Genomic DNA, 72089 nt, shown 5'->3' on the forward strand with positions numbered 1-72089 from the left:
TGTCTATCTTTGCCATTCTAACTGGCGTAAGGTGGTATCTCAGTGTGGTTTTGATTTGAATTTCCCTGATGGCTAATGATTTTGAACATTTTTTCATGTGTCTGTTAGCCATTTGTATGTCTTCATTGGAAAAGTGTCTGTTCATATCTTCTGCCCATTTTATGATTTGTTTATTTGTTTCTCGTGTATTGAGTTTGAGAAGTTCTTTGTAGATCTTGGATACCAGTCCTTTATCTGTGGTGTCCTTTGCAAATATATTCTCCCATTCCGTGGGCTGTCTCTTAGTTTTTTTGACTGTTTCCTTGGCTGTGCAGAAGCTCTTTATCCTGATAAAGTCCCATAAGTTCATTTTATCTTTTATTTCTCTTGCCTTTGGAGATGTGTCGTGAAAAAGGTTGCTCTGGCCGATGTCATAGAAGTTGTTGCCTATGTTCTCCTCTAGAATTTTGATGGATTCCTGTCTCACATTGAGGTCTTTCATCCATTTGGAGTTTATTTTTGTGTATGGTGTGAGAGAGTGGTCAAGTTTCATTCTTTTGCATGTAGCTGTCCAATTTTCCCAGCACCATTTATTGAAGAGACTGTCTTTTTTCCACCGGATGTTTTTTCCTGCTTTATCAAAGATTAGTTGCCCAAAGAGCCGAGGGTCCATTTCTGGGTTCTCTATTCTGTTCCATTGGTCGATGTGTCTGTTTTTGTGCCAGTACCATGCTGTCTTTGTGATCACAGCTTTGTAGTACAGCTCGAAATCCGGCATTGTGATGCCCCCAGCTTTGTTTTTCCTTTTCAACAGTTCCTTGGAGATTCGGGGCCTTTTCTGGTTCCATACAAATTTAAGGACTATTTGTTCCAGTTCTTTGAAAAATGTCCTCGGTATTTTGATCGGGATAGCATTGAAAGTGTAGATTGCTCTGGGTAGTATGGACATTTTAACTATGTTAATTCTTCCAATCCATGAGCATGGAATATTTTTCCATCTTTTTATGTCTTCCTCAATATCTTTCAAAAGTGATCTATAGTTTCTAGCATATAGGTCCTTTACGTCTCTGGTTAAGTTAATTCCAAGGTAACGCATGGTTTTTGGTGTTATTGTAAATGGGATGGATTCCCTAATTTCTCTTTCTTCAGTCTCGTTATTCGTGTATAGAAATGCAACTGATTTCTGGGCATTGATTTTGTATCCTGCCACCTTACTGAATTGTTCTATAACTTCTAATAGTTTGGGAGTGGATTCCTTTGGGTTTTCCATATAGAGTATCATGTCATCTGCAAAGAGAGACAGTTTGACTTCTTCTTTGCCGATTTGGATACCTTTGATCCCTTTTTGTCTTCTGATTGCTGTTGCAAGGACTTCTAGTACTATGTTGAATAATAGTGGCGAGAGTGGGCATCCTTGTCGTGTTCCTGATCTTAAGGGAAAGGCTTCCAGCTTTTCCCCATTGAGAATAATGCTTGCAGTAGGCTTTTCATAGATGGCTTTTATGAGATTGAGAAATGTACCCTCTATTCCTACACTCTGAAGGGTTTTAATCAGGAAAGGATGCTGTATTTTGTCAAATGCTTTTTCTGCATCAATTGAGAGGATCATATGGTTCTTGAGTCTTTTCTTGTTGATATGATGTATCACATTGATTGATTTGCGAGTGTTGAACCATGCTTGCATCCCAGGTATGAATCCCACTTGGTCATGATGGATAATCCTTTTAATGTACTGTTGGATTCTATTAGCAAGGATCTTGTTGAGGATTTTGGCATCCATATTCATTAGAGAAATCGGTCTGTAATTCTCCTTTTTGAGGGGGTCTTTGCCTGGTTTGGGGATCAAGGTAATATTAGCCTCATAGAATGAGTTTGGTAGCTTTCCTTCTGTTTCTATTTTTTGAAATAGCTTTAGGAGAATAGGTATTATTTCTTCTTTGAATGTTTGGTAGAATTCCCCAGGAAAACCGTCTGGGCCTGGAGTTTTATTATTTGGAAGGTTGTTTATCACTGACTCAATTTCTTCATAGTTAATTGGCCTATTTAAGAAATCTATTTCTTCCTGTTTCAGTCTTGGTAGTTTATAGGTTTCCAGGAAGGCCTCCATCTCTTCCAGATTGTTTAGTTTTTTGGCATATAGCTGTTGATAAAAGTTTCTAATAATCCTTGCAATTTCAATGGTGCTGGTCGTGACCTCTCCCTTTTCAGTCATAATTTTAATAATCTCAGTCCTTTCTCTTTGTTTTTGGACAAGTTTTGCCAGTGGTCTATCAATTTTATGGATTCTCTCAAAGAACCAGCTTCTAGTCCTGTTGATCTGCTCTACTGTGGTTCTGGTCTCTAATTCATTGATTTCTGCTCTAATCTTGGTCAACTCCTTCCTTGTCAGTGGGTTAGGCCTGTCCCTCTGTTGCTGTTCCAGTTTCTTGAGGTGAGAATATAGAAACTGCATTTTAGATTTTTCTATTCTTTTGAGTGAGGCTTGGATGGCTATGTATTTCCCCCTTAGGACTGCCTTTGCAGTATCCCATAGGTTTTGGACCGTTGTGTATTCATTCTCGTTGGTCTCCATAAATTGTTTAATTTGTTTTTTGATTTCCTGGTTTATCGAGTCATTCTTGAGCAGGATGGTTCTTAGCCTCCAAGTGTTTGAGTTTCTTCCAGGTTTTTCCTTGTGGTTGAGTTCCAATTTCAGAGCGTTGTGGTCTGAGAATATGCAGGGGATAATTTCAATCTTTTGGTATTGGCTGAGACCTGTTTTGTGTCCCAGAGCATGATCTATTCTTGAGAATGTTCCATGGGCATTTGAATAGAATGAGTATTCTTTGGTTCTGGGGTGTAGTGTTCTATATATATCTATGAGGTCCAACTCGTCGAGTATGGCATTCAAAGCCTTTGATTCTTTGCTTAGTTTTTGCCAGGGTGTTCTGTCTATTTCTGATAGTGGGGTGTTGAGGTCCCCTACTATTACTGTGTTCTTATCTATATGTCTCTTTATTTTGGTTAAGAGTTGGCTTGTGTATCTTGCTGCTCCCCTGTTGGGGGCATATATATTAATAATTGTCATATCCACTTGTTGAATACTTCCTTTAAGAATAATATAGTGCCCTTCTGTATCTCTCTCTATGGCCTCTAGTTTAAAATCCAGTCTATCTGATATGAGAATTGCTACTCCAGCTTTCTTTTGAGGTCCATTTGCGTGGAAGATGGTACTCCATCCCCTTACTCTAAGTCTGAATGCATCTTTGGGTTCAAAATGAGTCTCTTGTAGACAGCAAATGGATGGGTCATGTCTTTTTATCCAATCTGCAACCCTGTGGCGTTTTATGGGAGAGTTTAAGCCATTTAGATTGATAGAGATTATTGACAGATATGATTTTAATGATGCCATTTCTCTTTAAAGTCTTTGTATCGGTTGTGACTTGCTGCTCTGTATCACTCTTGGGGCCTTTTTACCTTTATAGAGCCCCCCTTAATATCTCCTGTAGGGCTGGTTTCGTGGTTACGAAATTGGTTAATGATTGGCGATTTTGGAACGTCTTTATTTCTCCATCAATTCTGAATGACAGCTTTGCTGGATAAAGGATCCTTGGCTGCATGTTTTTCTCTGAAAGAGCTTTAAAAATGCCCCCCCAAGCCTTTCTTTCATTCCAGGTCTCTGTAGATAGGTCTGATGTAATCCTGATACGTTTGCCTTGGTACGTGAGAAATTTCTTTGCCCTGGCCCCTTTCAATACTGTATCCTTGGATCTAATATTTGCGAATTGCACTATGACATGCCGTGGCGTAGGTTTGTCCTGGTTGAGCTTGGATGGGGTCCTCTCTGCCTCTTGGACACGAATGCTTGTTTCCCTTGCTAGATTAGGGAAGTTTTCAGCTACAATTTGTTCAAATATCTCTTCTAGACCTCTGTTTTTCTCCACCCCTTCAGGGATGCCGATGATTCTGACATTGGATCGTTTCATAGAGTCAGTAATCTCCCGTAATCTACATTCGTGGGCGTGGATTTTTTTAAGACCAGCTTCTATTTTCGTTTTTTCTTCTACTAACCCATCCTCCAATTCGCTAACGCGTATTTGTGCCTTGGTGACCCTGGCTGTCAGAGCCTCTAGTTTTGACTGCATTTGGCTCATAGAATTTTTAATTTCTGTCAGATTCGCTCTCATTTCTGCCCTTAGGGATTCTATATTCTCAGCAACGCTTTCTCTGATGCTTTTTTCAAGTTTACTCATCATCTTGACCATTGTTGCTCTGAATTCCATTTCTGATAATTGGGATACATCCATATGTATTAATTCTGTGGCCGAGGCCAATTCTGTGGCAGAGGCCACAGACTCATTATCTTTTCTTTGCTGGGGGGGACTTCTCCTTCTCGTCATTCTGATGAAGAGAGATTGCAGGGTTGTCCAGAGCCCAAGTGTTGACTGGGACCCAGGCCGTGCGCCCTTGTTTTATAGAGATCTTAGGGATGTGGGCTTCTTCCTTAAAGAGTTTATTTATTTATTTGAGAGAGAGAGAGACAGTCAGCAAGAAAGGGAACCCAAGCAGAGGAGTGGGAGAGGAAGAAGCAGGTTCCCGGTGGAGAAGCCCGATGAAGGACTCCTTACGGAGCGTTGTGATCACACCCTAATCCGTAGACAGGTGCTTGGTGACTGCGACACTCAGGCACTCCGGGTTGTGGGCTTCTTGATTTTTCAGACTGTCTTCTGGGGGAGGGGCCTGCCTGCCGGTACTCAGAAAACCCTGTTTGGGTAGAGTCTCCGTGTCCCCTGCGAGGGGGGATGGGGATGGGCACCCTGTGAGCCGGTATTTCCGGGCTTTTGTTCTCTGGCGGCTTTCCCTGGCGGTTTGCTATGCCTCTTCTGAGAGAGCAGCAGCGGCTGAAATTCAGCCTCTGTCTCAGAACAGAGGGATCGCGGATCGTTCTCCACTGATGTTCTGGCCACTTTAACTCTGTTTCTGTTGGTGCTGCTCAACCCTGCAGCATCACGGGCTGTGCGCCCCACACCCGGTGTCCCAGACCTCACTTCCAGGGCCAGCGCGTCTCTGTCCTTTGTGTTTCCAACCCCGCTGGCCGCCAGTTGCCAGCCGCCCAGCGCGGGCTCCCGGAGCTCCCCCTCTCAGTCTGGGGTCTCGCGGGTGCTGACCGCGAGTCCGCCTGCTCCCCCGTGCAGGTGGCCCTCCAGCCGCCAGCTGCCAGCCGCCCCCCACATGCTCCCCGGAGCTCCCGGTCTCAGCCTCGATCCAGTGAGCACACCGGAGCTCCGGAGCTCCGTGAGATGCTTGGTGGTGCATGTTCCCGGCTCACGGACTCAGTCTGCTGTCTCAAGCATGCGGGTCCACGGTCTGTCCGCTCCCCCGCGCAGGTGGCTACCGCTTCCCGTCGCCCTGACACGGCGGCTCCCTCCCCCGTCTGTTTAGCTTCCGATATCTGTGCGCGGTTTCACAGCTCCCCGCTTCGTACCTAGATACTCAGCGCTGGACATGTTCATTTGTAGAGATCCAGATGTATCTTCCTGCGTCTCAGGCTGATTCCGTGGATGTTACTGCTGGTCTGGTACCTATCCAGGTCAACTCAGGGGACCGGCTGAAAATGGGGTCCCCTACTCCTCCGCCATCTTACTCTTCTCTATTACTATTTTTATTAAAGCAAAAATGATTCTGTCAAATGAAGTAACAATGAAACAAATACAATACATACATTCTAAATAAAAGAAGAAAGGGAAAAATAGAAATTTTATTTTTTAAAAGTTTCTACTCTTTATTAATATAGTCAAAATGTCTTAATTCTAACTTTGCAATTACAAGTTGCAAGATAGCCAGGAATGTGTGACTGTTGATAATAAACATTAAAATTAATAAGAGCACTTTTATTTTTATCTATGAGTAAAATTGAACCTATAGGGCATTTCTGAATCAGAAAATATCAAATCTCTGAGGAATACTTGGCATTAATAAGTATGCTTTATGGAAAGAGAGTCTATGAATTGCATTCAGTTCAAATACTCTATGGGATTTTCTCAATACTGGCTGTCAGTTGTCTATTTACACTGTATAATAAATCATATTTCTTCTAACAGACACTACATAAATTCCTCTTAGTCTGTCCTTCCAAACAAATAAATTGCACTTTTACCAAGTATTAGTTTGTTTTTATGATATACTTAATACTTTTGGTGAAGTGGCTTATTGTATAGCTAATGAAACATAAACTTTAAGGTGCTTTGTTTGTATGGGTCCTTTCCAAACCCTAGGACAGAGCCTAGCAAATTTAGGTTTATAATTTTGGATTATTTTCCTTAGAAAAGCCCCAACCCAAATTGTATAAACTTAAAGCCCTACAAATCCTGGGTTTCTCCCTGTCTTAAATTATTAGTAGATGCCCTTAACACTATGAAAATTAGTGAATATATGAAAGAGGTGGTAAAGAAATATTTTCCTCCCTTATACACTTTTTTAAATTGAGATATAATTGACATATAACATTGCATTAGCTGTAGGTGTACAATGATTTGATATATGTGTATCTTATAAATGGAAGTTTGTATTTTTTGACCACCTTCACCCATATCCCTTTGCCCTACCCCTGGTAAACACCAATTTGTTCTCTATGTCCACGAGGTTGGATTTTTGTTTTTGTTTTAGATTCCATATGTAAGTGAGATCATACAGCATTTGTCTTTCTGTCTAACTTATTTCACTTGGCATTATGCCCTCAAAGTCCATCTATGTTGTGGTAAATGACAAGATTTCCTTCTTTTTTATCTTTGAACAATATTCCATTGTGTATTATGTATGATACATGTATCATATAATAAAATATATGTAGTATATGTGGTATATATATCATGTATGATATATGTCATATTTCCTTTTTAATTTTTTTTATTTGGGTATAGCTGACATATAATGTTACATTAGTTTTAGGTGTAAAACATACTGATCCAACTTTACTGTATGTTATGCTATGCCCACCCCAAATGTAGTTACCATCTGTCACCATACAACACTATTACAGTATCATTGACTATATTCTTTATTCTGTGCCTTTTATCCCCATGATTTATTAATTCCATAATGGAGGTCTGTAACTTCCACTCTCCTTCACACATTTTGCCCATCCCCCCAACCCTTTTCCCTCTGGCAATCATCAGTTTGGACTCTGTACTTATAGTTCTGATTTTGCTTTGTGTTTGCTTGTTCATTTGGGTTTTTTCCAGCTTCCACATATGAGAAAAAACTGTATGGTATTTGTCTTTCTCAATCTGGCTTATTTTACTTAGCATAATACCCTTTACGTCCATCTATGTTGTCACAAATGGCACTATCTCATCCTTTTCTAAAGCTATGTAATATTCCATTACACATATATGCATATGTATATATATATATACACGCACCTTGGTGGCACAGTTGGTTAGGCGTCCAACTCTTGGTTTTGGCTCAGGTCATGATCTCAGGGTCATGAGATAGAACCCCACATCAGGCTCTATACTCAGCACAGAGTCTGTTTGATAATTTCTCTCCCTCTCTCTCTGCCCTTACAGCTCATTCTCTCTCTCTTTCTCTAAAATCTATCATCTATCTATCTATCTATCTATCTATCATCTATCTATCATCATCTATCTATTATCTATCTATCTATCTATCATCTATCTATCTATCTATCTATCCATCCTGCTGTTTGGTTTTCCCAACACCATTTGTTGAAGAGACTATCCTTCCAAACTAGTAAGTTATGCTTTTACCAAGTATTACTTTTAAATTGTTGAAGTTTGCATATGCAAAATTGAGAAAAAAAGGGTGTGAGTTAGGTGAAATGGATGAAGGTGGTCAAAAGGCACAAACTTTCAGTTATAAGGTAAATGAGTTTTAAGAAAGTAATCTATAGCATGCTGACTATAGTTAATAACACTATATTGCATATTCAAAAGCTCCTAAAAGAGCAAATCTCAAAAGTGTTCATTGTATGAAAAAAAAAAGTTTTAACTATGTGTGGTGTTGGATGTTAACTAACTTATTTTTGCAGTCATTTTGCTATCTATCTATCTATCTATCACCAAATCATTATGTTGTATACCATTAACTAATACAATATTTGGACCTTGTCCAGAATGTGGCAAGTTTTAAATAGGTATGCTCTGGTCTGCTTGTTAAATGAGACCTGATGTTACTTCTGCTAGAACCGCAGCCTTGCAGAATGCTATAATTGGTAGATGTGGTGTATGTGGAGCTTTCTTCTAGTCTTCTGGGAAAGGGGCCTGTTGTAATGGTCCTTAGGCACACTTGCCAGAGAAAAGCAGTACCAGCAGAGCACAAGGAGGGTGGGACTTGGTGTAAGCAGGTAAGCCAGGGTCGGTGCTGTGCTGTTTACTGAGGTTGGGAGGGAAGTGGTATCAGCCAGCTGCATTGTCCCTGGAGAAGGAAGTCAATGCTTGCTAGTCTCAGGAAAGCACTCCCAGGAGTGGGGATAATTTCCCATTGTGCATCCCAAGCATTTTTCAGATCACCGTTTTCAATCTGTCTGCCTCCAGATTGCTTGCCTGCGTGGAGTGGCACAGTGAACCTTGGGGTCTACCCCAGCCAAGACTGCTGACTTTTAAAACTCCAAACTATAGGGACCTTGAAGTAATCTTGAAAAAGGAAAGCAAAGCTGGGGGCATCACAATTCCAAACTCCAAACGATATTACAAAGCTTGATCTAGTGATCAAGACAGTATGGTATTGGCACAAAAATAGACACATAGATCAATGGTTCAGAATAGAACACCCAGAAATGAACCCACAACTATATGGTCAAGTAATGTTTGACAAACTAAGAAGGAATGTCCAATGGAAAAAATACAGTCTCTTCAACAAGTGGTATTGGGAAAACTGGACAGCGACATGCAGAAGAATGAAACTGGACCACAACTTTTATACCATACACAAAAATAAATTCAAAATGGATGAAAGACTTAAATGTGAGACAGAAAATAATCAAAATGCTAGAGGAGAACACAAGCAGTAACCTCTTTGGTATTAGCCCTTGCAACTTCCTACTAGATATGTCTTCTGAAGCAAGAGAAACAAAAGCAAAAATAAACTACTGGGACTTCATCAAAATAAAAAGCTTCTTCACAGCAAAGGAAACAGTCAACAAAACCAAAACGCAACCCACAGAATGGAAGAAGATATTTGCAAATGACATATCTGCTAAAGAGTTAGTATCCAAAATCTATAAAGAACTTATCAAACTCAACACCCCAAAAAACAAACAATCCAGTTAAATAATGTTCAGAAGACATAAAGAGACATTTTTCCAAAAAAAGACATCCAAATGGCCAACAGACACATGAAAACATGCTCAACATGCTTTCATCAGGGAAATACAAATCAAAAGTACAATGAGATATCACCTCACACCAGTCAGAATGGGTAAAATTAACAGCACAGGACACCAACAAGTGTTGGTGAGGATGTGGAGAAAGGGGAACACACTTGCACTGTTGGTGGGAATGCAAACTGATGCAGCTATTATGGAAAACAGTATGGAGGTTCCTCAAAAAGTTAAAAATAGAACTACCCAATGACCCAGCAATTGCACTACTAGGTATTTACCCAAAGGAAACAAAAGTACTAATTTGAAGGGATACAGGTTCTCTGATGTTTACAGCAATATTATCAACAATAGCCAAATTATAGAAAGAGCCCAAATGTCCATTGACTGATGAATGGATAAAGAAGATATGGTCTATATCTTCTATATGGTAGATGATAGATGATAGATAGATAGATGATGATAGATGATAGATAGGTGATAGATAGATAGATAGATAGATGATAGATAGATAGATGTTAGATAGATATGATGGACTATTTCTCAGTCATATAAATGAATGAAATAATGCCATTTACAACTACATGGATGTAACTAGAGAATATTATGCTAAGCAAAATAAATCAATCAGAGAAAGACAAATACCATATAATTTCATTCATATGTGGAATTTAAGAAACAAAACAGATGAACATATGAAAAAAAAGGCAAGCCAAGAAACAGACATTTAACCATGCAGAACAAATTGAGGGTTGCTGAAAGGGAGGTGGGTGGGAAGATGGGTTAAATGGGTGGTTGGTTGTGGATGCCACTATTAGTCATGAGCACAGGGTGTTGTATATAAGTGATGAATCATTAAATTCTACATCTGAAACTAATATTGCACTGTATGTTAATTGGAATTTAAACAAAAACTTAAAAAAGAAACACACAATTTTATATGTTAATTGTATTTCAATAAAAATGGAAAAGATAACTGAATATAAAAAATTTAAATAATGAAATAAAACATTTTATTTTTGGTAACACTGCTTTATTAAAAGTGAAAATTTTCACTATTCTTAAACTGTAAACAATGTGAAACTGAAATAAAAAAGAAATACATTATGGATCACATATCACAGCGAAAATACTTTAAATTTTCTTTTTGCCCATATAAAATGAATGCATAACATTTAAGTAAAACTGAATTCCTTATTAGGCAAACATTTTGCATATGCTGCCTTCCCTTTATCTTTCTGTGCCTTTGTCTTTGGTTTGACTTTCAGCAATCCTGGCCTGGATAACTTTATCTTCTCATGCTATTTCCTGAGCTTTATTTAAGATCAGCAATGCTTGATCCTATTTTTTAAAAATTTTATTATTATTATTTTTAAATTAACATATAATGTACTGTTTTTTTCAGGGGTACAGGTCTGTGATTCATCAGTCTTAAACAACACCCAGTGCTCAGCACAACACATACCCTCACCAATGTCCATCATCCAGCACCCCATCCCCCACCCCCACCCCTCCAGCAATCCTCAGTTTGTTTCCTAAAATTAAGAGTTTCTTATGGCTTGTCCCCCTTTCTGGTTTCATCCTGTTTCATTTTTTCCCTCTCCTCCCCTTATGATCCTCTGCCTTGTTTCTTAAAATCCACTTATCAGTGAGATAATATGATAATTGTCTTTCTCTGATTGACTTATTTTGTTTAGCATAATGCCCTCTAGTTCCATTCATGTTGTTACAAATGGCAAGATTTCATTTTTTGATGGCTAAGTAATATTCCATTGTACACATATTTACACATATCTTCTTTATCCATTCATATGTCAGTCGACATCTGGGCTTTTTCCATAATTTGGATATTGTGGACATTGCTGCTGTAAACATTGAGATGCAGGTGACCTTTCCAATCACTACATTTGTATCTTTGGGGTACCTACCCAGTAGTGCAATTGCTGGGACTTAGGGTATCTCTATTTTCAACTTTTTGAGGAACTTCCATACAGCTTTCCAGACTGGCTGCACCAACTTGCATTCCCATCAACAGTGTAAGAGGGTTTCCCTTTCTCTGCATCCTTGCCAACATCAGTTGTTTCCTGACTTGTTAATTTTAGCCATTCTGACTGGTGTGAGGTGGTATCTCATTGTAGTTTTGATTTGTATTTCCCAGATGCCGAGTGGTGTTGAGCACTTTTTTGTGTCTGTTGGCCATTTGGGTGTCTTTTTTGTAGAAATGTCTGTTCATGTCTTCAGCCCATTTCTTGATTGGATTATTTGTTCTTTGGGTGTTGAGTTTGATGAGTTCTTTATAGATTTTGGATACTAATACTCTATCTGATATGTCATTTGCAAATATCTTTTCCCATTCTGTTGGTTGTCTTCTGGTTTTGTTGACTGTTTCTTTTGCTGTGCAGAAGCTTTTAATCTTAATGAAGTCCCAAATAGTTCACTTTTGTCTTTGTTTCCCTTGCCTTTGGAGACGTGTCTAGCAAGAGTTGCTGTGGTCAAGGTTGAAGAGGATGCTGCCTGAGTTCTCCTTAAGGATTTTGATGGACTCCTGCCTCACATTTAGGTCATTTACCCATTTTGAGTCTATTTTTGTGTATGGTATAAGGAAATGGTCCAATTTCATTCTTCTTCTTCTTCTTCTTTTTTTACAGGCATACTTCATTTTATTTTATTTCCCTTAATTGTACTTCACAGATACTGTGTTTTTACCAGTTGGAAGACTGTGGCAACACTGCATAAGCAAGTCTATTGGCACCATTTTTCCAAGAGCATTTGATCACTTCTTGTCTCTGCTGTCACATTTTGGTAAATCTTACAGTATTTCAAGCCTTCTTGTTAATATACTTGTTACAGTGATCTGTAGTCTGTGGTCTTTGATGTTGCTATCATAATGGTTTTAAGGCAACACAAACTGCACCCATACAAGAAGGAGAACTTAATCCATAAATGTTGTGTGGGTTCTGACTGCTCCACTGCCTGGCCATTCCCTCCATCTTTCTCCCTCTCCTCAGGCCTCCCTACATCCCTAGACAGACAATATTAAAACCAGGGTGGTTAATAACCCTACAATGGCCTCTAAGTGTTCAAGTGAAAGGAAGAGTCCATTGATGTGGCAAACTTGTGCTGTCTTACATTAAGAAATTGCCACAGCCACCCCAATTTCATTCTTCTGCATGTGGCTGCCCAGTTTTCCTCACATCATTTGTTGAAGAGACTGTCTTTTTTTCATTAGATATTCTTTCCTGCTTTGTCGAAGATTAGTTGACCATAGCATTGAGGGTCCATTTCTGGGTCCTCTATTCCGTTCCATTGATCTATCTGTCTGTATTTGTGCCAGTACCATATTGTCTTGATGATCACAGCTTTATAATAGAGCCTGAAGTCCGGAATTGTGATGCCACCATCTTTCGTTTTCTTTTTCAACAATCCCCTGTTGATTCAGGGTCTTTTCTGGTTCCATAAAAATTTTAGGATTATTTGTTCCAGTTCTGTGAAAAATGCTAATGGTATTTTGATAGAGATTGCATTGAATGTGTAGATTGCTATAGGTAGCATAGACATTTTAACAATATTTTTTCTTCCAATCCATGAGCATGGAACGTTACTCCATTTCTTTGTGTCTTCTTCAATTTCTTTCATGAGTATTCTATAGTTTTCTGAGTATAGATCCTTTGCCTCTTTGGTTAGATTTATTCCTACATATCTTATGCTTTGGGGTGCAATTGTAAATGGCATCAACTCCTTAATTTCTCTTTCTTCTGTCTCATTGTTGGTTTATTGAAATGCAACTGATTTCTGTGCACTGATTTTATATCCTGCCACTTTACTGAATTCCTGTGTGAGTTCTAGCAATTTTGGGGTGGAGTCTTTTGGGTTTTCCACATAAAGTATCATGTCATATACAAAGAGTCAGAGTTTGACTTCTTCTTTGCTGATTCAGATGCCTTTTATTTTGTTGCTGTTGTTGTTGGTGGTGTTGTTGTCTGCTGGGGTAGGACTTCTACTACTATATTGAATAACAGTGGTGATAGTGGACATCACTGCTATGTTCCTGACTGTAGGGGAAAAGCTCTGTTTTTCCCCATTGAGAATGATACTCACTGTGGGTTTTTCATAGATGGGTTTTTATGATAATGAGGTATGTTCCTTCTATCCCTACACTGAAGAATTTTAATTAAGAAAGGATGCTGCACTTTGTCAAATGCTTTTTCTGCCTTTACAGAGAGGACCATATGGTTCTTGTTCTTTCTTTTATTTATACAGTGTATCACATTGATTGATTTGCAGATGTTGAACCAACCTTGCAACCCAGGAATAAATCCCAGTTAGTCATGGTGAATAATCCTTTTAATGTACTGTTGGATCCTATTGGCTAGTATTTCGGTGAGAATTTTTGCATCCATGGATACTGATGTGCAATTACCTTTTTTGATGGGGTCTTTGTCTGGTTTGGGGATCAAGGTAATGATGGCTTCCTAGACAGAGTTTGGAAGTTTTTCTTCCATTTCTATTTTTTTCAAACAGCTTCAGAGGAATAGGTATTAATTCTTCTTAAATGTTTGGTAGAATTCCCCTGGGAAGCCATCTGGCCCTGAGCTCTTATTTGTTTGGAGATTTGATTACTGCTTCAATTTCCTTGCTGGTTATGGGTATGTTCAGGTTTTCTAGCTCTTCCTGGTTCAGTTTTGGTAGTTGATATGTCTCTAGGAATGCATCAATTTCTTCCAGATTGTCTAGTTTGTTGGCATATAGTTGCGCATAATATGTTCTTATAATTGTTTGTGTTTCTGTGGTGTTGGTTGTGATCTCTCTTCTTTCATTCATGATTTTATTTATTTGGGTTCTTTCTCTTTTCTTCTTGATAAGTCTTGCCTGGGGTTTATTGATCTTATTAATTCTTTCAAAGAACCAGCTCCTAGTTTCAATTATCTGTCTACTGTTCTTTTGGTTTCTATTTCATTGATTTCTGCTCTAATCTTTCTTATTTATCTTCTCTTGTTGGGTTTAGGTTTCATTTGCTGTCCTTTCTCCAGCTCCTTTAGGTGTAAGGTTAGGTTGTGTATTTGAGATCTTTCTTGTTTCTTGAGAAAGGCTTGTAGTGTTATATACTTCCCTCTTAAGACCACCTTTGCTGCATCCCAAAGATATTGAGCAGTTGTGTTTTCATTTTCATTTGTTTCAATGAATTGAAGAGAACTATTTGAATAGTTCAAGATGGTGGAGGAGTAGGAGACCTTAATTTAGTTTGCTGCCATGAATTCAGCTAAATAGCTATCAGACCATTTTGAACACCTGTGAACTCAACCAGAGAGCAAGGAAAATAATAGCAGCAACTCTACAAATAGAACAACAACCACTTTCTTCAAGGTAGGAGGTGCAGAGAAGTGAATCTGAGGTGTTGTATGGGAAGATAGATTGCAGGGAGGGAGGCTCCTTCAGCCAGCTACCAGCAACTGATAGAGCAGCGGAGCACAAAATCAGAACTTTTAGACATCTGCTCTTCTGAGGGACATCACTCAGGTGGCTAAGCAGGGGATGGAGCCCTCACTGGGGCAGTGTAGTCTCAAGATCCTCGGGGTCACAAGAAGACTGGGGTTGCCTGTGTGTGGCAGAGCACCCAGGTATTGAAGCAGGGAAGCTGGCTACAAAGAGTGAGCCCAGGAGTGGGCTTTCAGCTCAGGGTTACCATAAACCATGATCCACAGCACAGTCGGGCCTTGGGGCCCAAGAAGCAGCAGAACCAAGGAGACTCCCCTTCCTCCCCTGGGAGGAGCAGCATAGGAGTGTGCTGCAGGAGTCTGCTGGGTTTGGAGACTCCAAATGGGGTCATGTGTTTGAGATAGAAACACTCTGGGGGTGTACTGTATGGTGATTAACATAATATAATAAAATAAAATTAAAAAAAAAAAGAAACACTCAGTCACAGGCCAGTAAGCAACTGGAGACTAGGGAGACAGTAGTGATAGATTGCTTTTCTCTGAGGGCTCATTGAGTAGTGGGGCCCCAAGCTTTTGCCTCTGGGCCCAGAGATTGGGAGGCCACCATTTTCATTCTTTCCTCTAACACTGCTTGGAAAACCTTCAGGGAACCAAAGCCTCATAGAGAAAACCAGAGCAGATTACTTAGCCTGGCCCCTGGCAAGGGCGGTGCAATTCTGCCTGGAGCAAATACATTTGAGAATCAATGCAACAGGCCCCTCCCCTAGAAGATAAGCAAGAACATCCAGACAAGACCAAGTTTACTGATCAATCAAAACTGCAAAACTCCAGTGCTAGGGGAATAGAGCACATGCAATTCATGGCTTTCTTCCCATAATACTTTAGTCTTTCAACTTTAATTTAAAATTTTTTCTTTCTTTTAATTTTTAAAAAATTTTTCTTCTTTACTTTTGAACCAACTCCTTATCTTACAAATTCATTTTTTAAAGTTTTTTTTTTAATTTTCATTTTTTCAGTCATTCTATTCCTTCATTGTATTTAACTTTATTTTTGTGTACATATATAAGTTTTTCTTACTTTAAAATTTTGGGATGCAGTTTCTTTTAACAGACCAGAATACAACCAAATTCTAGTGTATGGCTCTGTTCTATTCACCCACCTGATCATATTCTTTTACTTTTTTCTCTTCTTCCTTTTTTGTTTTCTTTTGTTAAAGCCTTTTTTAATTTTCACCTTTACAGTTACGTTCTATCCTCTCAATGTATTTAATTTTATTTTTGTATATGTAAGTTTTTTTTTCTTTACAATTTTGAGATGTGGTTTCCTCTAATAAACTGACCAAAATACACTCAGGAGATAATGTATGGGTCTGTTCTGTTCACTTGTTTATTTCCCTTCCTTTTTTGTTGTTGTTGTTATTGTTTTTTCTTTCTTTTTTTTTTCATTTTTTTATTTCCCATTTTCACAGTTACATTCTATCCTTTCATTGTATTTAATTTTATTTTTGTGTATATATAAGTTTTTCTTTCTTTACAATTTTGTGATCTAGTTTTCTAAAAAACAGTCCAAAATACACACAGAATCCAGTGTATTGCTCTATTCTGCTCACCCATCTGATTATACTCTCCCTCCCCCCATTTTGTGTCTCTTCTGATTTGTTTAGTGTACATTTTTCTTGGGTCATTGTTGCCTCTTTAGTATTTTGTTATCTTGTTCATCTATTCTTCTCTGGACAGAATAACAAGAGAGAAAGCTCACCTCAAAAAAGAGAACCAGAGGCAGTTCTGACTGCCAGGGACCTAATCAATATGGACATTAGTAAGATGTTGGAACTAGAGTTCAGAATAATGATTATAAAGATAGTAGCTGGGCTTGAAAAAAGCATAAAAGACACTAGAGAATCCCTTTCTGGAGAAATAAAAGAACTAAAATCTAACCAAGTCAAAATCAAAAAGGCTATTAATGAGGTGAAATAAAATATGGAGGCTCTAACTGCAAGGATAAATGAGGCAGAAGAGAGAATTAGTTATATAGAACACCAAATGATGGAGAATAAAGAAGCTGAGAAAAAGAGAGATAAACAAATACTGGATCATGAGGCGGAGAATTCAAGAGATAAGTGATACCATAAAATGAATCAATATTAGAATAATTGGGATCCCAGAAGAAGAAATAAAGGAAAGGGCAGAAGGTATATTGAAGCAAATTATAGCAGAGAACTTCCCTAACCTGGGGAAGGAAACAGGTATGAAATTCCAGGAGGCACAGAGAATCCCCCATCTAATAGTGAAGTTTACAAATCTCAGAGACAAAGAGAAAATCCTGAAAGCAGCTCAGGACAAGAGGTCTGTAACCTACAAAGGTAGAAACATTAGATTAGCAGCAGACCTATCCACAGACCTGACAGTCCAGAAAGGACTGACATGATATCTTCAAGGTAATAAACAAGAAACATATGCAGCCAGAATACTTTATCCAGCTAAGATGTGATTCACAATAGAAGAAGTGATAAAAAGCTTCCAGGAGAAACAGAAACTAAAAGAAATTGTGATCACCAAACCAGCCTTACAAGAAGAGAGAGTCCAAAAGTAACATAGATCAGAAAGGAACAGAGACAATATACAGTAGCAGTCACCTTACAGGCAATACAATGGCACTAAGTTCATATCTTTCAATAGTTACTCTGAATGTAAAAGGGCTAAATGCCCCAATCAAAATACACAGGGTATCAGATTGGATAAAAAAGCAAGACCTATGCTGTCTGCAAGAGACTTATTTTAGACCCAAAGACACCTCTAAATTTAAAGTGAGGAGGTGAAAAACACTTTATCATGATAATGGACATCAAAAGAAAGCTGGGGTGGCAATCCTTATATCGGACAAATTAGATTTTAAACCAAAGACTGTGATAAGAGATGAGGAAGGACACTATATCATAATGGATTAAAGGGCCTATCCAACAAGAAGATCTAACAATTGTAAATATTTATGCCCCTAACATGGGAGCAGCCAATTATATAAGCCAATTAATAGCAAAATCAAAGAAACATGTTGATAATGAAACAATAATAGTAAGGGACTTTAACCCCCCCCCATTGCAATGGACATATCATCTAAACAGAAGATCAACAAGGAAATAAGGACTTTGAATGACACATTGGACCAGATGGACTTCACAGATATATTCAGAACATTCCATCCCAAAGCAACAGAATACACATTCCTCTCAAGTGCACATGGCATATTCTCCAGAATAGATTACATCCTGGGTCACAAATCAGATCTTAACTGGTACCAAAAGATTGGGATCATTCCCTGCATATTTTCAGACCACAATGCTTTGAAACTGAAACTCAATCACAAGAGGAAGGTTGGAAAGAACTCAAATACATGGAGGCTAAAGAGCATCCTACTAAAGAATGAATGGGTCAACCAGGGACTTAAAGAATAATTACATAAAATTCACGATCCTATTCTTTTAATCCTTGCCATCCTTGAGCTGTATGGTACAATGTTTTGATATTTGATGGGTCTATTTCAAGAACTTCCAAACAACTGTCAATTGCTACCTGCCAGTTTGACATCTTCTGTTAATAAGCACCAATATTCAGCACACAGCTTAAAGCTATAGGCTGTAGCTTCAATCTATCTGCTTTCTCAATAACAACATTTGAAACTTTCACATATCTTGCAACTTTTTTTTAATGTCTTTTCCCAGTTCTGGGATTTGGGGGAAAAAAATATATATATATAATTTCCAATTTTTTAAGTCTTCCCTTATTAATAAAATTTTATCCACATATTTTAAATCTATATCTGGATCTTCAGGGAAATCTGGGTGACTGTCATGGGAACCATCTTTTGGGAATACGCTCAAATGATCTCCCTCCTTCAATTCTCTTCATTCAGCAATACCACATATTTTGGCAGGTTTTTCACCTTTCACTTCTACATTTTCCAGTATCCTTACCACACCCATTCCTTTAATTACTTAGCCAAATACCATGTTTCCCATCCAAATGAGGAGTTGGAACTGTTGATAAAGTATTGAGAACCATTTGTATTGCAGCTTGCATTTGCCATGTTCAATAAACCTTCTTGATCATCCTTATAATAGAAAATTCCATCTTCACATTTTTCACCATAAATACTTTCTCTACCTGTCCCATTTTGATTTGAGAAGTCTCCACTCTGAACCGTAAATTTTTTTTATAATAATATTTTTTATTATATTATGTTAGTCACCATGCAGTACATCCCTGGTTTTTTATGTAAAGTTCGATGATTCATTAGCTGTAAATTTCTTTTTTTTTCTTTTTTTTTTTTAAAGATTTTATTTATTTATTTGACAGAGACAGAGACAGCTAGCGAGAGAGGGAACACAAGCAGGGGGAGTGGGAGAGGAAGAAGCAGGCTCACAGCAGAGGAGCCTGATGTGGGGCTCGATCCCATAACGCCGGGATCACGCCCTGAGCCGAAGGCAGACGCTTAACCGCTGTGCCACCCAGGCGCCCCTGTAAATTTCTTAATAATTCATTGGAAAGGGTATCCTTTGAAATGAAGAGGTTTCCCAGTGGTGGGTCCAATGCTTTTTTCTCCTGTAGCTTAGGCATGAACAATTTCTACAGTTTTGGGTACAATATCCACAAATAATTCTAAGGCAATTCGACCAAATCACTCCCTTCTGATATCCATGTCAAAGAAGACTTAGGGATTACTGTGGTTGGAGGGCTGAGTCTGGGGGACAGGTGTGACATTTAAATTGCAGATGTGCTTGGGAACAGACTCAGAGAACCTCATGGACACCCTGCAGCTCAACCTGAGTGGTTTTCTCTTTAAAAAACAAAATATTTTATTTTGTTTTGTTTTACTTTATTTATTTTAAGATTTTATTTATTTATTTTTCAGAGAGAGAGAGAAAGGGCACAAGCAAGGAGAGTGGCAGTCATAGGGAGAAGCAGGCTCCCCACTGAACAAGGAACTCAATGTGGGACTTGGTCCCAGGACCCTGGGATTGTGACCTGAACCAAAGGCAGACACTTAACAAACTGAGCTACCCAGGTGTCCCAAAATAAAATATTTTAAATGAAAAAATAAAATAAGCCATTGATTTTTTAAAATGCCTTCTTCACATTATATTTTTCAAAATAAGACAGAGAACAAAATATAGAACAAGCTTTGAGATAACAGTTTGTGGTAATTAGATTTGTTACTTTTGCCTTCATTTAGGATATATTGGTAAATGTGATGTTTGAGGGATTTTACTCTTGTTTTGGTTGTGTTGATTTTTTGTTACTTAATTGTTCATTGTGGATACAACCTATTCTAACAAGTTACCTTTAACTAACCTACCGTTTTATACTTGCCAAATACTGTCCTTTTAGTATAATAGTTTTTTTCCCCATAATTACTCCCTTCTCCTACTTTACTTGTGGAAAACATACTTGCTAGGGATGCAAGGACCTCTGCTATATTGTCAGCACTTCAGTCTTATAATGTCCAGCTAGTATGGCTGGTTCATAGGCTATATAGCAGAAAATAATGATTTTGTGCTGGTCAAGAGGAATGTAGGAAATCCAGCTTTTTTTAAAAATTATTATTTCATCTTTCTTCTGATCTTTGTAAGTTTTTTAAAATCCAATAATGCTTCATAAAGAAGCATTTCTACAAAAATTCGTCTCAAAATGCTTTTTGAAAAAGTTACTGTTGACTAATCATCTCATTAGTAAACTCTGCTTAGCTTTCTCATGTTCTAAATGATATACAGCATTTTGGCTTTCAGTTCCTGACCAAAGTGTTTTGATAGATTTTCTTTTTCAAGCAAAAGAATTTTGCAACAAATTAGTAGGTCTTGTTGGTGAAAAGATTAGAGGTAATTGTTCTAGTTCTTTGATCTTTGAACCCTTAAATTCTGGCAGCATCGCTTGGAAATGGTCAGTCACAATTTAAAAAAGTGTTTTTATACTCACCATTGTATATGACATTACAGATGCATTGTTGAGGTAGGCATCAGTCTTCTACCCATTTTGAAAATGAGGAAACTAAGACATAGCACAACCCAAATGACTTACTAAAGGTCAACTAATGTATAGCATAGAATTAGAATTTGAATTCCAGTTTTATAAGCCCAAAATCTTGTTCTTGATTCTATACCTTGCTGTCTCCCACAAAAGTTTTGGCTCTGAATTTGCATTGTTAAATTTGTCTGCCTCTCATCAGTCAGGTAGTAAGTTTAGGATCATGGGACAGAGAATTAAAAACAGTGTTTCTCTGTTAATATAACTGAATTTTCTCATCTACATATAGGGAGAGGGAAAATAGTGGTGTTTTATAAATTTCATCAAGAATAAATTTGAGTAGGTACAGCATCTTGTTAAAAGACAATTCATTGATTTCTTCTCCTCGGTTTCTCTATATACTCAAGTTGTAAAGAACTAAATAACCACGTTCAAGAGTTACCAAATATAAAATGCAAAAGAACAGAGAAAACTGCTCTCACATTGGTGTGAAACCTTTAAGTACTTTTGCCCCATTCCCACCCATACTCTCCCATACACACATCATCAACCTGTTAAATATGAAGAGTTGTATCAATGAAGACTAACCCCAAATGTAACAAAAGCAAATAATAGTAGTAGTAATAACAACAACAACAACAATAATAATAATAATAATGTGAATAGAAAAAAGAAAAGAAAATCCCTGAATGATAGTGTTGGGTTTTTTTTTTCAAGATTGTATTTGTTTATTTGAGAGAGAAAGAGGGAAAGAGAAGTGGGGGAGGGGCAGAGGGAGAGGGAGAAGCAGTCTCCCTACTGGGCAAGGAGCTGAAGCTGAGCTTATCCCAGGATCCTGTGGTTATGACCTGAGCCAAAGGCGGCCACCCAACTGACTGAGCCACCCAGGCACCCTCCCTTTTCTTAAAATATTTTATTTATTTAGACAGTCCATGTTTTAAGAACCCACACAAACTATGTTATTAGACCGAATTTTATTTGCTAAAGACATTAGGATAAACTGCAAGCCTACTTTTGCTATAAAACATTCACTCAGTCTCCAGTCAATTGGTAGCTTCTAGTGCATAAATTCTTTTTCTCTGCCTCTTTGTATATTAATGCCACAAATTACCACATATTGACCTAAATGACAAAAAAATCCCAAATAAGTATATTTATATTTTTATATATATTTTATATATATAATATATATATAACATTTATATTGAAGATAGTCACAACATCTATTATGACTGTCCTAATCATTTTGAGTCCAACATTTTAAATAGAAATTTAGCAGTTTCTACTTCATAATTATGCCAAACAAAGAAATACCTCTTATCTTTATGGTGTATCAAAGTTATCCCACACAGTAAAAAATGAAATAATAATAATAATAAAAAGATCAATGGTTAAGTGACACCAAATCTTTGTGATTGAAGGACAAAGGGGATAAGACTAAACTATTCAATAGTTTTCATTAAAAGATAAGTTTCCATGTGTGCACTGAGATACTGCAGAAAAGGATCCTAGTAATGAAATTAGTGTCACCTTGACACCAACGGTTTCCACTTATATTGCTTAGAACACTCACTCTTGGAGCCCTGAGCTATTATGCAATAAGTCTGACTACATTGTTAGAGACCAGGAAGGGACCTAAATACTACACTGAGACAGAGAAAATCCCAGCTAAGCTCACCTGCCTCATCAATGTGCCAGGCCTGTGATCAAAGCTATCTTGGACTTTTCAGATGAGATGAGCCCCTAAATGAGTATTAATGAATGACCTCATTCAAACCAAGGGGAAAAACAAAATTATTTAGCCAACTATGCCTTGTCTGAATTTTTGACACATGAAAATTTTAGATATAATAAAAGGTGTGTTGTTTTAAGCCACTAAACTTGGGAGTAGTTGTTACATAACAGTGGGTAACCATGGTAAAGTAAATATCATATATATCCAGCATTTTACTTCACTGTTATCTCCATAAAATCAAACAATAATTTAATGATATTTATTTTTTAAGATTTCCTGTCTTAGGATTTTGAACTTTTAAAACTAAAAATATATTCAAAATCAGTAGTTTTTGTAGAAACAAAGGAATTTCAGTCCCCCAGTGCTGGACAACAGTAGTTGTATTGCAGACAACATGTGTTGTAAATGTATATATGTGGTCTAAAATAGTCATAGAAAAATCTTAAAACTGGAAGTTAATGTTAAAATGGCAAATCTGTTATTATTCATGGTTATTTAGGTGAAATAACATCATGCTTATGGCTTGAATTACATTCGCCAGTCATATATAGTCATTTTTTTTCATGCCAAATGGCAAAGGACTTCTACTTAAATAAAGAAATCTACTGGGGCGCCTGGATGGCACAGCGGTTAAGCGTCTGCCTTCGGCTCAGGGCATGATCCCGGCGTTATGGGATCAAGCCCCATGTCAGGCTCCTCTGCTGTGAGCCTGCTTCTTCCTCTCCCACTCCCCCTGCTTGTGTTCCCTCTCTCGCTGGCTGTCTCTATCTCTGTTGAATAAATAAATAAAAAAAAAAATCTTTAAAAAAAAAAAGAAATCTACTTGTGTCTATTGGGAACTTCATTATTTCCACTTATAAACTAGTCAAGAAGTTCACAGGAAAGATCAGAGATAAAAGTAGTATCTGTGAAATAAAAGTAAATACGACAATATCACTCATATCATACTATTTCTGAAAATGAGAGAGTTTATCTTTGGAGAAATAAGACAGTTAAACTAAAAAGTCACATGTGTCATTAAATAGGTGTAGGTTTTAAGAACACATAAGAGTCAGATAATATGCCTAGTTTCCTCATACATAATATCATGACCTCATTGTAAATTCATACTGTAGAAAAGACTTTTTATTAGGAAGTCTAAATCCCCTAGGTGTGCAGGCCATTAACTTGAACAAGGGAACATGTATTCTTAGAAAAAAGTATATTCTGAAATTAAAATTACTTTGATTTTCTTTTAGAGGTAATCTTAATTTATTTATAATTTCAAACAGCATTAAAGGAACTTATGAGATTTGGTGTTTAGTAAATGGAAGTTGTGTTTAAAATTTTTGAATCACTGTTACATAAATTTTTCTATGATTAGATTGTAGAAATGGCTGAAAAATACTTAGAAAATTATTTAAGCAAGCAGACTTATATAATTAATACCCTCCTAGATGGTGATTTACCAGAACACTTTCCTTCTCCAATGTGGTGAGGTGGAAAGAGTTCTGTACTGAGAATTAGTAGATCTGGCATTTGGTCTTTGTTTTGCTACTAACAAGCATTTAAACCATGCGCAAGTTACCTTTTCTCCCTTAGTTTTCCCTTAGTTTCTCCTTAGTTTACTCAGTTTTGAAATAGGACATTTTCATAAAAAGATCTTTAAGGTCCATTCCAGGTGTAATATTCTATGGTTATATTTTCCTCTCCAGTCTTGTTAAAGTCCTCATATTTGTTCCTTTAAGTAAAAACACTGAGTGCTTTATTAAAAGACAAATATTGTCTGAGAAGAGTTGCACATTAAGCCATTATTAACCTCTAAAACCTCAAATTGATTCAGTTTATTAAATTAGCTATTAAGCACCTGAGGGAATAGAACAAAGGGGAAGTTTGACATGAAGGGTAAAGGGCAGAAAACTAATTGCAAAGTGTCCCAACAAGCCAAGGGTTGGCATGTAGATATTAGGCACTAACCTAGACAACATTATTGTTGGCCTAAGAGCATTCTCAGGGATATGTTCAAAGGTATTATGCAATAATGTTAAGTATATACCCTAATAGGGACCCCATTGGATATGAAAAAATGGGACTAATTTGATAACTTGGGTCCTAAATATTTCATTCTGGATCTGCTGTCTCAAAAATAACAAGTAACTTGTCATCATTTTATGGTGGAGTAAAATACATACCTAGAAGAGAAAAATATTAGTATTATAACAATCCCCTGGCGATTTGGTGTCTTTTATGGCTCCATACAAATTTTAGGATTGTTTGTTCCAGCTCTGTGAAAAATGCCGATAGCATTTTGACAGGGATTGAATTGATAGTGTAGATTGCTCTGGGCCACATAGACATTTTCACAATGTTATTCTTCCAATCCATGAGCATGGAATGTTTTTCCAACCCTTTGTGTCTTCCTCAATTTCTTTCATAAGTGTTCTGTAGTTTCTAGAGTATAGATCCTTTACCGCTTTGTTTAGGTTTATTCCTAGGTATTTTATGGTTTTTGGTTCTATTATAAATGGAATTGATTCCTTAATTTCTCTCTCTTCATTTACACTGTTAGTGTATAGAAATGCAACTGATTTCTGTTCATCGGTTTTGTATCCTGCCACATTTACTGAATTGCTATATGAGTTCTAGTAATTTGGGGGTGGAGTATTTTGGGTTTTCCACATAAAGTATTATGACATCTGCAAAGAGAGAGAGAGTTTGACTTCTTCTTTCCCAATTTGAATGCCTTTTATTTCCTTTTGTCCTCTGATTGCTGAGGCTAGGACTTCTAGTAATATGTTGAAAACTTGTGGTGAGAGTGGGCATCCCTGTCTTCTTCCCAACCTTGATGGAAAAGCTCTCAGTTTTTCCACATTGAGAATGATATTTGCTCTGGGCTTTTCATAGATGGCTTTTATGATATTCAGGTATGTTCCTTCCCTATACTTTGAAGAGTTTTAATCAGGAAAGGATGCTGCAACACTTTTTCTGTATCAGTTGAGAGGATCATATGGTTCTTGTCCCTTCTTTTGTTAATGTGAACTTCCACAGTGATTGATTTGCAAATGTGGAACCATCCTTGCATCCCAGAAATAAATCCCACATGGCTGTGATGGATAATCCTTTAAATGTACTGTTGGATCCTATTGGCTAGGATCTTGTTGAGAATTTTGGCACCCATGTTCATCAGGGATATTGGTCTGTAATTCTCTTTTTTGATGGGGTCTTTGCCTGGTTTTGGGATCAAGGTAATGCTGGCCTCATAGAACCAGTTTGGAAGTTTTCCTCTGTTTCTATTTCTTGAAACAACTTCAGTAGAATAGGTGAGATTTCCTCTTTAAATTTTTTTTCTAAAGATTGCTTATTTATTCGAGTGAGAAAGAGCAGAGATAGTGACAGAGAGCAAGACGGGGGTGGAGAAGGAGAAGCAGGCTCCCTGATGAGCAGGGAGTCCAATGTGGGACTTGATCCCAGGAGCGTGGGATCATGACCTGAGCTGAAGGTAGATGCTTAATGGACTGAGCCACCCAGGAACCCTCTTCTTTAAATGTTTGGTAGAACTCCCCCGGGATGCCATCTGGCCCTGGACTCTTGTTTTTTGACTACTAAATCAAATTCCTTACTGGGTATTGGCCTGTTCAGATTGTCTATTTCTTCCTGGTTCACTTTTGGTAGTTTACAGGTTTCTGGAAGACATCTGTCTTCCAGATTGCTTAATTTGTTGGCGTGTAGTTGCTGGTAATATTTTCTAATAATCCTCTCTATTTCCTTGTTATTAATTGTGATTTCTCCTCTTTCATTCATGATTTTCTTAATTTGGGTCCTTTATCTTTTCTTTTGGATAAGTCTGGCCAGAGGATATTGATCTTATTAATTCTTTCAAAGAACCTGCTTCTAGTTTCATTGATCTGTTCTAATGTTTTTTCCTGGTTTCTATTTCATTGGTTTCTGCTCTAATGTTTATTATTTATCTTCTCCTGTTGGTTTGGGCTTTGTTTGCTGTCTTTTCTCCAGGTACTTTAGGTGTAATGTTATTTTGTGCATTTGGGATTTTTCTAATTTTTTGAGAGAGGCTTGGAAGACTATGTATTTCCTTCTTTGGCCTGCTTTTGCAGTATCCCACAGGTTTTGAACCAATGTGTTTTCATTCTCATTGCTTTCAATGAATTGTTTAGGTTCTTTAATTTCCTGGTTAGCCTATTCATTCTTTAGCATTATGTTCTCCAACCACCAAGTGTTTGCATTCCTTCCAATTTTCTTCCTGTGGTTGAGTTCCAGTTTCAAAGCATTATGGTCTGAAAATACGCAGGGAAATCTCAATCTTTTGGTATTGATTGAGACGTGATTTGTGACTCAGTATGTGATCTATTCTGGAGAAAGTCCATGTGCACTTGAGAAGAATGAGTATTTTGTTGTTTTAGGGTGGAATGTTCTTCATATATCTATGAAGTCCATCTTGTCCAATGTGTCTTTCACAGCTCTTCTTTCTTCGTTGATCTTCTGCTTAGATGATCTGTCCATTGCTGTGAATGGAACGTTAAAGTTTCCTACTATTAATGTATTATTATCCATATGTTTATTTTGTTGTTAATTGGTTTATATATTGCCCCACATTGGGGGCATAGATATTTACAATTGTTAGATCTTCTTGTTGGATAGACCCTTAAGTATGATAGAATGTTCCTCTACATCTCTTATTATGGTCTTTGGTTTAAAATCTAATTTGTCTGATATGAGGATTGCTACCCCAGCTTCCTTTTGAGGTCTATGGTGTGGTAAATTGTTCTCTGGCCCCTCACTTTCAATCTGGAGGTGTCTTCAGGTTCAAATTGAATCTCTTATAGATGGCATATGGTTGGGTCCTGTTTTTTTATCGAATCTGAAACCCTGTCTCTCTTGATGGGAGCATTCAGCCCATTCACATTCAGAGTAATTTTTAAAGATATGAATTTAGTGCCATTGTATTGCCTGCAGAGTCCCTGTTGCTGTAGATTTTCTCTTTCTTTCTAGTCCATGTGACTCTTGGGGTCTCTCTTCACTTACAGAATCTCCCTTAATATTTCTTGCAGGGCTGTCTTGGTGGTTACATATTCTTTCAGCTTCTGCCTGTCCTGGAAGCTGTTTATGTCTCAACCCGTTCTGAATGACAACCTTGCTGGATAAAGTATTCTTGGCTGAATGTTCTTCTCATTTAGTTCCCTGAATATGTTTTTCCAGCCTATTCAGGCTTGCCAGGTTTCTGTGGATAGGTGTGATATTATTCTGATGTTCCTCCTTCCACATGTAAGGAATATGCTCTACCTAGCTACTCTCAGGATAGTTTCTTTGGGTATAAAATTTGCAAGCTTCACTATTATATGTTGGTTTGTTGATCTATTTTTATTGATTTTGGGAGGGGTCCTCTCTGTCTTTTGAACATGTGACAGTTTCCTTCTCCAGATTAGGGAAGTTCTCAGCTACGATTTGATCAAATATACCTTCTAACCTTCTCTCTCTTTCCACCCCATTGGGGATCTCAATAATTCTGACATTGGAATGTTTCATGGCATCATTAATATCTTCATGCCTTTTTCCATGGACTGCCTATCTCTGTTTTCCTCAATTTCCTTCCTTTCCATAAGCTTATCTTCTAGATCACTTATTCTCTCTTCTGTCTCATCTACTCTCGCTGTTGGAGTACCCAGTTTAGACTGCATCTCATTCATAGCATTTTTAAGTCCAGCCTGATTTGGTCTCATTTCTGCCCTTAGATATTCTATATTGTCACTAATGCTTTTATCAAGCCTAGCTATTGACTTCATGATTGCTATCCTGAAGTCTATCTCTGACATCTTTCTTCTATCCATATCTATTAATTCTGTGGCAGAGGACATTTTCTCTTGTTCTTTTCTTTTTTGAGAGTTCTTCTTCCTAGTCATCTGTCAAGGGATGGTTGAGCAAAAGAACAGAGTCCAAAATATCAACCATGACCCAAGCAAAATGCACCCTAGAAAAAATCTGAAGTGGTTGGAAGCTACCACAGATTCGCAAAGCCAGGATGATCCAAAACAATAAAATAAAAGAAAAGGTGGGGGAGAGGCTAATTTCTCTCAGGGTGGACAAAGTAGGGTGCTCTCTGCCTTTTTCTGATTGTTTTTTGGTATGTATGTTGGAAGCACTATATCCAAAATTTGCAAAGAAATCAGAACTTATATATAGAGAGAGAGTTTATATATATATATATATAATCTCAAGATAAAATTGAATAGAGTGAAAAACAGGCTAGTATGGTGCATAAATCTATAAAACATAGATGTGAAAAAAGTTAAAAAGTGACTTAAAAACATAAGTTGAGAAACAAGAATCTATTTGAAATGAGAACATGGTTTAAAAAAAAAAGAAAGAAAAAAGAAAGGAAACAAAAAAGAAATGTAAAATTTTAACCTGGAGTATAAACAAGTTGTGAGAGAACACTTGGGAGTCTCTACATTACTTTCCCCTGGTGCTGGAGTTCTACTGTCCTATGGGAAATAATCTTATCATTCACCTGTTTCTCCAGTCTGTCTTCTGGGAGAGAGGCCTGCTGCTCTGCTTCCCAGGCATCTCTGCCTGGGTGGAGTTGCCCCACCCCTTGTCAGGGGGATGGGCTTAATGTGGGCTGGTTGGCTGTGTGGCTTTTTTCTCTGGCATCTTTCCACTTCTTTTTAGAGGGTCGGAGCAAATATGGCTGTGCAGGAATCTCTGGCCCAGAGCCACAAGTTCCCCTTTCTTCAATAAACCCTCCAGATCAAACTCTCCCCACTTCTGTGTTTACCAAATTCCACAGACCTGTGCTTTTCACATCTGTTGCAACTTACCCAGGGGAGTTACTGGGACCCACAAGAGTCTCTGTGCTTCATGACTTTGCAATTGCTAGTGGCCATGACCTCGAATGTCCACCCTCTTCCATGGCTCCCAGGTAATGGCTGGGTGCTGTCCCAATGTCCTTTTGGGGGCCACACTGCCCTAAGTGCTGTTGCCCTGTCTGGGCACAATCCACTTTTTGTCTCCCCTGGAATGTTAAAAAGCCCACAGCTTCTAGTCCTTTTCAGGGTGCTCAGGCAGAGTGGTCTTCCTACTGGCCCAGATCACAGTTTATGGTGACTGGCACTGAGAGTCCCTTCTGGGCTCACTGACCATAACTAGTCTCCCTGCTCCACTGCTTGGGTACTCTATTGGTTCAGGCTCCCCCATTTTTCCTGAGTCTCCTGGAATCCTGACACCACAATGGTCCACCTAGAATTCTGCCCTTCTCATCCCCTGTGCCCTTTTCGGAAATGGATGCCTCTCACTGGAGCAGATTTCTGAAGTCCTTATTTTGTGCTCTGGTGTTATATCTTTTTCTGATGGCCAGCTTTTGGAGGCTCCCTCCCCCTTCCATTTATCTTCTGATATTTCCCTTGAAGAATCAAGGTTCTTCACTTCCTACCTTGCAAAAAGTAGTCATTTTTCTGCTTGTAGAGATCCATAAAATCTTCTTACATCTCAGGTTGAATTCATGTGTGTTCAGAATGGTTTGATAGATATCCAGGTAAATTCAAGGGACTAGATGAAATGAGGTCCCCTACTCTCCTGCCATCTTGAGGATCCCCCCAAGAGTGCTGATTTCTTGGAAAACTCTATAGAATGAAGCCCAAGATTTGAAACATAAAATGGTAATATTTCCATTATTGTCTCTGCCATACTTTCCAGGCTCAACCTTCCATTCTTGAATCTCACTGACAATATATACTCTTAATCCAACAATTCTAAACTACATGCAGTTCCCTCACATAGACAGCTAGGTTTTGCCTAATCTCCATGACTTTCTTCCTTCTTTCCCCTGACCAATTTCCTCTTGGTTTACTCTAAATTTATTCATTGCCTTTCACCTTATTTATCATTTCCTCCAGGATTATTTACCAAAAGCCCATCCCACCCCACCCTAAGTAATGTAACCTTTTCCTATACTCCTTTATACCCCTCTGCATATTCCTATTATTGTAATATAGCACAGAAAAATGACCTTTTCATATATCTGTCTCTCTTTCTAGTTCATAAGGCCCTTGAGTTTTCTTATTTGTATCTTTAACACAATGCTTCATTACATTCCTGATACATAGAAGATATTCAATATATGAAGAATGAATAGACAGATGGGTGGAGGATAGACAGAAAAATAGATAGATGCATTTATAATAATTACTTCAGTGGTGTCCTTAGACAAGTAAGTCATCAATATAATATCTCTGGAGCACAGTATCTTAATCCAGAAAATGAGGAAAACTAAATGCTCTCTATGTTTCTTTCCAGGTAAAAATTTCCCCAATTTCCCATTCCTATAATATCAGATCTCTATTGTGTCACATGTTAGAATTCTAATTATTTGTTAAGTTTACATGAATAGGAAAAATATTTCAGAAAAAGACAATGACAATAGTGATGTTTCATTGTTAAAAGTGATTATATGATATACAAAGACATGTTAAGGGCTTGAGAAAGCCTTTTTGTACCCCATCATTGCTTATATTCGATAAATACCAAAGAAATAATCAAATAACTATCTACAGGTTTGGCCCCTGAAACCCATATATACAACTCACGTGTAAAATCCTACATGGTATCATTTGAAGACCATTAAAATACACATTCGGACACAAATTATGCTGAAGTTTCATTTTCCTTTTTTCTTACCTTATAGTAATTTCACTATATATGAAAAAAGTGAGAGACAAAGATAGAGATAATAAGTGCAGGCATGCAGATAATTTTACTGTCACTGACCTCATTAAGAATTAGACCAACAGTGAACCATTTTCATCCTTTAGTCAGTGACTTTGCATGCCTTTTAGGATCTAATTTTTTTTGACATCCTAAATGGAAATCTAAGCGTTCAAAGATGCATTATTTTGTAGTCCATGGTCCTTGACAATAAGCCAATGACTTCATCTATGCTCAATCAAGAAAACAGTGATCTGTTTCAATACTGGCAGAGAAAGTGGTGACATAAGATTATATTTATTATTTTTTAATGTGATGCTTCCCTATTGTATTTAAGAGTAAATTTGACCATATAATCCTTTCACCTTATATGCTAACTTTATACTCTATTCCTAGGTGAGATATATCTCTACCACATCTCTCATTTACCTATCTGACTCTTAGAAGAGGCACAGAAAACTGCCAGGGAAAGCCGCCAGAGAAAAAAAGCCTGGAAATACCGGCTCACAGTGTGCCCATCCCCATCCCCCCTTGCAGGGGACAGGGAGACTCTACCTAAACAGGGTTGCCTGAGTATTGGTGCAGCAGGCCCCTCCCCCAGAAGGCAGGCTGAAAAATCAAGAAGCCCATATTCCTAAGGTCCCTATAAAACATGTGCACACTGCCTGGGTCCTGGTCAATAATTTGGGCTCTGGACAACCCCACAAGCTCTCCTCATCAGAATGACGAGAAGGAGAAATCGAGAAATCCCCCAGCAAAGAAAAGACAATGAGACTGTGGCCTCTGCCACAGAAATGATGGACATGGATATAACCAAATTATCAGAAATGGAGTTCAGAGTAACAATAGTCAAGATGAGGAGTAGACTTGAAAAAAATATTAACAGAAATATTAACAAGAATATAGAATTTCTAAGGGCAGAAATGAGAGTGAATCTGGCAGAAATTAAAAATGTTATGAATCAAATGCAGTCAAAACTAGATGTTCTGATGGCCAGGGTGAATGAGGCAGAAGAACGAATCAGCGAATTGGGGGATGGATTAGAAGAGAAAGCTAAGACAGAAACTTGGCTCAAAAAATCCAATCTCAAGAATGTAGGTTACGGGAAATTACTGACTCAGTGAAATGTTCCAATGTCAGAATCATCGGCATCCCTGAAGGGGTGGAGGAAAACATAGATCTAGAAGAGATATTTGAACAAATTGTAGATGAAAACTTCCCTAATCTAGCAAGGGAAACAAACATTCATGTCCAAGAGGCAGAGAGGACCCCTCCCAAATTCAACCATGACAAACCTATGTCACGTCACGTCATAGTGCAATTCGCAAGCATTAGATCCAAGGATACAGTATTGAAAGTGGCCACGGCAAAGAAATTTCCCACGTACCAAGGCAAAGGTATCAGGATTACATCAGACCTGTCTACACAGACCTGGAATGAAAGAAAGGGTTGGCGGGGCATTTTAAAGCTCTTTCAGAGAAAAACATGCAGGCAAGGATCCTTTATCCATCAAGGCTGTCATTCAGAATTAATGGAGAAATAAAGACCTTACAGAATTGCTAGTCACTGACCAATTTCGTAACAACAAAACCAGCCTTACAAGAGATAAGGGGAGTTGTATGAAAGTAAAAAGGCCCCAAGAGTGATACAGAACAGAAAGTCACAATCTATAGAAAAAAAGACTTTACTGGCAACATGGCATCATTAAAATCATATCTCTCAATAATCACTCTCAATGTAAATGGCCTAAATGCTCCCATAAAACACTACAGGGTTGCAGATTGGATTAAAAAAATGACCCATCCATTTGCTGTCTACAAGAGACTCATTTTGAACCTAAAGATACATCCAGACTGAAAGTAAAAGGATGGAATACCATCTTTCATGCCAATGGACCTCAAAGTACCTAAAACCAACTCAGCATTACTTGATAAGTGATATTTGCAAATAATGTATGAGTCATGAGAAATGTAGAAAAATTTAAGAACTGTAACCTGTTGTAAAAGAGTAGCTTGGGATGGCAAAAGATATACATCAGGGCTCGATTAAGCTAAAACAGTACCTTTGGACAAATGAAAAACTAAAAAGTTCCCATTACTTAGGAAATTTCATTTCCATCTCTCAGAAAGATTTAATAGCATTCTGATTTGTTTAGATCAAAAAACTTTAGTACTATCTTTTGGAAAATTGTAGAAAATGTAAAAAAAAATTATGTTTATAATGTGACTGATACCCTTTTTATGTGAAATGCCCTTGTTAAGTATACAATCTACATAGTTGTACACAGCAACATTGGTCTGGGAACCTAAGGAGGGAGGAATGTGACAAGACTAAGAGTTGCAGCGAGTGGATAAAAAGCAGGGAAGAACAGCAACCATAAATTTGTCAACCTTATCAATTTGCTCAGAACTCACTGATCCATGATAAAGAATCATACATTCTGCTACCCAAGAGATTAACTACTTCACGAGATTCCACATCTTCAGTCCTGTTATGCCCACTGATGAGAAATATCAAGAAGAGTTAGAACAAGTTATCAACATTTACTTAAGAATTTGCAATGTTGCTTCTAACTTCAATATGCATGCAGTGTGCACGCAATTTGGTTTCTCTCACCAAATCCACTTGGTATATTTGAAATACAACTGAATTGTCTTTCTAGAAAGATATTATTCAGTGCCTTATACAGATTAAGTTTGTCTTGGCCAGTGGTAACAAACTAGTATATTTCAAATATATATTTTTCTAAGTACCAGAATTTGTAATCTCACCTATTATTTATTAATCAAAAGAAAAACAGAAAATGACCTTTCACAAACAGATAATTTGAAAAACATGTTCACATTCATATACAACACACACACACACACACACACACACACACATTTACTGGCCTATAGCATTTTTTCTGGTTATTTTAATACTTGCATAATTTGAGAAATAATACATTGGCTGGGACGAAACTATAGTCACAAAAGACAATCTAGCAACTCTGTTACAGTTGCATTTATTTGTTTTGCTTTTTTTTTATGGACATACTTCCTGTTCCTAGATAAATATCTGTGGTCTAGCCACAAAGTTTTAAAATTGAGTGATATTTTATTTGGTTGCTTTAACAACCTAGAACATTATGCCTCCATGGACTAGGATTTTTTTAAAAAGATGTTATTCTTTATGTGATTAGGCTGAAACCACATGTATAAACATTTTAAATTGTCTTTCCAGGAGTGCTGATGATTTATGCTGAGATGGCTACATTTCTCTCATCCAAGCAAGGCATATTCCCATAAGACACCAGCCTCATATGGTGGAGTGATTTCTTGGGTCAATATTCTACATGCAATAGGATAATGTGATTAAGAGGATAGTTTGGCAATAATACTTTACAATATTACTGAGATAATTAAGTGAGATAGTCCACATTAAATGCTTGCCATACAATAAACACTCAATAAATCAGAGTTATTGCTACTATTCCTGTTTTAGGAGAATCAAGCCCATAATATTACCCTGCTTACCATTATCATACATAGCATTTTAATAGCTATATTAGCATAAATACAGCACTGCTTGGAAATGAGAACAAAAGTAAACCTTTTTAATGCAGTAAAACTTAGTTCCATTGAAACCAAACTTAGAAAGACCCTAATAGACTTCCTTTCAAGTAAGGGGACAAAGCAACAACAATAATAATAATAAATAAAATAAGTGGAGAAGTTAGAAGAAATTACTTAACTAGAGGCAACATCCTACTTGCCATTGTACTTTATCCCCTGGAATTAACTCCCTTTCTCACTGTTATTGCCATTCATTGAATTAATTATTTTTTTATAGGATAATTATAGGTTTGAGTGAATACATTAAAAAAAAAGTTTTGAATCAGATTATCTATTGATAAGAGAGACGAGAGAGGAGCCTGCGGTCAGGCTTAAAAACATAAAAGATGATATATTAGGTCACCCAGCATAATGACAAGTCAAATTATGCCCCCCTTCCAAGGCAGAGATTTTCTTATTAGAAACTTCTTCAGAACCTTGATAGAACAGATTAGAAAGTTTTAAGAGGAACAAACTCAACTTGCAGGTGCCCCAATATTTGACTCCTCCTGTCACTTTTCTAGTGGGGGATGGAAATAAGTTATCACATATTCATGGATATTTGCAACAGCCTCCCTGAATTTAGCTCTCTCTAATTAGATAATTCTTTCTTTTTTTTCCCCACTAAGATTCAGAGTATTTTAGCAATAGCCTACTTCAGAATCACCAAGAAGCAGAGTAGATCAACCTCCCTGTTAAAGCTAAACCTTAAAAAGATGGACAAAATGGTCTATTTTGAGTAAAGAGAATCTGTCTGTGGTCCAGGTTCAGGAGAAAAGTGGATGCCTTTTAGATTCAGGAGAATGTACTAATTATTAGTGATACATTTATTTCATGGGGCGCCTGGGTGGCTCAGTCATTAAGCATCTACCTTCTGCTCAGGTCATGATCCCAGCATTCTGGGATCAAGCCCGGCATCAGGCTCCCTGCTCAGCAGGAAGCCTGCTTCTCCCTCTCCCACTCCCCCTGCTTGTGTTCCCTCTCTAGCTGCCTCTCTCTGTCAAATAAATAAATAAATCTTTAAAAAATTTATTTCAAAATTGTTTCCATTTCCATTACTTTGCTCAAGGTGATAGTTTTGCCTGAGATATCTTTCTTTCCATATCACCCTGTTGAAGTTTTCTCAATCCTTGAAAATTGCAATTTAAAAAAGCAACATCCCAGGGCATCTGGGTGGCTCAGTCAGTTAAGCATCTGAATCTTGATTTCAGCTCAGGTCATGATCCCAGGGTCATGATATTGAGCCCACTCCACACTGGGCATGGAGCTAGCTTAAGATGCTCTCTCTCCTTCCCTCTCCCTCTGCTGTACCCCCTGGCCAATGTAAATAAATAAATAAATAAATAAATAAATAAATAAATAGGCACCCCCTCTATGAAACTGTCCCAAATTTCCCCACAAAGAATTATCTTTCCCCTATAGATCTAAGCCACTTGTCTATACTTCCATTATGGCATTTATCATGTTAAGCTTATGTTAAAATAGCATGTGTCTGTGACTGCTGTCCTACAAGGCTGTAAGTACCTCAAGAGAGGGCAATTCTATTTTATTTATTTTCGTGAGTTGACACACTAGCTTAAAATTGTGCCTTGGCCATAGATGCCCAATAAAAGAAACTGTCTTTAATATGTATAATGTAGAGAAAAGACAGGGAAATTTTAGCTATGTATAAAAATAAGCCTACACAGTGTTCAAACATCAGTGAACATATGCAAAAACACACATGTACATAAAAACATATACAATAACGTTGGCATTTTACCTATTTTGTTTGCACTTTTAGACCAGTTCCTTTAGGAATAGATTTCATTATTTGACATAAGTATTTACAGTATAACAAATATGTTTACAATGGTATACAAAATTTAAATAATAAAAATAATAGTAATAATAAAGTTAATGATTACAGATTTTTTAAAAATTTTCAATCAACATTTGGGATATAGGAGGAAAATGGCAGTGGAAGGAGCAGGCCCTAGGTTCACCTTGCCCCACAACATAACTTGCTAACTGTCAAATCATCCTTAATACCCTAGAAATAGCCCTGAAGACTGACACAACAAACTCCACAACTAAAGGGAAAGAAGAGGTCACATCAAAGAAGTTAGAAAGAGCAGGGACTTGGTTTAGGGGAGAAATGGATCATGGTTCTTAATGAAAATTTCACAAGGAGAAATTTTACCAAAGTCAATGGCTTGGAGAATGAGAACTGAGTTTTGTGAGTTTTTGCAACCAAGAGAGCTTAAAGCCTGGAGTTTTAAAGGTCAGCAAGTTTGGCTGGGATAGAGCCCACAGGGCACTGTGTTGCTCCTGGACAGAAGGCAGGAAAACAACTCAGGGAAGAGAGCATGGAAACAGTGATCTGAAGAACACTTGGATACACAGCAGGGAGATTATTTGATTTTTTCTGGAGTCTATCTTTGAGAGATAGCATTCATGGAGATACTTTTCCAGGAAAAAAAAGGAGCTTTATAGCATTATTTCCTTTCCCTGTTCTTCACATAAACACAAAGCTACATTTGGGAAGCATCCCTGTGTTAACACTGACTGCCTAACTTGCTCACACCAAGAACTACACCCCTGTGCTCTGGTGGAACTGCCCTTCTCAGTCACATTTGCCTCAATCCAAGCAAGGTGGGCCCCATCCTGCAAAAGACAAGCAGAAACCCCTGCTCACACCATATCTCCCAACCAAAGCTTTTATGGCCTATGTTTCAGTGGAGGTGGTGACAAGTCCCATTTCAAAAGCAGATTGGAGCACACCTAATTAAAACTCTCCATGTTCAGGTCAGGGAGCAACACTGCACACAGCAAGCAAGAATAGATTCTGGAGACAACTGGTCTGAATGATAGACCAGCCAAAACAAAACATGCAGCACACACTAGGGATGCTCCCTGAAACAAGCTCTGGACATTACATGACCTCTTCTTTATAAGGTCATAAAAACATAACTGGATCTTCTAACACACAGAGAAAGGCAAAGACTTAGACAAAATGCAAAGACAGATAAGTTTATCCCAAATGAAAGAACAAGATAAGGCCATAGCCAGAGATCTAAGCAAAAAAATAAAATGCCTGATGTAGAATTTGAAGCAGTGATCATAAGGGTACTCACTGGGCTTGACAAAAGAATAGAAGACATCAGTGAGACCCTTGTTACAAAGATAAAATAGTTACAAAGACTCAATTGGAGATGAAGAGTACAATAAATGAGATTGGAAAGACACTTGATGCAATGAGCTGCAGGATGGAAGAATCAGAGGAACAAACTAAGATGTAAAAGACAAAGTAATTGAAAGGAATGAAGCTGAACAAAGAGAGAAAGAAAAATTATGCAACCTGAGAATAGACTTAAGGAATGGGGTGACTCCATCAAATGTAATAACATCCATATTATGGGAGTTCCAGAAGAAGAAATAATGAAAAAAAAAATAGCTGAAAACCACCCTAATCTGGGGAAAGAAATAGCATGTAGATCCAGGAGGCACAGAGAACTCCTATCATAATCAACCAAAGCAGGCCAACACCAAGATATATTTCAATTAAATTTGCAAACTATGGTGATTAAAAAAAAATCTTAAAAGCAGCAAGACAAAGTCCCTAACTTACACGGACATATGCATAAGACTAGCTGAGATTTTTCAACAGAAACTTGGCAGACAGAAGAAAGTGGCATGGTAGATTTGAAGTGCTGAATGGTAAAAAATCTACAAGCAAGAATGCTATATCCAGCAAGGGAACCATTCAAATAGGAGTAATAAGGGGTTTCCTAGACAAACAAAAACTAAAAGAGTCTATGACCACTAAAGCAACATAGCAAGAAATATTAAAGGGAACGCTTTGAGTAGAAAGGAGAAAGAAAAAGTGACATTTAAAGTCCAGGATCCCAAAATAAGTAAAAAGGAATATTTCTAAAAAAATCAGTCATGGAACTCACTCAAAAAAGGATATAAATATAATAATATATACCTGAAATGTGGGGAGGGGATGAAAAAATAATGAGTTCAAACATGAATGATCATCAACATAAAATAGACGGCTCTTTTTGGAAGATTTTATATATAAATCTAATGGAAACCATACATTACAAATAAACTAATAAACATACAAAGGGGAAAACATCTGAATATATCACTAAGGAAAATCAATAAACCATGATGGAAGGATAAGAAATGATCGGAAAAAATCTTCAGAGACAACCAAAAAACAAGTAGTGACATGGCAATAAATACATTATATGTTAATAATTACTTTGAATGTAAATGGACTAAATGTTCCAATCAAACAACATGGGGTGTCAGAATGGCTGAAAAGAAAAGACCCATCTATATACTGCCTACAAGAGACTTATTTTAGACCTAAAGACACCTGCAGATTGAAAGTGAGGAGATGGAGAAATTTTTATCATGCAAATGAATGTCAAAAGAAAACCACTGTAGGGGCGCCTGGGGGGCGCAGTCGTTGAGCGTCTGCCTTCCACTCAGGGCGTGATCCTGGCGTTCCGGGATCAAGCCCTGCGTCGGGCTCTTCCACTGGGAGCCTGCTTCTTCCTCTCCCACTCCCCCTGCTTGTGTTCCCTCTCTCGCTGGCTGTCTCTGTCTAATAAATAAATAAATAAATAAAAATCTTAAAAAAAAAAGAAAACCACTGTAGCAATACCAATAACAGACTAAGTAGATTTTAAACAAAAGCTGAAACGAGATAAAGAAGGGCATTATACAATAATAAAAGGAATGATCCAACAAAAAGATGTAAAAATTGTAGACAAATATGCACCAAACAGGGAAGCACCCAAATATATAAAACAATTAATTAGAAATATAAATGACCAATTGATAACAAAAAATAGTAGGGAAATTTAACAGCACACTTATATCAATGGACAGATTATCTGAAGGAAAAAAATCGATTAGGAAACTATGGCATTGAATGACACACTGGACCAGGTACGTTCAGAAGATTCCTCCATAAAACAATAGAATACACATTCATTTCAAGTACACATGGAACATTCTCCAGAATAGATCACATATTAGGTTACAAAACAGGTCTCAACAAATACAAAAAGATTGAAATCATACCGTGAACCTACACACACTATGAAACTAGAAGTCAGTAACAACAAAAGTTCTGGAAAGACCACAAATACATGGAGGATAAATACAATGCTACTAAACAAACAGGAAAGGAAAGAAGACATTTAAAAATACATGGAAACAGAAGATGGCAGAGGAGTAGGGGTCCCCTTTTTCAGCTGGTCTCCTGAGTCTAGCTGGATAGGTACCAGACCATCCTGAACACCCACGGAATCAGCCTGAGATGCAGGAAGACACATCTGGATCTCTACAAGTGAACATCTTCAGCACTGATTATTGAGGTACGAAGTGGGGAGATATTGGAAGATAAACGGAAGGGGGATGGAGCCTCCGTGCTTGGGCGCCTGGAAGCGGTATTCACCTGCACGGGGGAGCGGGTGGACTCGTGGACTAGCACCCACGAGAGAGCAAACTGAGACCGTGAACCTGGGAACATGCACAACCAGTCCGAAAACCCAAGCTCCGGAGTGCGCACGACACACACCTAAACGGAGCTCCAGAGTGCACAGGGGCAACTGGGGGTGTTAGAAACACAAAAGACAGACACGTGCCAGCCCTGGAAGTGAGGACTGGGACACCGGCTGTGGGGCGCACATCCAGGGACGCTGCAGGGTTTAGCAGCACCAACAGAAACAGAGTTAAAGAGGCCAGAAGAGCTCAGTGGAGAGCGGACTGTGATCTCTCTGTTCTGAGACAGAGGCTGGGATTTGGTGATTGCTGCTCTGACTCTCAGAAGAGGCAGAGAAAACCACCAGGGAAAGCAGCCAGAGAACAAAAGCCTGGAAATATTGGCTCACAGTGTGCCCATCCCCATACCCCCTCGCAGGGGACAGGGAGACTCAACCCAAACAGGGTTGCCTGAGTATCAGCATGGTAGGCCCCTCCCCCAGAAGGCAGGTTGAAAAATCCAGAAGCCCACATCCCTAAGGCCCCTATAGAACACGTGCACACTGCCTGGGTCCTTGTCAATAATTTGGGCTCTGGACAACACCACAACCTCTCCTCATCAGAATGAGGAGGAGAAATCTGCCCCCAGCAAAGAAAAGACAATGAGTCTGTGGTCTCTGCTACAGAAATGATGGACATGGATATAACCAAGTTATCAGAAATGGAGTTCAGAGTAACAATGGTCAAGATGATGTGTAGACTTGAAAAAAATATTAATGAAAATATTAACAAGAATATAGAATCTCTAAGGGCGGAAATGAGAGCGAATGTGGCAGAAACTAAAAATGCTGTGAATCAAAGGCTGTCAAAACTAGATTCTTTGATGACCAGGGTAAATGAGGCAGAAGAATGAATCAGGAAATTGGAGGATAGGTTGGTAGAGGAGAAAGTTAAAACAGAAATTTGGCTCAGAAAAATTCTATCTCAAGAATGTAGGTTATGGGAGATTACTAACTCAGTGAAACGTTCCAATGTCAGAATCATCAGCATCCCCGAGGGGGTGGAGGAAAACAGAGGTCTAGAAGAGATATTTGAACAAATCGTAGCTGAAAACTTCCCTAATATAGCAAAGGAAACAAACATGCGTGTCCAAGAGGCAGAGAGGACCCCTCCCAAATTCAACCATGACAAAGCTACGCCACATCACGTAATAGTGCAATCCACAAATATTAGATCCAAGGATACAGTGTTGAAAGCAGCCAGGGCGAAGAAATTTCCCATGTACCAAGGCAAAGGTATCAGGATTACATCAGACCTGTCTACACAGACCAGGAATGAGAGAAAGGGTTGGGAGTCATTTTTAAAGCTCTCTCAGAGAAAAACTTGGAGCCAAGGATCCTTTGTCCAGCAAGGCTGTCATTCAGAATTGATAGAGATAAGGACCTTCCAGAATCGCCAGTCACTGACCAATTTTGTAACCATGAAACCAGCCCTACAGGAGATATTGGGGGATTCTATAAAAGTAAAAAGACCCCAGCAGTCATACAGAACAGAAAGTTACAATCTATAGAAACAAAGACTTTACTGGCAACATGACATCATTAAAATCATATCTCTCATTAACCACTTTCAATGTGAATAACCTAAATGCTCCCATAAAAGGCCACAGGATTTCAGATTGGATAAAAAGACATGACCCATCCATTTGCTGTCTACAAGAGACTCATTTTGAAACTAAAGATACATCCAGACTGAAAGTAAAGGGATAGAAAATCATTTCTCATGCCAATGGACCTCAAAAGAAAGCTGGGGTAGCAATTCTCCTATCAGACAGATTGGATTTTAAACTGAAGACCGTACTTAGAGATACAGATGGGCACTATATTATTCTTAAAGGATGTATCCAACAAGTGGAAATGACAATTATAAATATCTATGCCCCCAACAGGGGAGCAGCAAGATACACAAGCCAACTCTTAACCAGAATAAAGAGACATATAGATAAAAGTATATTAATAGTAGGGGACCTCAACTCTCCACTATCTGCAATAGACAGATCACCTAAGCAGAAAATCAACAAAGAAACAAGAGCTTTGAATTCCATACTAGACCAGATTGAGCTCATAGATATATATAGAACACTACACCCCAGAACAAAAGAATACTCATTCTATTCAAAAGAGCATGGAATGTTCTCCAGAATAGATCATGTGCTGGGTTATAAAACAGGTCTCAACCAATACCAAAAGACTGAAATTATTCCCTGCATATGCTCAGACCACAAGGCTTTGAAATTGGAACTCAATCACAAGGAAAAATTTGGAAGAAACTCAAACACTTGGAAACTAAGTACCATCCTGCTCAAGAATGATTTGATAAACCAGGAAATCAAAAATCAATTTAAACAATTTACAGAGACCTACGAGAATGAATACACAATGGTCCAAAACCTACAGGACACTGCAAAAGCAGTCCTAAGGGGAAAATACATAGCCATCCAAGCCTCACTCAAAAGAATACAAAATTCTAAAATGCAGTTTTTATATTCTCACCTCAAGAACCTGGAACAGCAGAAGAAGAAGAGGCCGAGTCCGCACATGAGAAAGCAGTTGATCAAAATTAGAGAAGAGGTCAATGAATTAGAAACCAGGAGCACAGTAGAGCAGATCAACAGAACTAGAAGCTGGTTCTTTGAAAGAAGAAATAAGATTGATAAGCCACTGGCAATACTTATCCAAAGAAAAGAGAAAGGACCCATATTAATAAAATTATGAATGAAAAGGGAGAGGTCACAACCAACACCAATGAAATAGGAAGGATCATTAGAAACTTTTATCAATAGCTTTATGCTAATAAATTAAGCAACCTGGAAGTAATGTATGCCTTCCTGGAAACCTATATACTACCAATACTGAAAGAGGAAGAAATTGATTTTTTAAGCAGACCAATTAATTGTGAAGAGATTGAAGCAGTGATCAAAAACCTCCCGAAAAGACTAGACTCCATGGCCTGATGGATTCCCCGGGGAACTCTACCAAACATTCAAACAAGAAATAATACCTATTCTCCTGAAGCTGTTTCAAAAAATAGAAACAGAAGGAAAACTACCAAACTCATTTTATGAGGCCAATATTACCTTGATCCCCAAACCAGGCAAAAACCCCATCAAAAATGAGAATTACAGACCGATATCCCTGAGGAGTATGTACGCCAAAATTCTCAACGAGATCGTAGCTAATAGGATCCAACAGTACATTAAAAGGATAATCCATCCTAACCAAGTGGGATTCATCCCTGGGATGCAAGGGTTGTCCAACATTTGCAAATCGATCAGTGTGATACATCATATCAACAAGAAAATAGTCAAAAACCATATGATTCTCTCAATAGATGCAGAAAAAGCATTTGACAAAATATAGCATCCTTTCCTAATTAAAACACTTCAGAGTGTAGGGATAGAGGGTACATTCCTCAATCTCATAAAAACCATCTATGAAAAGCCTACAGCAAATATCATTCTCAATGGGGAAAAGCTGGAAGCCTTTCCCTTAAGATCAGGGACACGACAAGGATGCCCACTCTCGCCACTATTATTCAACATAGTACTAGAATTCTTTACAACAGCAATCAGACAACAAAGAAGGATAAAAGGTATCCAAATTGACAAAGAAGTCAAACTGTCTCTCTTCACAGATGACATGATACTGTATGTGGAAAACCCAAAAGACTCCACCCCCAAACTACTAGAACTTATAGAGCAATTAAGCAATACAAATCAATGCTCAGAAATCAGTTGCATTTCTGCACATGAACGATGAGCCTGAAGAAAGAGAAATTAGGGAATCCATTCCATTTTCAATAGCACCAAAAATCATATGTTATCTTGGAATTAACCAGAGATGTAAAAGATCTATATTCTAAAACTGCAAATCTCTCTTAAAAGGCATTGAAGAAGACACAAAAAGATGGAAAAATATTCTATGCTCATGGATCAGAAGAAGAAACATAGTTAAAATCTATGCTACCCAGAGCAATCTACACTTTCAATGCCATCCCAATCAAAATACCAATGACATTTTTCAAAGAACTGGAAAAAGGAGCCTTTAAATTTGTGTGTAACCAGAAAAGGCCCAGAATCACCAAGGAATTGTTGAAAAGGAAAAAGAAAGCTGGGGGCATCACAATGCTGGATTTCAAGCTGTACTACAAAGTTTTGATCACAAAGACCGCATGGTACTGGCACAAAAACAGACACATAGACCAATGGAACAGAATAGTGAATCCAGAAATGGACCCTCGGCTCTTTGGGCAACTAATCTTTGACAAAGCAGGAAAAAACATCCAGTGGAAAAAAGACAGTCTCTTCAATCAATGATGCCTGGAAAATTGTACAACTGCATGGAAAGAATGAAACTTGACCACTCTTTCACACCATCCACAAAGATAAATTCCGAATGGATGAAAGACCTCGATGTGAGAGAGGAATCCATCAAAATCCTAGAGGAAAACATAGGCAGCAACCTCTACAACATTGGCCACAGCAATGTTTTTCATGACACATTTCCAAAGGCAAGAGAAACAAAAGCAAAAATGAACTTGTGGGACTTCATCAAGATCAAAAGCTTCCGCACAGGCCAAGGAAACAGTCAAAAAAACTAAGAGGCAGCCCACAGAATGGGAGAAGATATTTGCAAATGACACTACAGATAAGACTGGTATCCAAGATTTACAAAGAACTTCTCAAACTGAATACACAAGAATCAAATAAACAAATCATAAAATGGGCAGAAGATATGAACAGACACTTTTCCAATGAAGACATACAAACGGCTAACAAACACATGGAAAGATGTTCAAAATCATTAGCCCTCAGGGAAATTCAAATTAAAACCACACTGAGATATCACCTTACGCCAGTTAAAATGGCAAAACTTGTCAAGGCAGGAAACAACAATTGTTGGAGAGGTTGTGGTGAAAGGGGATCCCTCCTACTTTGTTGGTTGGAATGTATGTTGGTACAGCCACTCTGGAAAACAGTGTGGATGTCCCTTAAAAAGTTAAACATTGAGCTACCCTATGACCCAGCCATTGCACTACTGGGTATCTACCACATAGATACAGACATAGTGAAGAGAAAGGCCATATACACCCCAATGTTCATAGCAGCATTGTCCACAATAGCTAAATCGTGGAAGGAGCCGAGATGCCCTTCAACAGATGTCTGGATTAAGAAGATGTGGTACATATATACAATGGAATATAACTCAGCCATCAAAAAGAATGATTACACAGCATTTGTTGCAACATGGACTGCACTGGAGGACATAATGTAAGTGAAATACGTCAAGGAAAGAAAAACAATTATTAGATGTTTCACTCATTTATGGAAAATAAGAACTAGGAAGATCAGTAGGAGAAGAAAGGGAAGAAGGAAGGCTGCGTAAATAGAAGGGGGATGAACCATTAGAGACTATGGACTGTTGGAAGCAAACTGAGGGCTTCTGAGGGGAGGGGTTGGGGGAATGGGATAGGCTGGTGATGGGTATTTAGGAGGGCATGAATTGCATGGTGCACTGGGTGTTGTGTGCAAGGAGTGAATCATGGAACTTTACATCAAAAACTGGGGATGTATTGTATGGTGACTATCATAATATAATAAAAATATTATTGTAAAAAAATAAAAATGAAAATAGGTGGAACAAATGAAAATAAAAACACATGGTCCAAAGCCTTTGACATGCAGCAATAGTTGGAAGTATATAGCACTACAGGGGCCAACCTCAAGAAGAAATAAAAATCTCAAATAAACAACCTAAACCTACACCTAAAGCAGCTAGAAAAAGAACAAAATACCAATATAAATCCAGTAGAAGGATGGGAATTGTAAAGATTAGAGCAGAAAAGAAATGATGTAGAAACAAACAAAAGAAGCAGTAGAACAGATCAATGAAACCATGAGTGGGTTCTTTGAAAAAAATAATAAAATCGAGAAACCTTCAGCCAGAATTATCAAGAAGAAAAAAGGAACTAAATAAAAATCACAAATGACAGAGGATAAATAACTTACACCACAGAAGTACAAATTTTTGGAAAAGAATATTATGAAAAAATACTATATGCCAAAAATTGGACAACATAGAAGAAATGAATAAATTCTTAGAAACATGGAAATTACCAAAACTGAAATAGGAAGAAATAGAAAAGTTGAGCAGACTGATAACCAGCAAAGAAATTGAATCAGTAATCAAAAAATCCCCAAGAAAACAAAAGCCCAGGATCAGATGGCTCAGATGGCATCACAGGCAAATTCTACTGAACATTTTAAGAAGACTCAATACCTGTTATTATCACACTCTTCCACAAAATAGAAAAGGAAGTAAAACTTCCAAATTCATTCTATGAATCTACCATTACTCTGCTATCAAAACCAGATAAAGAAGCTACTAGAAAAGAGAACTAAAGGCCAATATTCCCAACGAACATGAATACAAATATCCTCAACATAATACTAGCAAACCTAATCCAACAATACATTAAAAAATGATTCACCACAATCAAGTGAGATTTATTCCTGGTTTGCAAGGGTAGATCAATAGCCACAAATAAATCAATGTCATACATCGCATTAATAAAAGAAAAGATAAGAAATATATGTTTATTTCATTATTTGCAATAAATGACTATGATAAAGTACAGCATTAATTCATGATAAAAACCCTCAACAAAGTAGGTTTAGAGGGGACATTCCTCAACACAATAAAAGCCATCTGTGAAAAACACACAGCTAATATCTTTGATGGAGAAAATACAGAGCTTTTCTTCTACAGTCAGGAACAAGACAGGGATGTTCACTCTTGCCACTGATACTCAACAGAGTACTAGAAGTCCTATCCACAGCAATAGGAAACAAAAATAATAAAATAAAATAAAATAAAAAATAAAACAAAATAAAATAAAATACATCCAAAGCAACAAGGAAGGGGTAAAACTTTATCTATTTTCAGTTGGCATGATATTCTGTATAGAAAACCTAAAAGACTCCAAAACATTGTTAGAATTGATAAATTCAGTAAATTCACAGAATTCAAATTGAACTTACAGAAATCTGTGGCATTTCTATACACCAAGAATGAAGCTCCAGAAAGACAAATTAAGGAATCAATCTAATTTAAAATTGCACTAAAAGCAATAAGATGTTTATGAATAAACTTAATCAAAGAGGTGAAATACCTGTACTCTGGAAACTATAAAATACTGATGAAAGAAAGTGAAGTTGACATGAGACAATAGAAAGACATCCCATGCCCATGGATCAAAAGAACAAACATTATTAAGATGTTTTTACTACCCAAAGCAATCTACACATTCAATGCATGCCTATTAAAATACCACCAGCATTTTTCACAAAGCTAGAACAAACAATTACTAAAATTTGTTTGCAACCATAAAGGACCCTAGATAGCCAAAGCAATCTTGAAAAAAATAAAGGAAAGCTGGAGGCATCACAATTCTGGACTTCAAGTTATATTACACAGCTATAGTGATCAAAAGAGTATGTTTCTTAGCATAATCTCCTCCAGTCCTATCCATGTTGCTGCAAATGTTGGGTAATCATTCTTGCTGATGACTAATATTCCATTGCTAAATGAAATAAGTCAAGCAGAGAAAGACAATTATCATATGGTTTCACTCATTTATGGAACATAAGAAATAGCAGAAGGGGCGCCTGGGTGGCACAGCGGTTAAGCGTCTGCCTTCGGCTCAGGGCGTGATCCCGGCGTTATGGGATCGAGCCCCACGTCAGGCTCCTCTGCTGTGAGCCTGCTTCTTCCTCTCCCACTCCCCCTGCTTGTGTTCCCGCTCTCACTGGCTGTCTCTATCTCTTTCAAATAAATAAATAAAATCTTTAAAAAAAAAAGAAATAGCAGGAAGATCAGTAGGAGAAGGAAAGAGTGAAGGGGGGATAAACAGAAGGGGGAATGAATCACGAGAGACTATGGAACTCTGGGAAACAAACTGAGGGCTTCAGAGGGGAGGTGGGTGGGGGATTGGGATAGGCCGGTGATGGGTATTAAGGAGGGCACATACTGCATGAAGCACTGGTTGTTATATGCAAATAATGAATCATGGAACACTACATCAAAAACTAAGGATGTACTGTCTGGTGACAAACATAACATAATAAAAATTATTATTAAAAAGAAGGAATAAAAGAGTATGTTACTGAAACAAAAATTGACACATAGGTCAATGGAATGCATAGAAAACCCCAAAATGAACCTGGACCTATATAGTCAATTAATCTTACACAAGGGAGAAAAGACTATTCTCTGGACAAAAGACAGTATCTTCAACAAACAGTGTTGGGAACTCTGGACAGCAACATGCAAAAGAATGAAAGTGGACAAGTTTCTTATACCCTACACGAAAATAAATTCAAAATGGATGAAAGACCTAAATATGAGACTTCAAATCATAAAAATCCTAGAGGAGAATGGAAATTATGTAAATATATCACAATGTCTAAATTGTTTGTTTTTACTATTTTGTTTATTTTTATTTGAATTAAATTAGCCATCATTAGTTTTTCACATAATGTTCAATGATTCATTAGCTGCTTTAAACTTTAAATGCCAAATACAATCAAAGATGAGGAGTAACTGAAATTCTTATGCACTAGTGATTCAAATGTACAAAGATATAACCACTTTGGGGGGGGGGAATCACAATTTAAGAGTTAAATATGCACTTACCAGTAATATGTCTTCTAGGTATTTACCCATATGACTTGAAAACAAAAAGCTCACATTTAGCGTATCATTCATATAAATTGAAAGTTCACACAAAAATCGGTCTACAAATGTTTATAGCAGTTGTGTTTACAATCATCCAAGGCTGAAAGCTACTCAAATGTTCCTCAGTTGAGGAATGGATAAACATACTGTGATACATTTATACAATGGAATTCTACTCAAGCTGCTGAGAAGGGCAGAGCATGGCAGCTGGAAGTCAGAGAAGCAAAGCTGAAATGTTCTGGATGGAGGGCCTCATGCCAAAGCTGGACCCCAAGGAGATGAAACAGAAGATGCATGAGGATCTGATCTTGTCCATAAGGAACTTCCTCATCTATGTGGCCCTTCAGTGAGTCACACCCTTTATCCTAAAGAAATTAGGCAGCATATGAAGATGGGCATCACATGAGAATGCATGATATGAGGAACCCACATACAATTTTTACTCCTATCTACAAATGAATATGCCCAGAAAGATGTAAGAGACTCTCTGATTGAATGGACATAAAAGTTCTACTTCTTAAGAACAAGTTTGGCTCTGGTAACTGACCTTCATAGCTAAAACTTAAAACTACTTGGGAAGTAAAGACATTTTGTGGTGATAGTACACCTATATGTCTGTGATATTCAGCCTCTGTGAATGTTGATATAATTGGAAGTAATATCAAATTCCATTTTCTGGCAAGAATTAATTATAATGGAATTATGTCTGCAATAAAAAAGGAAATCCTACTTAACATTAAAAAGTAATGAACTATTGGAGTGCCCGGGTGGATCAGTCGCTTAAGCATCTCACTCTGATTTTGACTCAGGTCATGATCTTAGTGTCATGGAATGGAGCACTATATAGGCTCTGTGTTCAGTGTGGAATCTGCTTGAGGTTTTCTCTCTTTCCCTCTCTTCTTCCCCTCCCCCACAGTCTCTCAAATAAGTAAGTCTTTTGAAAAATAATGAACTATTGACACAACGTGGATGAGCCTCAAATGAATTTAACTCAAAAGAAGAAAGCACAGGGGTGCCTGGGTGGCTCAGTCGTTAAGCCTCTGCCTTCAGCCCAGGGCATGATCCCAGAGTTCTGGGATCGAGTCCCACATCAGGCTCCTCCGCTGGGAGCCTGCTTCTTCCTCTCCCACTCCCCCTGCTTGTGTTCCCTTTCTTGTTGGCTGCCTCTCTCTCTATCAAATAAATAAATAAATAAATAAATAATCTTTAAAAAAATGAAGAAAGCACATTTCAATGCAATCCCTATCAAGATAACATCAACATTTTTCATAGAGCTGAAACAATTCTGAAATTTGTATGGAACCAGGAAAGACTATAAATAGCCAAAGAAATGTTGAAAAAGAAAACCAGAGTGGGAAGCATCACAGTTCCAGACTTCAATCTATATTACAAAGCTGTAATCATCAAGACAGCCTGGTACTTGCACAAAACAGACAGATAAATCAATGGAACAGAATACAAAACACAGAAATGGACACTCAACTCTATAGTCAACTAATCTTTGACAAAACAGGGAAGAATACCCAATAGAAAAAAGACAGTCTGTTAAACAAATGGTGTAGGGAAAACTGAACAACCACATGCAGAAGAATGAAACTGGACCACTTTCTCACCCCATACACAAAAATAAATTCAAAATGGATGAAAGACCTAAATGTGAGACAGGACTCCATCAAAATCCTAGAGGGAGAACACAAGCAACAACCTCTTTGACGTTGACCACAGCAACTTCTTGCTAGACACATCTCCAGAAGCAAGGGAAACAAAAGCAAAAATGAACCAACGGGACTTCGTCAGAATAAAAAGCTCTTGCACAACAAAGGAAACAATAAAAAAAAATAAACTAGAAGTCAACCTACAGAATGGGAGAAGATATTTGTAAATGACAAATCAAATAAAGGACTAGTACCCAGAATCTACAAAGAACTCATCAAAATCAATATCCAAAAACCAAAAAAATCCAGTCAAGAAATAGGCAAAAATCATTAATCTACATTTCTCCAAAGAAGACATACAAACGGCTAACAGACATACGAAGAAATGCTCAACATCACTCATCATCAGGGAAATACAAATCAAAACCACAATGAGATATTGTCTATACCAGTCAGAATGGCTAATATTAACAACTCAGGAAACAGCAGATGTTGGGAAGGATGCAGAGAAAGGGAAACCCTCTCACACTGTTGATTGGAATGCAAACTGGAGCAGCCATTCTGGAAAACAGTCAGAAATAGAAAAAGCTAAAAGTAGAAATATCTATGACACAGCAATTTCACTACCAGGTATTTATCCAAAAGATACAAAAATAATGATTTGAAAGGGCACATACATCCTAATGTTTATAGTAGCAATGTCTGCAATTGCCCAAATATGGAAAGAGCCCAGATGTTCATCAATGTATGAATGGATAAAGAAGAAGTAGTATATATACACAATGGGAAAATTTCTCAGCCATCAAAAAGAATGAAATCTTGTCATTTGAAACCATGTGGATAGTACTAGAGTGTGTTATGCTAAGCAGAATAAGTCAGAGAAAGACAAATGCCATATGATTTCATTCATATGTGGAATTTAAGAAAAAAAACAGATGAACATAGGGGAAGGGAAAGAAAAATAAAATGATACAGAAACAGAGAGAGGCAAACCATAATAGACTCTTAAGTATAGGAAACAAACTGAGGGTTGATGGAGGGGAGTTGGGTGAGGGGATGGGGTAATTGGGTGATGGGCATTAAGGAGGGCACTTGATGTAATGAGCAATGGGTATTAAATGCAACTAATGAATCATTAAACCCTACCCTGAAACTAATAATACACTCTATTTTTACTAACTTGAATCTAAAATTAAAAAAAGAAAGCAGACTCAAAACGTTACATTTGGTATGATTCTATTTTTAGGACATTTTTGCAAAACCAAAAGCAAAGGAGCAGAAAATAATTTAGTTGTTGCTGGAGGACAGGGGTGAGAATGGCGTGATCACCAAAGGACATGAGGGGATTTGGAGAGGTGATAGCATTGCTTTATATCTTGATTGTGGTGGTGGTTACATGAGTGTATACATTTGCCAAAACATACAGAACTATACATTTAAAAGAATGAATTTTTCTATATGCAAATTTTGCCTTAAAATAAAACGAAAAAATCTTTTGAATAAAACTAACCTCTGGTATATGAAATAAAATAGGTGGCATTTATGATAGTGGAAGGGAGGAAGTGATTAATTAATAAAGCATATGAAGGAAATACCTAGTTTGAGAGCACTGTTCTATTTCTTGATATGTTCATATCAACATTGAACAGTACACTTAAAATTGGAATATTTACCATATATAAATTATACCTCATTCAAAGAATCTTAAAAATATAAATTTTCACTAATGGTTTATTTAATCAAAAAAGAAAATTTAAAGAAAAAAGACCACTTATAATTAAATAATTATTTTATCTTGAACTGTTATGTATTTTCAAATGAGGTGATGTAAGGAAAACTGAGCATATCTAAGGAATATGAAGTTTTGTTTTGACCTTTCAACAGCCCCTTTCCCACCTCTACCTGATTCTTGAAGGAAGGACTGTAAATGCCAGAAACAGGTTCTTCCCATTATTAACAAATAAAACTATTTTAAATTAACAGTTTCGTGCTGATTCTTCTATATTCTTATCTTTTTCTCAAAATATTTGTGGAATATTTGCAGAATCATGCCAAAAAAAGCAGTTTTGGAAAATTGTGGATGTTAGGTTAATATGAATTTCAGATATTCAGCCTAGATCCTGAAATTCAACATACCATTAAAATAAACCATTTAAAATACTTGGAGGGAATCCTTAAATTATTTATAAAGTAAAAAATAAAATGCACATTACTAGAGAATGAACCAAACATCAGTCAAACAGGAATAACATCTATGAAAATTTCTTTTAAATTTATTGTGATTGCTGTTGCAAGGACTTCTAGTACTATGTTGAATAATAGTGGCGAGAGTGGGCATCCTTGTCGTGTTCCTGCTTAAGGGAAAGGCTTCCAGCTTTTCCCCATTGAGAATAATGCTTGCAGTAGGCTTTTCATAGATGGCTTTTATGAGATTGAGAAATGTACCCTCTATTCCTACACTCTGAAGGGTTTTAATCAGGAAAGGATGCTGTATTTTGTCAAATGCTTTTTCTGCATCAATTGAGAGGATCATATGGTTCTTGAGTCTTTTCTTGTTGATATGATGTATCACATTGATTGATTTGCGAGTGTTGAACCATGCTTGCATCCCAGGTATGAATCCCACTTGGTCATGATGGATAATCCTTTTAATGTACTGTTGGATTCTATTAGCAAGGATCTTGTTGAGGATTTTGGCATCCATATTCATTAGAGAAATCGGTCTGTAATTCTCCTTTTTGAGGGGGTCTTTGCCTGGTTTGGGGATCAAGGTAATATTAGCCTCATAGAATGAGTTTGGTAGCTTTCCTTCTGTTTCTATTTTTTGAAATAGCTTTAGGAGAATAGGTATTATTTCTTCTTTGAATGTTTGGTAGAATTCCCCAGGAAAACCGTCTGGGCCTGGAGTTTTATTATTTGGAAGGTTGTTTATCACTGACTCAATTTCTTCATAGTTAATTGGCCTATTTAAGAAATCTATTTCTTCCTGTTTCAGTCTTGGTAGTTTATAGGTTTCCAGGAAGGCCTCCATCTCTTCCAGATTGTTTAGTTTTTTGGCATATAGCTGTTGATAAAAGTTTCTAATAATCCTTGCAATTTCAATGGTGCTGGTCGTGACCTCTCCCTTTTCAGTCATAATTTTAATAATCTCAGTCCTTTCTCTTTGTTTTTGGACAAGTTTTGCCAGTGGTCTATCAATTTTATGGATTCTCTCAAAGAACCAGCTTCTAGTCCTGTTGATCTGCTCTACTGTGGTTCTGGTCTCTAATTCATTGATTTCTGCTCTAATCTTGGTCAACTCCTTCCTTGTCAGTGGGTTAGGCCTGTCCCTCTGTTGCTGTTCCAGTTTCTTGAGGTGAGAATATAGAAACTGCATTTTAGATTTTTCTATTCTTTTGAGTGAGGCTTGGATGGCTATGTATTTCCCCCTTAGGACTGCCTTTGCAGTATCCCATAGGTTTTGGACCGTTGTGTATTCATTCTCGTTGGTCTCCATAAATTGTTTAATTTGTTTTTTGATTTCCTGGTTTATCGAGTCATTCTTGAGCAGGATGGTTCTTAGCCTCCAAGTGTTTGAGTTTCTTCCAGGTTTTTCCTTGTGGTTGAGTTCCAATTTCAGAGCGTTGTGGTCTGAGAATATGCAGGGGATAATTTCAATCTTTTGGTATTGGCTGAGACCTGTTTTGTGTCCCAGAGCATGATCTATTCTTGAGAATGTTCCATGGGCATTTGAATAGAATGAGTATTCTTTGGTTCTGGGGTGTAGTGTTCTATATATATCTATGAGGTCCAACTCGTCGAGTATGGCATTCAAAGCCTTTGATTCTTTGCTTAGTTTTTGCCAGGGTGTTCTGTCTATTTCTGATAGTGGGGTGTTGAGGTCCCCTACTATTACTGTGTTCTTATCTATATGTCTCTTTATTTTGGTTAAGAGTTGGCTTGTGTATCTTGCTGCTCCCCTGTTGGGGGCATATATATTAATAATTGTCATATCCACTTGTTGAATACTTCCTTTAAGAATAATATAGTGCCCTTCTGTATCTCTCTCTATGGCCTCTAGTTTAAAATCCAGTCTATCTGATATGAGAATTGCTACTCCAGCTTTCTTTTGAGGTCCATTTGCGTGGAAGATGGTACTCCATCCCCTTACTCTAAGTCTGAATGCATCTTTGGGTTCAAAATGAGTCTCTTGTAGACAGCAAATGGATGGGTCATGTCTTTTTATCCAATCTGCAACCCTGTGGCGTTTTATGGGAGAGTTTAAGCCATTTAGATTGATAGAGATTATTGACAGATATGATTTTAATGATGCCATTTCTCTTTAAAGTCTTTGTATCGGTTGTGACTTGCTGCTCTGTATCACTCTTGGGGCCTTTTTACCTTTATAGAGCCCCCCTTAATATCTCCTGTAGGGCTGGTTTCGTGGTTACGAAATTGGTTAATGATTGGCGATTTTGGAACGTCTTTATTTCTCCATCAATTCTGAATGACAGCTTTGCTGGATAAAGGATCCTTGGCTGCATGTTTTTCTCTGAAAGAGCTTTAAAAATGCCCCCCCAAGCCTTTCTCTCATTCCAGGTCTCTGTAGACAGGTCTGACGTAATCCTGATACCTTTGCCTTGGTACGTGAGAAATTTCTTTGCCCTGGCCGCTTTCAATACTGTATCCTTGGATCTAATATTTGCGAATTGCACTATGACATGCCGTGGCGTAGGTTTGTCCTGGTTGAGCTTGGATGGGGTCCTCTCTGCCTCTTGGACACGAATGCTTGTTTCCCTTGCTAGATTAGGGAAGTTTTCAGCTACAATTTGTTCAAATATCTCTTCTAGACCTCTGTTTTTCAGGGGCGAGGAAGTGGGGGAATGGGATAGACTGGTGATGGGTAGTAAGGAGGGCACGTATTGCATGGTGCACTGGGTGTTATACGCAACTAATGAAGCATCAAACTTTGCATTGGAATCTGGGGATGTACTGTATGGTGATTAACATAACATAATAAAATAAAATAAAAATAAATAAATTTTTTGTGAAATTATTAAAATATTGAGGGCTATAGTTATAATAACTATAATAATAACTATATAGTTATAATACCTATCGTTATGGGTGTATTATACATTTTAAAAATTTGTGCACATAAGAAAACCTGATAGCAAAGTGCAATGATAAACCTAGGGCAAAACCATTCTGAAAACCAAAATATGATGAACTAAGAAGGAAGGGCAACTAAGTGAAATGTTGGTGTTTTCACACAAATTTTACAGGTTTTTTGTTTGTTTGCTTTTTCATTTATCTTTCAAGGGCCTGTCCTCTGCACTGCCACATAGTTAACAGCTCCACAGGTTGGGTCCTGTTTGGATCCCTCACAAACTTTTTTTATTCTAATGAAATTAAGAAGTTTATTCATTAAAAATAGAAAAAGACTGCTTAACATTAAGCATTTCATCTTTTTCTGCAGGCTGATTTTCTTTTCACTGAAAGTCTAATGAATATATTCAAGCTCCAGGGGAAAACACAGCTGACAAAGGAAATGGAAGACTTGACTCAGAATCAGAGTAAATTCTTGTCTCCACTCAGCATGGGATGAGCAATTCAGAGCATTTTCATTTCCTTCTTTTTTTTTTTAATGAAAAACCTATCTTGAAAAAAAGAAACAACAACAAAAAAACCCAAAAACAACACCTCACCTGATTTTGTTTACCCTCTGTTTTTGCATTTGCCCTCTAGTTTGTACTTACATTTGACATTTACTAGACAAAAATTTATTTTTTTAGATAACTATTCAAATGCATAAGACAGAATTAGCTAAGAAGTTTTTGGATTATGGTTTCAGCTATGCTTTGTTTATTGATAAAAAACTCCTATTGTTCACCTTTAAGTTAATTTATAGTGGTTTATGTTGCATATCAAAGGCTTCATAGTACTATTTAATAGGGCAAGTTAACATAACATTATTATGTTGTGTAGAACTAGGCCAAAAATGATTAGTACCTAGAAATCTATGTCCAACCAGTCCAAAAAAATGGTTTGAAATCCAGACCTTAGGGTCATCTGTATAATGTCAGACATTCAGGTGAAAATTGAAAATTAAGTCTCCAAATCCATGACATGGGAGACCCAAGCCTCCATCCCTCCAGAACAATTAACAATTAGCTATCCACGAACAAAACCAGCTCTGGGAGAACTCTTGGTGTCTACCTAAGAATTTTTAGCCAAACACATGCAACAAAAAGCTTGATAATAACCACACAAGAGGAGAAGAGAGACAGCTTAATTTTGTCTACATTCTATCCTCCATGTTGGCCTTGCTCATCACAAGAGGGAACTTCTCAACTAGAAAAAGTTACCCTCACCTGGATAAAGAAGATTGTCATAAGAGACTACCTCAGTTTCACTCAACCCAGAATGGGAAAACTGAGATATAAAGATGGCTAGAAACAAAGAAGAAAAGCTAGGGATACCAATAGTATCTGTGCAAAATGATAAATCATGGTTTAAAGTGAATGCTCTATAGACAAACCCAGCAGAGTTTGACTAAACAGGAAGCCAATGGCCAGTATACTTGCCACAGACAGCTGGAAATTTCACATGCTTTCATATTAGCTGTCAGCTATTGCCTGAGTCCCTCTCTACTCCTCCATTCCCCCAACCCCTGAGAGAACCTAGCGACTGCAACAGCAGCTAGTTCAGGCCTCTGTAGCTGTGTGAGTGTAAGACAGCAGTCTAGACCTCAAAGCTGATTCCCATCATCCTACACATACTCAGGATTAGGACCTGCAGGTGCGCATTTGTATTTCATTGATCTGACACTGTCACCAGACCTCCACTTCATGCCCAGAGAGAGACTGTGAACACATATTGAACATGCTGACAGGTAGGGGCCACAAAGATGTTTGTGGGCCCAGGCCAGGCCCTGTTTCATGTCACTGGCTAGTGCCACTGCACTTACTTGCAAATGCGTGTGCACCTACATACCGCCAGCACTACAACCACTGTCACTGGCTTCAGTTACAGTGTGCACACTGAAGTGGGAGTTGTGCAGCCATGAAAGAGCACATTATAAGCCAGGGCTTCCATATCTGCAAGTGAATTTTTACTTGTTTCCTGGCCTTGCTGCTTACCCTGGCACCCACCACTACGTATGTGCCTGCATTAAACACCTGATGCTACATAGATACCTGGCCTGGCCCTCAAAGCCAAGTATGTGCACAATTCTGGTTCTAGACACCAACTCTGCCTACTCTGGCACCTAGCTGCTGAACCTAGAGGCCCCACTAAGGACCACGACAGCGCATGCAGCCATGGTAGAATACCCATAGTGATCACAAAAGACTAAATAGTTATCAATGCTGCCAAGTCCAGCAGCCTGAGCTAAAGCGAAATTATATTCTCCCAGACCTGGTGCTGGCACATGCCCTTGTATTTGTCACCCTACACCACTAAACCCAGGATGACAGCATATTCAAGCATGCCACAACTACAGGTGAATGTCTTCCTTTGTGAAATTCAGTCCATAAAGGTTGGAAGAGATTACAGTTTCTTCAAATGCAAAAGCACCTATGCAAGTCGACAAGGATCACAAAGAATCAGATAAACATAATATTACCACAGAAATACAGTACAACTCCAGTACTTAGCTCCAAAGAAATGGAGATCCAGGAAATGTCTGACAAAGAATTAAAAACAATTGTTCTAAGGATTTTCAAAGAGCTACAGTAAAACACAGACAACTTAATGATATTAGGAAAACAATAAAAAAAAACACACACTAGAATCTCAACTGAGAAGCGTTAAAAAAACACAGAAAATTTAGAGCTAAAGAATACAATGACTAAACTTAAGAGCTGAATAAGAAGCTTCAATAGCAGACTTGGCCAACCATAATAAGGAATCAGTGACCTAGAAGACATCAATAGAAATTATTTAATCAGGGGAAGAAAAAATGCTGATTTCTGTACACTGGTTTTATAACCTGTAACCTTGCTGAATTAGTGTATTAGTTTCAGCAATTTTTTGGTGGAGTCTTTCAGGTATTCTACATAGAGTATCATGTCATCTGCAAATAGTGGAAGTTTGACTTCTTCCTTGCCAATTTGGATGTCTTTTATTTCTTTTTTATTGTCTGATTGCTGAGGCTAAGATATCCAGTACTATGTTAAATAATAACGGTGAGAGCAGATATCCCTGCCTTGTTCTTGACCTTAGAGGAAAAGCTCTCACTTTTTTCCACACTGAGGATGATATTACCTGTGGGTCTTTCATATATGGCCTTTATGATGTCGAGGAATATTCACTCTATCCCTACATGGTGGAGGCTTTTTATCAAGAAAGGATGTTGTATTTTCTCAAATGCTTTTTCTGCATCTATTGAGAGGATCATAGATTCTTATCACTTCTTCTATTAATATGGTGTCTCACATTCATTGATTTGCAAATATCAAAGAACCCCTGCATCACAGGAATAAATCCCACCTAATTGTGGTGGGATAATTCTTTTAATATATTGTGGGATTCAACTTGCTAGTATCTTGTTGGGAATTTTTGCATCCATGTTCATCAGGGATATTGGCTTATAATTCTCCTTCTTAGTGAGGTCTTTGTCTGTTTTTGGAATCAAGATAATGCTGGCATTGCAGAATGAATTTGGAAGTTTTCCTTCCATTTCTATTTTTTGGAGCAGTTTGAGAAGAATAGTTACTAGCTCTTCTTTAAATTTCTGATAGAATTCCCCTGGGAAGTCATCTGGCCCTAGAGATTTTTGATTACTAATTTAATTTCTTTGCTGGTTATGGGTCTGTTCAAAAAATTTTTTAATAATAATTTTTTAATTATATTATGTTAGTCACCATACAGTACATCCCTGGTTTTTGATGTAAAGTTTGATGATTTATGGGTCAGTTCAAATTGTCTATTTCTTCCTATTTTAGTCTTGGTAGTTTGTATGTTCCTAGAAATTTGTCCATTTTTTCCCAGATTTCCAACTCTGTTGGCATATTTTTTTCATAATGTTCTCTTATAATTGTATTTCTGTGGTGTTGTTTGTGATCTCACCTCTTTCATTCATGATTTAATTTATTTGGGTCCTTTCTCTTTTATTTTTGATAAGTCTGGCTACAGATTTATCAATTTCATTAATTCTTTCAAAGAACCAGCTCTTAGTTTCATTGATCTGTCCTACCTTGTTGTTTCTCTATCATTTATTTCCGCTCTAATCTTTATTATTTCCTTAAATTACCCATCCTATGGGATTTATGGGAAGCCATCAAGAGAAACTATGTGCGCATCATTGGAGATCCAGAAGGAAAATAGAGGGAGAAAGGAGCAGAAAACTTATTTAAACAAATAAAGTTTCAGGACTTCCCAAACCTGGTAGAGATTTGGATATCAAAGTTTATAAAGTTAATACATCACCACAATATGTCATTCCAAAATAATCTTCTCCAAGGCACATTACAAAAACAAACAAACAAACAAAAAACAAAAAAAACTCCCCCCCACACAAAACCAAAACTTGTCTAAAATCAAAGACAAAGTAAAATTTTAGAAGCAGTAAGAGAAGGAAAAACAAAACAAACTTATAAAAGGAATGCCCATAAAGCCATAAGTGGTTTTCTCAATAAAGACCTTGCATGTCAGGAGAGAATGGGATGATATATTCAAAGTGCTGAAAGAAAGAAAAAAAGTGTCAACCAAGAACATTTTTCCAGCAAGATTGTCCTTTATAAATGAAGGTAATATGATGACTTTTCCTAACAAAAGCTGATATAATCATCACCAATAAACTGGCCTTACAAGAAATGTAGAACTTGTGGAATCACAAAGTTGTACACCTGAAGCTAATGTGGCATTGTGTGTCAAATATACTCAAATAAAATAAATAAATCAATAAATGTAGAGCAGCTGGGTGAGTAAAAGGCACAAGAATCAACTATATACTACCTATAAGATACTTACAACTTTGAGGGCTTTCATAGTCTCAAAGTAATAGGATGGAAAGAAACATCACATGGAAGTAAAAACAAAAAGAGTGCAGGAGTAGCTATACTTATATCAGACAATATAGACCAAGCCAAAATGGAAATTAAAAAACCCTCATGGTCATTAAATAATTATATGTATATATATAACAATCATATATAACACCAGAATGCATACTAACAAATATGGGGGCAATAGATAACAATACAATAATATTAGGGAATTACAATACCCCACTTTCAACAATGAATGAATCATCCAAACAGGAAATCAATGAGGAAAATTTGGACTTGAACCAGACTTTAGACCAAATGGAAATAACAAACACAGAGTATCCCATTCAATAGCAGCAGAATATACATTCTTCTCAAGTCCACTTGGCATATTCTCCAGAATAGATCACATGAAAGGCCACAGAACATGTTTTAGCAAATTTAAGAAGATTAAAATCATACCAAGTATCTATTCTGATCACAATGGTAGGAAACTAGAATACAATAACACCAGGAAAGCTGAAAAATTACCAATTATATGGAAATTAAATAGCACACTCTTGAACACCCAACAGGTCAATGGAAATAAAAGGAAAGAAATAAAAGGAAATTTTTAAAAAGTATCTTGAGATTAAGATGTCAGAAAGACTGTGAGCTCACCTCCCCTCATAAACACACTAAAATTTACAAATTTATATAGAAAAACTATCTCTGAGAACAAACTAGAGACTAGAAGAACAGATCATACACAACTAATGATATAAAGAAAAAACCATGTCAAGACAGGTAGGAGGGGTGGAGACGTGATTTAGTCAGGACACATCCTCCAGCAGTGTGACCCATAAGTAAGAAGAATATCACAACATAGAGGTTGTCCCTGAAGAATGAGGAGTCCAAACCCCTTATCAGGCTTCACAGCACAGAGGACCTGTACCAGGAAGATAGACACCCATAATGTCTGGCTCTGATAGCCAATGTGGCTTATTTAGCAAAATAAGCAAAAGCTGGAGACAGTAGAAAAGAGACTCTCCTCTTAAAGGTCATGTCCTAAATCTCACTTGGTCTGAGTCCCAGCAGAGAGCCAGCAGTTTAGAAAGTGCCTGGGTTACACATGAAGGAGATGCATTGACTAATTTTAGGAGTGTGGTGTAGGGTAGAGATCTGTTGGAATATTCGCCAGAACCAAACAACTGCAAGCATGTGTGTGTGTGCACGTGTGTGTATGTGTGTGTGTGTGTGTTCACTTACATTCTACCTAGCTGGCTGGCGCTGGTGAGCACCATTTCTAATACTCTCCATCTACTCTGCTAGCATGGTTTGCCCCACTGTGCTCCCACATTCCCCTGTAAACTCTCCTACCCAACTCACGTGCTCTGGCCTAGATCCACTTCAAAGTGGCTCCCTGACATGCCACACCCTACAGGCACACTCAACCAACACCAGGGTCTCTCCAAAGTAAACCCAATCCAGGGTCCAGCTTCACATAGTGGGATACCTGCAATATTTATAGCTAGACCTTGAAGCTAGCCATGAGGCCTGCCCCACTCACTATTGCACCTGCAGATGTTGCAGCTGGGCCTCACAGCCAGCTATATTGTGGGCCAGTTTTGCTCACCAGCAAATCTATAGCAGTCATGGCTGTACCTTATAAACAGCTTTGCCAGAGTACAACCTCACACACCAGCAAATCTTCACCAATTGCAACCCAACCAAAAAAGGAAGGTGTACCCAGCCCACACAGAAGACACCACTGGGACACCTGGCTCAGGTTAACAGGGAATGTTTGTGCTACTGGGCCTCATAAGATACCTTTTGCATAAAGCCATTCCTTCAAGATCAGAACATGTAATTAATCTACAAAATACAGAGAGGAAAAAAAGTTAGGCAACATGAGGAGACAGAAGAGTATGTTCCAAATGAAAGAACAAGAGAAAACCTCCAAAATTAACTAAACAAAAGGGACATAAGCAATCTACCAGAAAAAAAGGTTCAAGTTAATGGTAATAAAGAAACCAAACTCAGGGAAAGCATTGATGAACACAGTGGGAACAACAAAAAGATAGAAAATATAAATAAGTACTAATCAGAGCTGAAGGATACAATAATTGAAATGAAAAATATACTAGATGGAAACAACAGATTACATGGTGCAGAAGAGTTAATTGGTAATCTGGAAGGCATAATAGTGGGGCATCAAATAACTCAATTGGAACATCAAAAAGAAAAGAGGATTTTTTTTTTAGAGAGAGTGAGAGCACAAGTTGGGGGGGGAGGGAAGAAGGAGAGGGAAAGAGAGAATCTAAAGCAGGCTCTATGCACAGCATAGAGCCTGACATGGGGCTTGATCTCATGACCCCAAGATCATGACCTGAAATGAAATCAGAGATGTCTGCTTAACCAACTGAACCACCCAAATGCCCCAAGAAAAGAGGATTTTTTAAAAATGAGGATAACTTAAGGGATCTCTGAGATAAAATCAAGAGTACTAAAATTCACAATATGAGGGTCTCAGAAGGAAAATATAGAAAGACACAAAAAATCTATGAAGAAACAAATGGATGAAAACTTCCATAACCTGGCAAAAGAAACAGACATCCAAGTCCAGAAAGCACAGGGAGTCCAAATAAGAACAGAAAGAACCTCATACCAAGACCTATTATCATCGGGAACCAGCAGGTAAAAAATAATCTTAAAAGCAGCAAGAGAAAGCAATCAGTTACATCCAAAAGAACCCACAAATTAACCAACATGATGGACCACATTAACACAATCAAGGATAAAAATCATGTGATTATATAAATAGAAGCAGAAAAAGCATTTGACAAAATTCAATTCATATTTATGGTAAAACCCCTCAATGAAATGGGTAGACAGAAAACATACCTCAACTTAATAAAGGTCATTTAAGAAAAACCCACCACTAATATCATACTCAATGGTATGTTGAGAGCTTTCCAAGTTCAGGAACAGGACAAAGATGTCCACTCCTTCCACTTTTATTCAAGATAGTATTGGAGGTCTTAGCACAAAAATCAGACAAGAAAAACTAAATAAATAAAAGGCATCCAAATTAGGGAAAAAACTTAGTTTTTGTAGATGGCATGATACTCTACATAGAAGACCCTAAAGAATTTACTAAAACAAAACAAAACAGAACAGAACAGAACAAAACTATTAGAACTAATAGATGAATTCAGTAAAGTTGCAGAACACAACATTAATACACAGAAATATGTTATATCTTTACACACTGATAACAAAGTAGCAGAAAGAAAATTAAGAAAACAATCATATTTATAATTGTATTAACATGAATAAAATACCTGGGAGTTAAAAAGACTGGTAATCTGAAACTATATGACGTTGATAAAAGAAATTGAATATAACACAAATAAAAAGGATATATTATGCTCATGGATTGAAAGAATTAATGTTATTAAAATTACCATACTAACCAATTCAATCCACAGTTCAACAAAATCTTATCAAAATACCAATGACATTTTCACAAAATTAGAATGTATAATCCTGAAATTAGTATGGAATCACAAAAGATCCTGAAAATACAAATCAATCTTGAGAAAGTACAAAGCTGAATGTGTCACACTCTCCTGTTTCAAGTTATACTACAGAGCTATAGTAATAAAAACAGTATGGTAGTGTCACAAAAACAGTCCCATGCATCAGCGGAATGGAATAGAGTCTAGAAATACCTCCATGCTTAATTGTCAATTAATCTTTCACAAAGGAGGCAAGAATATGCAATTGGCAAAGACAGACACTTTTTTTAATAAATGATGTTAAGAAAACTGGACAGTACACACAAAAGAATGAAACTGGACCACATTCCTACATCATATAAAAAAAATAAACTCAAAATATGTTAAATACTTCTATTTAAGACTAAGAACAATTAAACTCCTGGAGGAAGAAAAAAAAACATATGCTGTACCTCCATGTATTTGTAGTCTTTCCAGATTTTTTTTCTTGTGGTTCACTTCCAATTTCATATTATTGTGGTCAGAAAATGTGCATGGTCTTTGTGCTATATGCAACTAATGAATCATTGAACTTTACATCAGAAACCAGGATGTACTGTATGGTGACTAACATAATATAATAAAAAAATTAAAATAAAAAAATAAAAGGTGCACGGTATAACTACAATTTTTTTGTATTTGTTGAGGCCTGTTTTGTGAACTAATGTGTGATCTATTCTGGAGAATGTTCTATATGCACTTGAAAATAATATGTATTCTGTTGTTTTAGGATGGAATATTCTGAATATATACATTAATTCCATCTGGTCCAGTGTGTCATTCAAAGCCATTTTTTTAATTATTATATTATGTTAGTCACCATACAGTACATCCCCGGATTCCGATGCAAAGTTCGATGCTTCATTAGTTGCGTATAACACCCAGTGCACCATGCAATACGTGCCCTCCTTACTACCCATCACCAGTCTATCCCATTCCCCCACACCCTCCCCTCTGAAGTCCTCAGTTTGCTTCTCATAGTCCATAGTCTCTCGTGTTTCATTCCCCCTTCTGATTACCCCCCCTTTCTTTATCCCTTTCTTCCCCTACCGATCATCCTATTTCTTATATTCCATAGATGAGAGAAACCATATGATAATTGTCTTTCTCTGCTTGACTTATTTCACTTAGCATTATCTCCTCCCCGATGCAAAGTTCGATGCTTCATTAGTTGCGTATAACACCCAGTGCACCATGCAATACGTGCCCTCCTTACTACCCATCACCAGTCTATCCCATTCCCCCACACCCTCCCCTCTGAAGTCCTCAGTTTGCTTCTCATAGTCCATAGTCTCTCGCTATGAACATTGGGGTGCATATGGCCCTTCTCTTCACTACGTCTGTATCTTTGGGGTAAACACCCAGTAGTGCAATAAAGCCATTGTTTTCTTGTTTATTTTCTGTTTAAATGACCAGCCCATTGATGTTATTGGTGTGTTAAAGTCCCCTACTATTATAATATTGTTATCAAATTATACCTGTATGCTATTAATTGTTTTGTATATTTTGGTACTCCCATGTTGGGTACATAAATAATTACAGTTGTTAGGTATTCTTGTTGGATTGTCCCCTATGAATATATAATGCCCTTCTTTGTCTCTTTCTATAGTCTTTGTTCTAAAGTTTAGTTTTTCCAATATAAATATTGGTACTCCAACTTTCTTTTGACATCCACTTACATGATAAATTTTTGTCCCCAACTCTCTTTCAATCTGCAAGAGTGTTTAGGTCTAAAATGAGTCTCTTATGGGAGCATATACATGGGTCTTGCTTTTTTTTTTTAAAGATTTTATTTATTTATTTGACAGAGATAGAGACAGCCAGCGAGAGAGGGAACACAAGCAGGGGGAGTGGGAGAGTAAGAAGCAGGCTCATAGCAGAAGAGCCTGATGTGGGGCTCGATCCCACAACGCCGGGATCACGCCCTGAGCCGAAGGCAGACGCTTAACCGCTGTGCCACCAAGGCGCCCCTCTTGCTTTTTTTAAAAAATTTTTTTTATGTCAGAAAGAGAGAACATGAGCAGGGGGAGGGGCAGAAGGAGTGGGAGGGAGAATCACAAGCAGACTCATGCTGAATACGGAGCCTGATGCAGGACTCGATCTCACAACCCTGAGAAAATGACTTGAGCTGAAATCAAGTCAAATGCTTAACCAGCTGAGCTATCCAGGTGCCACATTGGTCTTGTTTTTTAACCATTCTGACACCATATGACTTTTGATTGGAGCATTTATTCCATTTACATTCAAAGAATTAATGATAGGTACATGTTTGTTGCTATTTTATCACCTATATTTTTAATTTTTATTTTTGGAGACTTTTTCTGATCCTTTCTTGTCTTTGTTTCGTTTGGTCTCTCCTTTGCACTGAAAGTGTCACATTTAGTATTTCTGGCAGGGTTGGTTTAGTGGATGAGAACTCCTTTAGTTTTTGTTTGTCTGGGAAACTCCTTGTCTCTTCTTTTATTATGCGTGATAGCTTTGATGGATAGAGTATTCTTGGCTGCAGATATTTACCATTACTGAATTGTATGAATCATGCCACTTTCTTCTGGCTTGCCACGTTTCTTGAGAAATTTCTAGCTAGCCTTATAGGTCTTGCCTTGTAAGATAAAGAATTCCTTGGTCTTGCTGCTTTTATTTTATTTATTTATTTATTTTTTGATGATGAGTTACAATTCCTTTTTTTTATGATTTTTTATTATATTATGTTAGTCAGCATACAGTACATCCCCGGATTCCAATGTAAAGTTCGGTGCTCCATTGGTTGCATATAACACCCAGTGCACCATGCAATATGTGCCCTCCTTACCACCCATCACCAGTCTATCCCATTCCCCCACCCCCCTCACCTCAGAAGTCCTCAATATGTTTCTCATAGCCCATAGTCTCTCATGTTTCATTCCCCCTTATGATTATCCACCTTTTCTTTATCCCTTTCTTCCCCTACCAATCATCCTAGTTCTTATGTTCCATAGATGACAGAAATCATATGATAATTGTGTTTCTCTGCTTCACTTATTTCACTTAGCATTATCTCCTTCAGTGCCATCCATGTTGCAGCAAATGTTGAGAATTTGTTCTTTCTGATAGCTGAGTAATATTCCATTGCATATATAGACCACAACTTCTTAATCCAGTCATCTGTTGAAGGGCATCTCGGCTCCTTCCATGATTTAGCTATTGTGGACAATGCAGCTATGAACATTGGGGTGCATATGGCCCTTCTCTTCACTATGTCTGTATCTTTGGGGTAAACACCCAGTAGTGCAATGGCTGGGTCATAGGGTAGTTCAATTTTTAACTTTTTAAGGGACCTCCACACTGTTTTCCAGAGTGGCTGTACCAACTTGCATTCCCACCAACAATGTAGGAGGGATCCCCTTTCTCCACATCCTCTCCAACAATTGTTGTTTCTTGCCTTGTCTATCTTTGCCATTCTAACTGGCGTAAGGTGGTATCTCAGTGTGGTTTTGATTTGAATTTCCCTGATGGCTAATGATTTTGAACATTTTTTCATGTGTCTGTTAGCCATTTGTATGTCTTCATTGGAAGAGTGCCTGTTCATATCTTCTGCCCATTTTTTGATTTCTTTATTTGTTTCTCGTGTATTGAGTTTGAGAAGTTCTTTGTAGATCTTGGATACCAGTCCTTTATCTGTGGTGTCCTTTGCAAATATATTCTCCCATTCCGTGGGCTGTCTCTTAGTTTTTTTGACTGTTTCCTTGGCTGTGCAGAAGCTCTTTATCCTGATAAAGTCCCATAAGTTCATTTTATCTTTTATTTCTCTTGCCTTTGGAGATGTGTCGTGAAAAAGGTTGCTCTGGCCGATGTCATAGAAGTTGTTGCCTATGTTCTCTTCTAGAATTTTGATGCATTCCTGTCTCACATCGAAGTCTTTCATCCATTTGGAGTTTATTTTTGTGTATGGTGTGAGAGAGTGGTCAAGTTTCATTCTTTTGCATGTAGCTGTCCAATTTTCCCAGCACCATTTATTGAAGAGACTGTCTTTTTTCCACCGGATGTTTTTTCCTGCTTTATCAAAGATTAGTTGCCCAAAGAGCCGAGGGTCCATTTCTGGGTTCTCTATTCTGTTCCATTGGTCGATGTGTCTGTTTTTGTGCCAGTACCATGCTGTCTTTGTGATCACAGCTTTGTAGTACAGCTCGAAATCCGGCNCCCCAGCACAATTTATTGAAGAGACTGTCTTTTTTCCACCAGATGTTTTTTTTCCAGCTTTACCAAAGATTAGTTGCCCAAAGAGCTGAGGGTCCATTTCTGGGTTCTCTATTCTTTTCCATTGGTCTATGTGTCTGTTTTTGTGCCAGTACCATGCTGTCTTTGTGATCACAGCTTTGTAGTACAGCTCGAAATCCGGCATTGTGATGCCCCCAGCTTTGTTTTTCCTTTTCAACAGTTCCTNTCCAGATTTGTTTTTCCTTTTCAACAGTTCCTTGGCAATTCGGGGCCTTTTCTGTTTCCATACAAATTTAAGGACTATTTGTTCCAGTTCTTTGAAAAATGTCCTCGGTATTTTGATCGGGATAGCATTGAAAGTGTAGATTGCTCTGGGTAGTATGGACATTTTAACTATGTTAATTCTTCCAATCCATGAGCATGGAATATTTTTCCATCTTTTTATGTCTTCCTCAATATCTTTCAAAAGTGATCTATAGTTTCTAGCATATAGGTCCTTTACGTCTCTGGTTAAGTTAATTCCAAGGTAACGNTGTCTCTGGTTAAGCTAATTCCAAGGTAACATATGGTTTTTGGTGCTATTGTAAATGGGATGGATTCCCTAATTTCTCTTTCTTCAGTCTCGTTATTCGTGTATAGAAATGCAACTGATTTCTGGGCATTGATTTTGTATCCTGCCACCTTACTGAATTGTTCTATAACTTCTAATAGTTTGGGAGTGGATTCCTTTGGGTTTTCCATATAGAGTATCATGTCATCTGCAAAGAGAGACAGTTTGACTTCTTCTTTGCCGATTTGGNTGAAGAGAGACATTTTGACTTCTTTTTTGCCGATTCGGATACCTTTGATCACTTTTTGTCGCCTGATTGCTGTTGCAAGGAGTTCTAGTACTATGTTGAATAATAGTGGCAAGAGTGGGCATCCTTTTCGTGTTCCTGATCTTAAAGGAAAGGCTTCCAGCTTTTCCCCATTGAGAATATTTGCAGTAGGCTTTTCATAGATGGCTTTTATGAGATTATTGAGAAATGTACCCTCTATTCCTACACTCTGAAGGGTTTTAATCAGGAAATTATGCTGTATTTTTTCAAATGCTTTTTATGCATCAATTGAGAGGATCATATGGTTTTTGACAGTTTTCTTGTTGGCATGATGTATCATACAGATTGATTTGTGAATGTTGAACCACACTTGCATCCCAGGTATGAATCCCACTTGGTCATGATGGATAATCCTTTTAATGTACTGTTGGATTCTATTAGCAAGGATCTTGTTGAGGATTATATTGGCGTCCATATTTATTAGGGAAATTGGTCTGTAATTCCCTTTGAGGGGGTCTATTCCTAGTTTGGGGATCAAGGTAATATTAGCCTCATAGAATGAGTTTGGTAGCTTTCCTTCTGTTTCTATTTTTTGAAATAGCTTTAGGAGAATAGGTATTATTTCTTCTTTGAATGTTTGGTAGAATTCCCCAGGAAAACCGTCTGGGCCTGGAGTTTTATTATTTGGAAGGTTGTTTATCACTGACTCAATTTCTTCATAGTTAATTGGCCTATTTAAGAAATCTATTTCTTCCTGTTTCAGTCTTGGTAGTTTATAGGTTTCCAGGAAGGCCTCCATCTCTTCCAGATTGTTTAGTTTTTTGGCATATAGCTGTTGATAAAAGTTTCTAATAATCCTTGCAATTTCAATGGTGCTGGTCGTNCACTCTCCGGACTTGGAGTTTTGTTATTTGGAAGGTTGTTTATCACAGACTCAATCTCCTCATAATTAATTGGCCTGTTTAAGAAATCTATTTCTTCCTGTTTCAGTCTTGGTAGTTTATAGGTTTCCAGGAAGGCCTCCATCTCTTCCAGATTGTTTAGTTTTTTGGCATATAGCTGTTGATAAAAGTTTCTAATAATCCTTGCAATTTCAATGGTGCTGGTCGTGACCTCTCCCTTTTCAGTCATNACCTCTCCTTTTTCATTAATAATTTTATTAATTACAGTCCTTTCTCTTTTCTTTTGGATAAGTCTTGCCAGTGGTTTGCCAATTTTATGGATTCTCTCAAATAACCAGCTTCTAGTCCTTTTGATTTGCTCTACTGTACTTCTATTTTCTAATTCATTTATTTCTCCTCTAAATTTGGTCAACTGCTTCCTCATGAGTGGATTAGGCCTGTCTCTCTGTTGCTGTTCCAGCTTCTTGAGGTGAGAATATAAAAACTGCATTTTAGATTTTTCTATTCTTTTGAGTGAGGCTTGGATGGCTATGTATTTCCCCCTTAGGACTGCCTTTGCAGTATCCCATAGGTTTTGGACCATTGTGTTTTCCTTCTCGTTGGTCTCCATAAATTGTTTAATTTGTTTTTTGATTTCCTGGTTTATCAAGTCATTCTTGAGCAGGATGGTTCTTAGTCTCCAAGTGTTTGAGTTTCTTCCAGGTTTTTCCTTGTGGTTGAGTTCCAATTTCAGAGCGTTGTGGTCTGAGAATATGCAGGGGATAATTTCAATCTTTTGGTATTGGTTGAGACCTGTTCTGTGTCCCAGAACATGGTCTATTCTTGACAATGTTCCATGGGCATTAGAATAGAATGAGTATTCTTTGGTTCTGGGGTGTAGTGTTCTATATATATCTATGAGGTCCAANATAGAGTTCTATATGTATCTATGAGGTCCAACTCGTCGAGTATGGCATTCAAAGCCTTGATTCTTTGCTTAGTTTTTGCCAGGGTGGTTCTGTCTATTTCTGATAGTGGGGTGTTGAGGTCCCCTACTATTACTGTGTTCTTATCTATANATAGCATTCTATATATATCTATGAGGTCCAACTAGTCGAGTATGGCATTCAAAGCCTTGATTCTTTGCTTAGTTTTTGCCAGGGTGTTCTGTCTATTTCTGATAGGTGGGTTTGAGGTTCCTCTACTATTAATGTGTTTTTATCTCTATGTCTCTTTATTCTGTTTAAGAGTTGGCTTGTGTATCTTGCTGCTGCCCTGTTGGGGGCATATATATTTATAATTGTCATATCCACTTGTTGAATACTTCCTTTAAGAATAATATAGTGCCCTTCTGTATCTCTCTCTATGGCCTCTAGTTTAAAATCCAGTCTATCTGATATGAGAATTGCTACTCCAGCTTTCTTTTGAGGTCCATTTGCGTGGAAGATGGTACTCCATCCCCTTACTCTAAGTCTGAATGCATCTTTGGGTTCAAAATGAGTCTCTTGTAGACAGCAAATGGATGGGTCATGTCTTTTTATCCAATCTGCAACCCTGTGGCGTTTTATGGGAGAGTTTAAGCCATTTAGATTGATAGAGATTATTGACAGATATGATTTTAATGATGCCATTTCTCTTTAAAGTCNGCCATTCCCTTATTCTGAGTCTGAATGCATCTTTGGGTTCAAAATGAGTCTCTTGTAGACAGCAAATGGATGGGTCGTGTCTTTTTATCCAATCTGCAACCCTGTGGCGTTTTATGGGAGAGTTTAAGCCATTTAGATTGATAGAGATTATTGACAGATATGATTTTAATGATGCCATTTCTCTTTAAAGTCTTTGTATCGGTTGTGACTTGCTGCTCTGTATCACTCTTGGGGCCTTTTTACCTTTATAGAGCCCCCCTTAATATCTCCTGTAGGGCTGGTTTCGTGGTTACGAAATTGGTTAATGATTGGCGATTTTGGAACGTCTTTA

General features: G+C 37.6%; 2 pseudogenes; one reads left to right on the forward strand and one right to left on the reverse strand.

The window, feature by feature from the left end:
* Positions 1-10473: 10473 nt before the first annotated feature.
* LOC100482555 lies at positions 10474-19533 on the reverse strand (annotated as a pseudogene).
* A 29754-nt stretch (positions 19534-49287) lies between these two features.
* Positions 49288-49443, forward strand: LOC100482305 (annotated as a pseudogene).
* The last annotated feature ends 22646 nt before the right edge of the window (positions 49444-72089 follow it).

Source organism: Ailuropoda melanoleuca, chromosome X (assembly GCF_002007445.2).
Source record: "Ailuropoda melanoleuca isolate Jingjing chromosome X, ASM200744v2, whole genome shotgun sequence".
Classification (NCBI taxonomy): Eukaryota; Metazoa; Chordata; class Mammalia; order Carnivora; family Ursidae; genus Ailuropoda; species Ailuropoda melanoleuca.